Source organism: Peromyscus eremicus, chromosome 4, assembly GCF_949786415.1.
Source record: "Peromyscus eremicus chromosome 4, PerEre_H2_v1, whole genome shotgun sequence".
NCBI classification, from domain to species: domain Eukaryota; kingdom Metazoa; phylum Chordata; class Mammalia; order Rodentia; family Cricetidae; genus Peromyscus; species Peromyscus eremicus.
Genome location: NC_081419.1, coordinates 15,397,351 through 15,468,258, shown reverse-complemented (window position 1 = coordinate 15,468,258; position 70,908 = coordinate 15,397,351). Strand labels below are relative to the sequence as shown.

The window sequence follows — 70,908 nt, the reverse complement described above, 5'->3', positions numbered from 1 at the left end:
CTCTGTGCCTCAGTTTCCCCAGGTTGTGTGGGCAAGGTCACTTTCTCTGCCTGTGCTTGTTAATGTGTTGTTTTGGCTCTGTAGGTCTATGTGGGCCAGGTGGTGACTCAGCACTCAGGGGATGACCTAGAGACAGAAAAGTCTTGTTCAGGGCCATGCTGCATACCACATATTATTCTCCTGGCATAGAGAGAGTAGCCCCTGCTTTCTGGTGGATTTGGCTTTGTCCTGCATGTGGTGAGTAGGTGGGCTGAGGGTATAGATGATACCATGTATGGAGGCAGAACCCTGGGGTCATGGCCACTCTTACATCCGGCTTTGTGAATCCACACTGCCGTTCTTCATAATCCACCACTGTGTACCATCATGTGCTCACTGAACCCAGGAGTGGAGCAGAAGTGAACAAACAGCCCATGTCTGCCTTATCTCTTTCGCTGGACTCACAAGAGCCCTGGGAGGAAAGATCTCACTGTCCCTGGAGTCCTCTGTGGTCACCTGTTCTGTCCTCTCACCAGCACGAGGGGTTAGGGTCCTTCCACTTGATCTATATTGACAGGGAAAAGATCCGCAGCCACTGGCTCGGGAGATGGTTCAGCAGGTAAAGGCACTTTCCACTAAGGCTGACTGCCGACCTGAGTGGGATACTCCAGATTCACATAGTAGGAGAACTAACTCCCACAAGTTGTTCTCTGACTTCCACATGTGAGCACACACACACACACACACACACACACACACACACACACACACACCACACCAAATCGCATAGGTTCTACCTCAGCACTCTCCCCACCCCCACAAATCACTCTGATTTACATGTTTGTTTTTTTTTTTCTTTTTCTATAGTATTGGGGATGGGACCCAGGGCCTCATACATGCTGGACAAGGTCTCTATTAAGTTACACTTCTATCCCCTATTTGTTTTCTAAAAGCTCTCCATTTACTGGCCAACCGGCAGGTCCACAGGCTACTTAGCACTCTACATTTGTAAGCACCCTGGTTTTAACCTCTGGTTTCTAAACTGGGCATTCATCTCTGTCCTCACACACTCACAGAGTCCCTTGTTAATAGGGTGGGCCTGTCCCACAGGTCTCTGTGGTTTTGTGACTTTTTTTTTTAAAAGATTTATTTATTTATTTTGTATACAGTATTCTGCCTACATGCATCCTTGCAGGCCAGAAGAGGGCACCAGAAGAGGGATGGTTGTGAGCCATCATGTGGTTGCTGGGAATTGAACTCAGGACCTCTGGAAGAACAGCCAGTGCTCTTAACCGCTGAGCCATCTCTCCAGCCCGGTTTTGTGACTTTTGCTTTGCTGTAGGGTGGGCACTGGACAGTGTTGCCCTTTTCCATCTAGGGAACATGGGCTGCACTTTTCTCCAAGTTTCTGATGTGATCACACCTGGCCGGGATTGGGTCTGGAGGATATGCTGGGCCCTGGAGTCTCCCCTGACCAGTTCTGACCATAGAACAGTTTGCTCCTGAGTCTGAGAAGGATGCTGGAAGCATTACTGCTTTTCATGCTTTAGTTATGTGCCTTAAAAGCCACTTCTTTCTTTCTTTTATTAGAACCCACTACATAGACCAGGCTGGCTTCAAACTCACAGAGATCCGTCTGTGTCTGCCTCAGAAGTGCTGGAATTAAAGGTATGCACCACCATACTTGGCCTCCTGAAACAATTTCTAATAGACTCAGAGTGCCTGTGAGAAAGTAGGGGGAACAGGGAGACCAGCTTGTCCTGGGGGCTGTTCCAAACCTGTTTTAATGTCACAGCAGGTGAGTCCCCAGTATAGGAGGGTGAACCATCTGCTCTGAGGACAGGCTGGTTACAACCACAATGCCTCTAGCCTGGGTTTCTGGGATCAGGATCTTGAAGCTGTGACCACTGACAAGCCACAGCCAGGCTCAACAAGAATGGCCTGGGAGGACCTGGCTTCTGGCTGGGGTCTCATCTAACCTGTGAGCTGTAACCCCAAGATAGCCTGCCACCAGGTGCACTGATACATACAAGCAGCGGGCCCGGTGTCCTGGCCATTTTTATGTCAACTTCACACAAGCTAGCATCGTCTGAAAGGAGGGAACCTCAAATGAGATGATGCCTCCATAAAATCCAGCTGTAGGGTATTTTCTTAGTGATTGATGGGGGAGGGCCAGCCCACTGTGGGTGGTGCCATCCCCAAGCTGGTGGTCCTGAGTTCTATAAGAAAGCAGGCTGAGGAAGCCAGTAAAGCAGCACCCCACATGGCCTCTGCATCAGTTCCTGTCTCCAGGTTCCTGGCCCGTTTGAGCTTCTGTCCTGAATTCATTTGGTGATGAACAGCAATGTGGAAGTGTAAGCCAAACAAGCCCTTTCCTCCCCAAGTTTCTTTGGTCATGGTGTTTCATCACAGCAATGGTAACTGTAACTAGGCCTACACCCAGGCACAACATCTCTTCTTCGTCAGACCAGTGGCTGTTCTGCTCTGGTAAAGCCAGGATTCTGGAGCTAGAGAGAAGAAGGGCATGGGACCAGTGGCCTATGTGTGGCTGGTGGTGGGTCCAGAGGTCTTGGACAAGCCCTCATTTCCTCTGAGTGCCAGGCCCCATGCTCCCAGGGGAGCAGGGTAGGTGCCCCAGGCTGTGGGAGCTTTAAGGGTCAAATTTTATGAACCCTGAGACCTCCTGAAGGCTCAGGGAATAGAGGGCTGAAGTCCATCATTCGGCTTATAAGGGCAATTCCAAGAGAACCTGGGTAGTCCTAGGAGGTCACCCGAGTCACCTGGACCCAACCCCTTACAATGAGGTCTCTTCTGTTGCCACACCGGTGCCCCACCACATGGATGCTGCCACTGAAGCCCAGAAAGGGTGGCAGCTCTCACCCAGCTAAGAAGCAACAGGAGTAAGCAGGAGGCCCTTGCTCTGCTCCCAGCAAAGCCTGAGGAGCCCTGTGTGGTGTTGGCAGGTGTCCAGCCCCTTTGCCTATGAGTGTCACAGGACAGGAATCCAGGGCCAAGGGGTGCAAGGAGGGTTGGCAGGGTATCAGGGCCTAGGACTGGCTGTCCCTCTAATTTCTACCTAGAGCCATGAAATGTAGTGGACAGTGGCTCTGGTGGGCCTGGGGGCGAGGAACTGGGTGTAGGGCAGACAGAGAACACTACAGGAAAAACTTGGGGTACCTGAGAGACCTTGGGCTTGACCCTGACTAAAGAGGCCCCAGGTCCTGTGGAGGGGACCTGTGCCCTCCGTGCTCAGGCCTCAGGACTAGGAGGTCATTAGCCCTTGGGTCAGTTGGGTCAGAAGACAGGAAGAATCTGGGGCTAGGACAGCCTTGGGTTTGCCTAGGCTGGGATTCTAGGAGAGTCCCAGACCTAAAGACATACTCAGATCTGTGCTGGGCCACTGCAAAGGGAAGCTGGTACTGTGGGTGTGGAAGGCTCATCCTTGAGGCCTTTCAGGGTGGGGTGGGAAGAGGGATGCCTGGCAGCCAGGCTGGGAAGTAAGTGAGCTCCAGGGCCACCCTATAGATAATACAGAACGGTCTCTTCCCACGGCAGATAGGCTGGCAAGTGACCCTTCCCGAGTGGGAAACATAAATTATTAGGTCTGAAAGCTCAGGCCATTTAGGCTTCACTCGACTGGCAGAGGCCCATGATGCTCTCTGCTTCTTGCTGTTGGATTATACATCTGTACCGAGTGCCGATTGCTCAAAATACCATTCCTGGAACGGAGGCGGACAGCAGGACTCTCTGGAATGAAAATCAATTTGATTAGAGAGCAGTCAATTACCGTGGAGACCACGGCTGTGATCCGGGCAGAGAACCAGCTCTGAAAAAAAAAAAAATGTGTAAAACTTTCAAAGGAATGGCCTGCCTGGGGGAGGAGTGCCAGACCCAAGGATCCCAGGGAGCGTCCATAGCCTAGCCCAGGCTGAGAGGTGTGCAAGTATCCCGGCCACTCTTTTTCCACTTGGACTTGGCTCTGGTTCAGTTCTTGGTTCTGGCTTTTCCAGTTAGGTGAGGTAATACCCATGTCCACTGTGAGGGTGTTGGAGGCTTAAGTGGCAATTTTTGCAAAGTGCTCATCAGTGCCTGGTGAATAGTAAGTACTTGGTAAATGTGTTGGCAGGAAGACTGGGCCAAAGGTCAGCCACCCAACACCAGGGCTCCATAGGACCCCACCGCCCACCTGGCCCTAAAGAATTGGAGAGATGGCTTAGCAGTTAAGAGTCCTTGTTGATCTTGCAGAGGACCTGGGTTTGGTTCTCAGCACCCACATGGTGGCTCACAGCCATCTGTAACTCCAATTCCAGAGAGATGTGATGCCCTCTTCTGACCTCCATGGATATCAGGGATGCAGGTAGTGCATATATACACAAGCAGGGCCGTGGGGTGGTGGCGCACACCTTTAATCCCAGCACTCGGGAGGCAGAGCCAGGTGGATCTCTGTGAGATCGAGGCCAGCTTGGTCTACAAAGTGAGTTCCAGGACAGGCACCAAAACTACAATGAGAAACCCTGTCTCAAAAAAAAAAACAAAACAACAAACAAAAAGAGAGTATACACAAGCAGGCAAAGCTCTCATACATATAAAACAAACAAACAAATAAATAAATATTATAAAAAGAACTTTAGGATGATTCTGTACCAAGAATCGAGGGAAAGCTGGGTCCAGCCACAAATACCTGCCTGCAACAGAAAGAGAAGGGTCTTTGGCTTATGATTCTGGCCACCTTGACCCTCAATCTTTTCCGCTATAAACAACAATAACAGCTCCCGCGTGCGGTCAAGGAAGGAGCAATGCTGTTATAGGGTCCCCACGGCCTCCTTGTCTGTTTCCCTTCTGTGGAGAGCAAGAATGCACTGAGTCTGGACCCCTTGTCCACCAAGGGAGCTAACACCACTCTGTCTATGTGCCTTCTCTGTCCTAAACCTGGGTCAGGGCGTCAGGTCCCTCTCTGGCCTCCATTCTCCTTTGTTCTCTACCCTCACAGCTCTGAGGTTGACCTGGCACACTGTGGTGTCCCCAGCCCATTCCTCACTCTATAGGGACCACAAGCAGATGTCTCTGAGCCTAGCTAGCTCATATAATAACAGATATATAACATAATAGATAATATAATAATAGAGACCACAGACAACCCCTGTTGTTGCTTCAGCCAGGTGTCCTTGTGCCGTGAGCCACATGCACTCACATGCACTGCAGCCCTGCACTCAGAAGCCAGAGCTGCCAGCGGTGGAGCCCCAGCTCCATCATCTGGGTGGGGGACCTTTGGAGTTATAGGAACTCTCTGAGACTTTGTAGAAGAGTCACAGTGGCTACATGATGAGTGTGATGCACGCTGGAAGTCCCATGGCCCCTTCGGTAATTACTGAGTACTGCAATGCACAGCACACTGGTAATGGGTGGTGTCAAGTGTACCTATACAAAAGGCCAGGTTCTCAGTGGCCACCTCATGAACAAGCCCACTAGGAGCACCAATTCAAGCTAGCCAGGCAGGCATGAATGGGTTGAGGCCCAAGCTGAGACTCATATGGCACTCTGGGGTGGTGACCTCCTTCTCCACTGTACTTTAGAAGCTCAGGTGGCCCACTCCTTGGTGCTGTGGGCATGGCCTTATAGCTCCAGGGTCCCTGAGACACTCAGATATCATATCAGGCATTAGCTCCACCTACCAGCCTGGTGATTTCCACAGTCAAGCCCTTCAATGTCTCTCCACAGAACCAGCCATCCTGGAGCTGTACCAGATCCAAGTGCTGAGGTGACAGAGTCACTCTGAGTGACATGCCTACTGTATTTGTATTTAAGTAGAACCACTGAGCAGATAGCCATGCAGGGACACTTCCCCCTCCCCCCCGCCCAAGACAGGGTTTCTCTGTGTAGCCCTGGCTGCTCTGCAACTCCCTCCATAGACCAGGCTGGCCTTGAACTCATGAGATCCACCTGTCTCTGCCTCCTAAGTGCTGGGGTTAAAGGTGTGCATCACCACCACCCAGTTTGTTCAGGGACACTTTAAACTCAGGATTCCAGACAAACATTAAATTTAGATTTAATGTGATGGCCATTGTATGGAAATTAAAGACTCATCCATTATTTGTGAATATTGGTGTCGGACAGTTCCAAACTGATGCTTGCTGTATCAAGCACCCAACACCCACCCACCCGGAGGTGCTGCACATACCAAATGGGTAGAGAGCCTCCTCCCAGCCCCTGGGGCCAGCCTGCTCTGCCCTTCAGTCTTCCAAGCCTCCTCCTCCTCCTCCTTTCCCCTCCTCTCTCTTCTTCTCCCCTCCCTCCTGCACTCAGGGGCAGAGGCCAGTCACAGTAGCTCCATGCAGCTGGGTCCTGCTGGTCTGGCACACATCATGGCATCCTCCTGAAGCTGCTCTTTTCTACCTTGTCTACTTAGCAGGAAGGGAAACGGAGGCTGAGAGAAAAAGCATTTGGCCAGAGTGGTAGGACTCAGGGTGGGGCTTGTCTGAGTAGCTCACACCAAAGGAGGAAGACCTACTGACAGGGAGCATCTGGCATCGGATGAAGAGCTTGGGGTCTCCCTGGATACCGGGTCTTAAGGATGGTTAAAAATCTTCCCTGAGCAGGGTGCAGAAGTGCTTCTGGGTCTCCACCCCTCCTGTGTTCCTGTGTTGTCCTCCTGTGCTCTTCCTTCCCACAAGTGTCCACTCTGTGGGGGGAGGGATGATTCCTGGAGCTGCCCCCACTACCCCACTGGCCAGCCCACCTCAGCCTCTCCTCCACTTCCCCTCACATCAGGCCAAGAGGCCGCTAAGTGCTTGGGCGATCTTATGCCCGCAATAAATCTAATCATTCTGTCCCTCCAGGAAAAGGAGGAGCCTCAGTCATTAGATTGGACAAACATCAGCTCTCCCCACAGGGCAGTTGTGTTCCCACCACACTTCCTGTAACGGGCATTTGTGCTATTAATAATCAACCTGGCCGACATTTAACACCTCTTTCTGGGGAACTTAGTGGCCTCCACAGGGATTGGCAGGTGGCTGGGCCCTATAGGTCTGTGGTACTTGGTGGCCCCGAGAGTTAGTGGCCTCTCTGTGCATGGCCAGCAAAGCAGCCACATACATCCCTGGCCTGGATGGCATCCTCACAAGCTAAGGTGAGGCCTCTATTTGAATGCAGCATCCTGGGTTGCTGGGATCAGATGGGCATGATGTGATGGGATGGACGGCCTGACCCCAAGGCTGGGGACTGCCACTTGGAGAGGCTATGAAGGCCAAGGCTCATATGTGCAAGGTATGGTCCTTACATCCTTCACTGCACTTTTCCTGCATTTAGGTGGAGGGATATACTCAGCGGTAGAACAGTTAGTTCCCTGGCATATGTGAGGTCCTGGGTTTGATTCCCAACACCGCAGGAAAATCATAACTGCCATGATAATGACTTTATCATTTCAGGAACATACCCTGCTTCTGCTTGCACAACCTGAGGGGTTGGGCCAGGTCAGGGGACCCCAATCTTTGGAGCTGAGACCTTGCAGGCAGCCCCTATGGGAGTGTGGACTGCATCACAGGTAGGCTGCCGAGGAGGCCCCAAGGCTTGGACGAAGCCCAGGGCATCTCCATTCCTTCTTCTCCCTGCTGTCTGCATTAGGTTTTCCTTTTCTGCTTCCTCTGCTCTTCTCCTGACCTCCTCTCTTGCAGAGCTCCTAAAATGGGCTACCTGGGCCCTAGCGGGTGGAACATGGGATGTCAGAACCGCGACTGAATGTGCATGCCCCAGGAGAGTCCATACATATCAGTTCAAACACATGAGACCAAAGCACTCAGGTCCCTTCCTTGAGGGGGACAGGGTGATGGATTCCCACTGGCCAGTGTGATAAGGCCAGAGGCTCCTCCAAGAGACCCTAGACTTTTGTGTGATGGACAGGAGAGCAATTGCCCTAAAATACAGAGGAAAGGAAGGGTGATAGGCCACCTTAGCTCCAGCAGACTTCCTGGGCCCTCAGCTTTGAGATGGGAAGCTGGGTTTCTGGGTGTCAGTCTTAGACCCAGGACTCAGAGCCCAAACCAGGTCCAGGTAGGGCCAGCAGATGCTAAGGAGGCTCCAGAAGGCTCCAGCCACCCTAGAACAGCCCTCTTCATCTCCTGTTCCCTGCCCCCTAGTTTCTGTGGGCACGATCCACTCCTGTGTTTACTCAGGGCGATTTCAGCTGCAAAGCTGTCAGCGGCAGTCTGCAAACAGGCCCCGATGCTGCCTGCCAAGCGCCGCCAGCCGCCAGCTTGCTTCGCAGGCGGTTCACACAAGCTGCCCGGCCTGGCACCAGGCTGTTAGCCGGCCACCCCCAGGAGCTGGCAGCATCCCCAGGGTGTCATCCCTTAGTGTCCTCATCTGCCAAGAGCTGCTTGTCTCCAGCCACCTTTGCGGCTGCCTCTAGCACCCTTAGACCCAGGAGGAAATGGGGGATTCCAGGGTTCAGTGACACCTCAGGAGTGATTAAGGAACTCTGGGGAGATGGTAACCCTGGAATTCCTCAGGACCCTGTAAGGGAGATACAGTGCCACTGAGACTTGGGCGTGGGCCCACCTGTGCTGTGCCTTATGTCTAGGCAAGAGCTGGCATCTGAATCGGCTGTGGGTCACCTGGGGCTGGGGACCCGACTGCCTTTGAGTCTCCTTATTAGCTGATGGTGGTCAATCAGTTATAAGTACATTCAGCAGCCCTGAGATATCTCCTTCCTAACCCTGCAGACCCTGGACACCAACACTCAGTCCGGCTAGAAGAGTGGCCATAGACCTTAACTCTCCTCAGCCTGAACTTCCTGGTCCTAGGCATGAATGGGCTGGTGGACCATCATCATTGGGAGAAGTATTGGCAGTTGATGGGCTCCTATTAGCTTCAACCCTTGACCCAAGTTCAACCTTGTGGACATGAGGAGTTGCTAGGGTCACACCCCAGTCAACCCTGTTGCATGCTGCCTCTTGAGATCCCAGAACTCTGCCCCTACTGGCTTCCTGTCAGCCCAGACCTATATTGCCAGGCCTTCTGCTGAGGAATAAAGATGTTAGCGCCCCCAGCATCCTCCCAGGTCTGGCACTCTCAGAGCCCCCCAGTTGCAATGCATCACGCTCCCTATTTCACCTCTGAGCTCAGCCAGCTCTATTTTACCTGGCTCACTGAGGCCAATACCACCGGTCCAGGGTTCCCTGAGGCCAGGAAACACCAAGCCTGGCCTTAGGACTGGGCTGCATCGTTTAAGATTAATAATCGCGCTGTCTCGTGGCCTCATAATTAAGTGCTTGTTCATCCCCATTATCATCAGAATGATTTGTTGTTCTCTGGGCAATAAAAGTCCACCTGCTGAGGCAGGGGCCTGCAGGCGGCTCTGCTAGAATTACTGAGGGAGGCCGGCACCCCTGTCTGCAGGTGACTGCTAGAGACAAGGGATGGGGTGCCCACCTCTCGGACCATTGCTCCTTTGTCTTAGCTTTTCAAACATTCTGTGGCTTAAAGTTAACCCTGGGACTTCCTTACTGATCTCAGGAGCTGCCTGAAGCTAGGGCAGCAGATGGCCTGGCCCTGGGCTTATGGTCTAGCAGACCCCACTGGACAATGTCAGGGATCAGAGATGCTACAAAGCAATATGGATGACCCCAGAGGTGTTGTGTCACTTGTATAACACATTCACACACACCACACACACACACACACACACACCCCTCCCGCCTCTCTCCAGGACTGAGTCTTTGGATTCTTCTCTCAGCTCTTCTCTCTCCTTCTTCACTGACTCCATCATCAAAAAGCAGGACAGATCCATATCCTTCCCCACTTCTGAGAAGTGGGGCTGTAGTGAGAGGTGGTGGAATTACAATGCCCAGCCTGTCTCTGGTACCTCCCCATCCTCTGTCAAGTGAGCCCTGAGGCACATGGGCCAGCGAACCCTCCCCAGCTGTCTGGACCCTGTTCTGTCATGGCAAGAGGTATCATTGCCATCCTGGATGCTGGTTTGTGAGACACGTCACTGGCAGCAGCCCTAGTGGCTCAGACCCTGCAGGACCAGGAACCTCACCTGACTCATGACCCTGTGCTCCACCCGGATCTGGAAGGTGGGAAGAGACTAGCAGCTGCCTCTGATCCACAAGCTGAGATGAGGCTGCTGGCCACAGAGGTCACCTGGTGGTCACTCTTTCCCATCTCCACAGACTCTACTCTAGCTGACAGGTATCAACAGTGGAAAGAGGGGTTCACCTTCTGCACCCCATGCTCTCCCTGTGGTTAAGGACAATGCCTGTCCACCTGGAACTTATTGTTACCTATGCTTGTGGGGCCAGTGTCAGTATTTGGTTGGACACTAGAGACACCCACTTCTCAGGGTGATTCAGGCACGCTGTAACCATGCATGGCACCCATAGCTATAATTCACAATGAGTACACACAGACTGATTTGTTTTACTTGGGGCTTTTTTCAAGTTAGGGCTAAAACGTACAAAGTAAAGATTTTACCTCCACCCCCACCTTGAGGGAAGAGAAAATGTAAAATCATGAATTAACAAAGGATATTTGGTCAAACATAACCTCCCAATAAGAATCGATGTTAAAATTACGGTTATTAGCCATATTTCCTTTCAGGAGCAGTTAGAGTCACTTCAGAAGGTGAGGCAATTAATTTTTAAGTTTATGTTACACATTATAACACAGCAGGCCATTAACAAGATGGCAACATTAACCTTAATGTACTTGGCAAAGACAGCTGTGGACATTGGCTGGACAGGCTCCTGAGCTGCACAGACCCAGAACATCCAACAAGCCAGGGCTGAGGGACTTCACCCCCACTTCCCCAGCCAGTGGAAAGGCCGCTATCCAAGTCCACCAGACTGATGGTGGTGGATGCTGTCCACCCCAAGGGAAAAGGCAAAAGTGTCCTGGGCCAGGCCTCGGGAGAAAGCAGCTGCTTGGACTCTCCCACAAGGTAAATACCTTGATGGATGCTGGCGAGGGTCCAGGGAGACTCAAGACTCTGTGTGGGATGGGATCAGAGATCAGAGCTCAGTCCAGAGCTAGGGTCAAAGGGCAGAGACATGCCTCCTCATGGCTTGAGAATTTCCTCCCACAAGCCCCTCAGAGTGACCGACATGGTGCTCCCACCTTCCAGAAAAGGTTCCAGTTCAGGTAGGATCCGTTTTTTATCATCACCGTACCAGGTAGGGCTGGCATTCCTGCCTGCTGTGACTCCAGAGCCAGTGAGCCCACCCTTCCTCCAGGCCCTCCTCACACACCCCTGCTCTTGCCACTGGCCGCTCCTCACCTACAGTGTACCCTCTGCAGGCTCTTCACCAATAGAGACCCTCCTTGGGGATCTGGACAACTGGGAGAAGGGCTACAGGAAATCTGTTCTGCTCATCTTTAAAAGAAGCATCCCAGGCGGGACTGTGGCTCCAGGGTGGAGCACTTGCCTACTATTCGATTCGAGTGGGAGGTCCTGGGGTCATCTCCTCAACAAGGCGGGTGGTGAGAAGTGGGGAAGGTGGGTGGGGAGAATCTTCGGACAGGGCACGAGATGTACAAACATTAGCTCAGACTCTTGAACAGGGAATTGGCTTGAGTAGCCAAGACCACACAGGCCATTCAGGCTACTTGGAGGATCCACACCAGCCCAGGGAACACAACGGTGAGGCTAGCTGGGGACTTGGCCAGGGCAGGAGACAAACCTGCTTCTGCTCCATCTGGACTTCATAGGCTTTTAGCCAGTTCTCTTGACCAAGACTGCAGCTGGGAGTGGCTGGCAAGGAGGTGTGGACTGTGGTTGGGCCCTGGAGTAAGTGGCAGAGGCCGGGCAGGAGGGTGTCCAGGAGCAGGCCGGGGAAGGCTTGCCCTGGGAGCAACAAGCCAGGAAACCAGATCAGGACTGTCTCTTTTCCTTGGTATGAGGCTTTCTCCCTCAGGTCCCAGCTCAGACATCAGCCAGGCCTCAAGCAGAGGGAGGAACGTGGAGCATGGAGACGTGGAGACGGACCACGCCTGTGTCCCACAGCTGAGCAAAGGTGACACCTTTGGAAAAGGTAAGGATATGAGATCTGGGAGATGCAAAGAGGGGAGGGGCCGGGAGGCTGGCTCAGACTAGGGGCCAGTGGTGGGATCCTTTCTGCTGTCAGCGAGGGAATGGGTTGGCCGTCACCTCCAGGAAGCTTTTCTAGCCTGGCTACCCTAGCAAAGCATTCCCCCTCCAATTTGTGTGACTCTGGGGTGGCAGTGAAAACTGTGTGGCTGGACGTATGGGAGCAGAGCTCAGCAAAGGGGGGCTCACCCTAAGGTTTCCCTGGGCATGAAGGGGGTGCCCTACTTCTAAAGAAAGCAGCAGAGGCCACAGCAAGGGCACCTACCAGGTACTACCCAGCAGACCCCGAGTGTCAGAGCTGGCTTCAAGCTCAGCTAAGTCCTGTCCCTTGTCCCTGTCGCCTGACCCGGGCAGGCACCTGTATCTACATACCACACAGCTGGCCAGGAAGAGGTGGCTTCATGCAAGAGACGAGGGCAGAGGGCTAGCAAAAGAAGATTCACTCACTCATTCGCTCACACATCCATCACTCGCTTGTTCCCTCAGTGGTGGTGTTTCTCAAGGCCCGAGCCAGTCCTGGCTAACGGCATGAGATATCTAGTCTCCAGAGGCCTGTGCTCCCTGGATCAAACCCCAGTGTTGAGAGCTCCTCCCTTAAATCCAGGTGTCTCAAGTCCCTTTGGGAGCAGCCCTAGCTACAGAAGGCACTAGAGGAGACCATTCCTCCTCATCCAGCTCCCCGTGGTACTGGGGACCCCTGTGTTCTTGGCCTCTGTTGCTGAGAAGTGCTTCCCTGTGTGGCCGTGCCCTGAGATCATAGCAGAGTCAAGGTCCTCTATACTCAGTGAGGCTGGATTTCAACTAACTAATTATATTCCCAACAACCCAACCCAGATAAATCACTTTCTGGGTACTTGGGGGTCAGGACTTGGACCTGTCTTAGAGTCTGCTTCTTCTGGCTCTCACCCAGCACCATCAGTTGGAGAGAGGCAAGCCCAAGGTACAGGTTCAGCACATTTCCTCAGGCTTGACCCTTTTGTATTCATGCTAAAGCTAGTCCAACTATTCTCACTGGAAACTGAGGAAAGCAGGATGGGAACTACCCTGCCCACTGTGTGAGAGCCTGGAGGGGCCTGGCTCCCGAGGAGCCTGCTTAGGACCCCGAACTCTGGAGTGATGTGCCGCCTAGTCCCCACCAGGCACCAGGTAGACACTTGAGTCCCGAGACCCCTTTGCTACCCATGCCATTGGCCTGGCTCTTGCCCCAGGAGGTGAGCCTTCCTCCCACATTGTAGGGCCAGTTAGAACCTCAATTAGTACTAGCTGATAAAGGGGGAGGGACAGGGGTACCGGGACAGTAGCCTTCTTGCCGTCTTGCCCGGGACCTCTGCCAACAAGACTCAGATGGATCCCAAACGAGCCTGCCGGTCTCACACCTATAACTTTAAATTAAAAAAGCCATGTGCTGTTCTGGGCTCCAGCTGCAGCCTGGTGTGGCAGCCCCATAAAGATCATGTTATAGTACAAGCCATTACGCGCCAGTTTACTGTACACACATTTCTAAATGGTTCGGCAAACAGCAGCCTACTCACGGGCAGGGAAGGAGAACAGCTTCATTTGGGGTAACAAATGATCCTTGATTTGATTTTAAATGCAATGACAGCCAAATTTATTTCTTATTTAATCACTTCCCTGCGCCGCAGAGAGCGGGGCGATATTAACTCCACAGCGAGCAGGCTGCAGAATCCATGGGAAGAGACGACCCATACATTATGTTTACAGGGCAGAGCGAGGCTGCTGCGCAACACACGCCACTAGAATGGGTATTTTTGTCATTTACACAGTAGCTTATATCATTATTTCTTCCTGCTTCCAATTTTTCAGTAATAAAAATATAGGCAATGTGATTCTCTTTGCATTACAGATAAACCATCTTGATTCTTTATTAAATATTTTTATTAATCTGAAGTGCTGCAAAGTGTCGGGGCAAATAAATCAGGCTGGCAGCAGTCATTTCCCCCTGCCGGTAGGAGCTCCATAAAGTGGCTTCGGCAAAGCACAGTGCCCGGAAAGGCCCAGCTTCATCACTGGCCCCCGTCTGCCCTGCTTCGTAGATGTGTACCCTTGGCAGGAGTGACAGTAACGGGATGTTTGTTCTTCAAGATCCAACTGGTTTGGGAAATCACTCCACAGTCCCCTGGCTTGTTCTCTATTTAATTAGAAATTACTCTTGGTTCCACTCGGTGCCAGCTTGGGAAATGCCCCGCTCCAGCAAGGCTAGAGAAGAAGGGGTCCCCCAGGACCCCAGGGAGAAGCAGCCACCGGGCAGGGTCTAGGTGTACTGGGGGTCTGTGCCCAGGGTCATACTGTAGCAGTGGCTCTGGTCTTGTCAGGGGAGGGTCAGTGACAGCTGAGGATGGGCAGGGATATGGTGCAGTCCCAACTGACTGGCTCCTCACCCTGCCCATTTGTTTTCCTGTCCCATGGTGGGGACATGCAGTGAAGGAAACGGGCTAGGATCCTTAGAGGGCACAGTTTCTCTTTCCAGCCTCGGCCACAGACCCATTTCAGAGCTGGTCACAGCTCTAGGCCTGGGGGCTCATGGGGTCTCTTTCAGCAGCATCCCCCCTTCTTTTCCCTAGCTGCCTTGCTCCCCAGGGAAGCTGGTTGGTACCACTCTGAGGTGACTGCATGGAGAAGACCTCTCTGGGGTTACCTCCTCCTGGCTGTTGGGGTCATTGCTGCCTGGGGAGTCTGGATGTATCTGCTCTTGGGTGGGGTATCTGACTAATGGGAGGCAGGCTGTCCTCAGTACCCAGGCACATGGCTGGGCCTGGAGTTAAAAAAAGTTCCAAGGGTCTCCTGGCTTCATTGGGGCATGATATGGAGTTAATTCATCATCAAAGGCAAGAATGATGTGTGTGTGTGTGTGTGTGTGTGTGTGTGTGTGTGTGTGTGCTGGTGCCAAGGCTTTGTGACCTCTGGAATCCCATTAGTCGTGAGGTCCCATGGCCTTGACCTCTGTCCAGTCCTAGTCTGCCTCTCGAATGACAAAGTCTGGCCACTTTGGGGTGTGCTCTCTGTCCTCGAAGAGAAGGCAAGGCCGCTGACTCCACAGTGGACAGCTGTCAAGACTTGTGTCAGCTCTGACCCTGCCATGCTGAGCCTGGTGACCCAGACAAGCCCTGCCCCATAGCTAAAACATAGCTTCCACCTCAAGAGCGGAATGTCCACACACATCTTCTAGCCCCATTTCCTCAGTCTGTGGACCTGGACCTGAAGGACACTCTAGGCATGTTTCCCCCAGGAGATGGTAGAGGCTGGGTCTCTGTGGAAGGTCCCATTAAGTGGAGTGACCATTAAAGGGACCACAAGAGACGGACCAGGGGAGGATTGGCCAGGGCAGGGTAAGGTAGGAGAATGGGAGAGGATGGTGCAGTGGGAGAGGCAGATAGAAGAGACTGGAAGAGGACTGACTTGGCAGTACCTCCCAGGGTGACCCCTCAGAAGGAAGGTGGGGCTCAGCTCTGTGGGGCTCAGAACTTGAAGTAAAGGGCATCCAAGGGACACGTCCAGAGAACCCTTGGTTACAGTCTCACAGCTGTGCTCAGTGCCAAGAACTCAGGGCTGAGTGTCTCTATGACAACCCGTGGGGGTGGAGGGTGCTCATGTTCCTATTTTCCATTGCTTAGGCCAGGGGGCTAAGATTGGGGGCTCCCAATCTCCTCCTTCAAGCCTATAGGTGCCCTATTGGTGTCCAAACTGCCCCCTCCTGGGCTGAAACCCCTGCTGGAGATGAGGTGTCACCATCCTTACCATCCCCACAGTCTTCATGCTATGGTGAAGAGGACTAGATCACAGGAGGCACTGGGAAGGACAAGGTGCCCTACCTACATAACCTTCCAAGTCAAGGGTGTCCCTGGGGCTTGGGCTGTGAGCTGTGTGTTTCTGGGAGATGAGCAGCTCCCGAGACTCAACACCGGAGTTGGGAAGGGACAGGGATGCTGTCTGGCTGGGCACCAGGAGAACACTGAGTCCTTGCCACCTCCTCAGCAGGGAGCATGAATGCAGCTCATGTGTCCTGGCCTGCCCCAAGGAGCAGAGGCTGGTGATGCCAGCTTGGCCACTAGGCTTAGGCCATCCTATCTGAGGCCAGGAGTGCCAACTCGGCAGGGCCAGCTGACCAAAATTTCTGGTTTTGCTGGAAGGATAAGGTGGCTGGGTTGGTGGAGGAATGAATCCCTGGGACTACCCCTGCAAACAATCCTACCCTTTCTTTGCCTCGGTTTCTTATTTCACAGGTAAGACTGTGGTTCTACTGGACAGCCACACTTCTGCTGCCCAGGCTAGAGACTGTCTCACAGGGACCAGGCGGGTGCCTGCTGTGGCCACTGGGTGCTGGGCTGCACTGGCAGTGCCCACACACTTGCTTCAGTAGCCCCATGAGCTCTCTAAGGGCACTCAGGGTATAGGAGGCATATGTGGTCACTTAAGGATGGAAACTTGTCCCTCCCAGTGCCTCCTGTGATCTAGTCCTCTTCACCATAGCATGAAGACTGTGGGGATGGTAAGGATGGTGACACCTCATCTCCAGCAGGGGTTTCAGCCCAGGAGGGGGCAGTTTGGACACCAAGAAGGTGGTGGATCCCTGAGTGCTCCAGGGGGAGGACGCGACCTCTTGCCTAGCAGAGACATTTCTAGAAGCTAAGCCTCTGGGCGTCCCAGGGAAAGAGCAGGTGGGCTCATGTGGTCTCCGGGTTAGAATAGGTTACTGCCACCTGTAGTTGGGGGTAGATCCCTGCCATCCTCCATGGCTCAGGTCCCCCAAGACTCACTCCTAAGGAGCCCAAGGTTCTGTCTAGCCCTGAAGCTCAATTCAAACCTAGAGTCATGGACAGTGGCCATTTTGTGCTTTCATTCCAGTGACTGGGTGCTGTCTTGGTGCCACTTGTGATTTTGCAAGCCTTTTGGTGGAAGAAAGGAAGGGAACTTGTCCAGGGTCAAAGATGGGGCCTTTGGCAGACCCTCACCTAGGCAACAAGCCACCTCTGACCACCCCTGACTCATCCTATTCAGCTGTAAGTAGGGTCATGGAGAAGGGCCCTATCTATACTGTGCCCACACACCCTGTTTGCAGGGCTTTGTTCACAGGTGCCCTGACATGTATGTGTGGGTGCATTCATGCTGTGCCATGGTGCACATGTGGAGTTCAGTGGGCAATTTGTGGGAGCTGCTTATCTTCTTCCATCATACGGGTCCTGGGGATTGAACTCAAGAGGGTGGCAGAATCCGGTGCCTGTGGTGTGATGCCTTGCGCAGCCTTGGTGCAGTGGGAAGGGGCTTGGACCCGCCTAGGCTCAGTGTGCCAGCCTCTGCTGACTCCCCATGGGAGACCTTGATTTGGGGTATGTGGGGATGTGGGGTGGCTTGGGAGAGAGGGCTGGGAGGAGGGAGGAGGTGGGATTTGTGGGTGCTATGTAGAGTGAGTAGAAAATTTCTTAATAAAGAAAAATGAAAAAAAAAAGAGGGTGTCAGTATCCACTCTTCCTGGAACACTCACTCTGAAGGAGGGTCCACGAACCACAGGTCCCCCTTAAGCCTCCCAGCGTCATTCTTACTTCTGTGGCATTGCTCGTTTTTGAGGGACTTGTGTCTGGAACCAGGAAGAAATGACAAATACACGTATCTTACAGTTTTGGGGAAATTCCTGGGGATTGCCAGCCTTGTGAAGGAAGGAGTTCTGATGCCTAGTACATCAATGAACCCTGAGGATATTTTGCAGCCAGCCACAAGAACAAATACCTTGCCATTATGTGTGTGTGTGTGTGTGTGTGTGTGTGTGTGTGAGAGAGAGAGAGAGAGAGAGAGAGAGAGAGAGAGAGAGAGAGAGAGAGAGAGAGAGAGAGAGAGAGCAAGCATGTTCATACATGTAGCTGCAATTAAAACTAACAGAAGTATGTATTTAGGAAATCCTGGGGGGGGAACAGTTATGTCTGTGTCAAAGGGGCACAGGAGCCCACGGGAAAGGCCAAGTGGAAGCAGGTGGAGCCACAGTAACTGAAGACCTGGGTTGTAACTGGAGTGCATTAGCACCTTGGGTCTGTGCTACATGGAATGAGGCAGGAGATGAGCAGGGCATCAGAGACGGATCTCTCCCACAGAAGACAATTCCAGGCCATTTAGGCACGTGAATCCTCACTCCTCACATGATGAGGCACAGTGAGTTACTTTCCCAGGGCCAGGAACAGGGTGCTAGCTTACCACAGAGCAGCCTAGCGCAGGGTCTGCCGGGCGATCAAGGCTGACGACAGCGAAGACAGTGTGCGCTGTCAGGGTGGGATGAGGACGGCCTCTGTAGGACACCACCGTAGTCATGGAAGGTAGGACCCAGCCAAAGGGGGAGAAAACACCTGCCCAGATGGACTCTGAGCCAGCAAGGCCACCGAAGGAAAGAATGTTTGCGATGCTGTTATAGCCAAGTGGAACCTAGGGGGACACTGGATACAGTGTATAATGTTCTGGGACAGGATGGGACACCAAGTAAAAACAGCAAACCTGGATGAAGGCTCAGTTATTGAAAAAGACTAGAGTCCTGGGAGAGTGGTACCGGACAGTTCTGGAGTGTAATGTGACTTTGGATAAGCCACACACTTCATAGGCTGGGGCATGTGGACCAGATTCTGGCCAGGTCCCTCCAGCCCTAGACCCCAGACTGCTTTGTCAGCTGGCCTGAGTCATATCCCTGGCCCTGGCCATCTGTGGGGCACAGAGCGGTTACAGCTGTACTTATGTCCCAGCTGTGATATTCATGGCACCATTCCCCACTGGAGGGGAGTCTGGGGGACAGCCTGGCAGAGGGCTGAGGGACACTGTTGCTCACTCTGGGAGGGACGAGAGAGAGAGAGAGAGAGAGAGAGAGAGAGAGAGAGAGAGAGAGAGAGAGAGAGAGTGGCCGGAATAACCACATTTAACCCATCATAATGTGGAGAGTTTTGTTATGAAAAACACCAGAAAGCCATTAATGTAAATCATGAAATATTCATCAAGGAAGTCACTTAAATGTCTTGTGTTCCCAGAAGTGGCGCTGGGTTCTTCCTGCATCCGGGCGCCAAACACCAGCTACTGAACATCTTCCTATGCGTTAGTGCTGAACTGGAAGCCATAGCTCATACCACAGGCAGTGGCCTCTGTGCCCTCGCTCACCTAACAGGAGTGGGAAGGTGTTGTGGGGGCCGTGACCATTATTCTCCCTCATGTGTCAGTTGCCTCACCAGAAATCCCCGGGATCAGTGCATCAATACACATCCCTGCCTGAGAATGGCCAGAAAGGCAGCTGCCAGGCTGGAGAGATGAGTCAGCAGTTGAGAACACTTGCTGCTGGGTTCAGTTCCCAGCACCCACATGGCTGCTTATAAACACTTTTTTTTTTTTTTTTTTTGGACAGGGTTTCTCTGTGTAACAATCCTGGCTATCCTGGAACTCACTCTGTAGACCAGGCTGGCCTTGAACTCACAGAGATCCACCTGCCTCTGTCTCCCAGGTGCTAGGATTAAAGACGTGTGCTACCACCACCTGGCATTTATAAACATTCTTTTTGTTTGTTTGTTTTTGTTTTCTTTGAGACTGGGTTTCTCTGTGTAGCTTTGGAGCCTGTTCTGGATTTCACTTTGTAGACCAGGCTGGACTCGAACTCACAAAGATTTGTCTGGCTCTGCCTCCCAAGTGCTAGGATTAAAGGCGTGTGCCACCACGGTCTGGCAACATTCTTAACTACAGTTCCAGGATACCCTCATCTGGCTTCTTGGGCACCAGGCACATACATAGTGGACGGACACACACACACACACACACACACACACACACGCACACACACACACGCACATGCACAGGCAAAACACTCATAGATAAAAATTTTTAAAAAATGTCTAAACAAGAGGGCATGAAGATGTGAGGGGGTTGGGATGGATCTGGGAGGAGCTGGAGGGGATCTGCCTGCCTGGGAAATGGAGGTCTAGTTCTCTCTGGTCCCTGCCTGTTCTTGCCGGTGGCAGAAGCAGGGCAAATGTTTGGTGAAACTTGCCAGGATTCTTCAGGACTTCTTGATTTTCTCCATGTTCCCAGGGGTTTCCTGGGCCTTCAGAGTCTGGCCAGGGTAGGCAGGGCCGGATGAGGCTGGGGCAGGAAGTGGGGGAGCTCTGGCTCCTGTTCCTTTGCTTGTGTATACCTGACTTCCCACCTGGGGGGAGGCATGGAACCCCTAGGAGCAGAGTTTGTCACCCTTGTCAAAGGGAGGTCAAGGGTGTGCCACCCAAGGTCACTGTCACCTGCTGGTGTCCAGTTCAGGAGCCAGGATGCTAACGACCACTGTTTGTGCCATAGCCTCACCCCATAAAGTACCTTCTGCTCACAGTGCTGCTGTGACAAGCCACCACGAGTCCCACAAAGCCCATCTCAGTGAAAAGCATGTCGCCTTCCAGCAAACCAAGCCTCTGGAGGCCCCGGGCTCTCAGATTCCCAGTGACACGGTTCCAGGGACAGTTAAAGACACTGGTTACAGTAAAGCTTTGGTCCCAATTCAATCATTTCCAGGGGTACAGCTCACTTACGCACACAGCTGCCTGCTGTTTGGCATCTCTGAGGTTGCCCAGATGCTTGATTCTCAGGCCTGTTGGACCAAGCTCTGATTACCATCGGGGAAACCGTGGGCCCATAGGGTACACACAACCCTCCCCTCCCCTCTCCTCCCCCCCCCCCGCCCCACCCCCTCACTCCCGCTTCTTCTTTCCTTCTCCTCCACTTGTTTTTTCTTTTTGAGACAGGGTCTTGCTATGTATCCTCAGCTGGTCTGGAATTTACTATATGGACCAGGCTGGCCTGGAAATTGCAGTAATCCTCCTGTCTCCGACTCCCTGGAAATTGCAGTAATCTTCCTGTTTCTGACTCCCAAGAGTTGGGATTATAGGCCTGTCAGCATGCTCAGGTAAGAATCTTTTTTTGTTTTGTTTTGTTTTGTTTCGTTTCTTGAGTCAGGGTTTCTCTGTAGCTCTGGCTGTCCTGGAACTCATTCTGTAGATCAGGCTGGCCTCGAACTCAGGGTGATTAAAGGTATGCGCCACCGCCAGGCAAGAACCTTGTTCTTTATACAACCTCTGTGCTATTGCTCTGACACACTCTATAGGGAGCTGTTCTTTCAGGATAGGGGTGGGGGGCTCTCATGTGCAGAGGTGGTCTCTGTCATGGCCATCCCTAGGATTCCTATATTCTTTCTTTTTCCAGAGTTGAGAGGACCAAACTCAGGGTCTTGTGCTTGCTAGGAAAGCTTTTTCCCCTAAGCTAAATCCCTAGCTCTTCATCCACTCTTTCTGAACAGTCAAGAGCAAACGTGGCCACTCACTGGCTCACAGGCACACAGGGGTTGGGGAGGGCACAATAGGACCTGGAGGGGGCAGGCTACACAGGATCCCAGGGGACTGTAGAGGTGGAGTCTGGGGAGGTCGTGGGGCCTAATTCCGAGCCTGTGGGCTCTATTATAGGTATTGCCCTGGGTGAGCCACAGGGCAAGGTGAAGGAGAACAGTCTGGGTACAGAGGGTGAGGGATCCCCACACATCTGGCAGCAAATGGAACTTCTGAAGGTTGGGAAAAGAGGTTTTCTCCAGACAGGCTGGGCCGAAGCAGCAGTCATGAAGACAGTGCCCAGGGGGCGGGGTCTGGGCGGCGGCCCTCCTGTGTGCTGCTGTCACCCTCTTGGAAAGGAGGCATCTCGGAAAGCATTCCTTCCCACAAGGACAATCAGGGAAGGGCATCATGAAATCTGATTTTTCACTTACTGTGAATTTAGTGAATTGCTATGGTTTACCGGGCACTTGGGCCAGCCTATAATTGCCTTAAACAGTAGAAATAGCCCTGGGAAGCTGCTGCAGGGAGCAGGGGACTCCGCTATCCAGTTCTGGAGTACCACCACTTCTACCAGCGCCAACCAGAAGATTGACATCAGGCCAGGCCCTTGGTCTCTGTCTTTTCGTTTCGGAGACACAGAGGAGACGCAGAAAGTCCACTTCGGTGTTCAGTCCTGGTCCACACTTCCAGACAGAAAAGTCTGTGAAGGTTAAGGTTACACAGGACTAGCCTGTACCAGAATGAAGACTGGAATTCAGTGTCTGTGCTGGGCTGGGTCAAGCCTCCCTTCTCCTCACTCCCATCATAGAAGCAGGACATAGAGTGGCTGCCAAGGTCCAGGAACCAAAGAGTGGGCAGCATCCCCTGTGCCGAGGGGAGGGGTAGCCTGCCTTGGGCTCCATAATGATATTCCTTTAAGCTGACAGAGAAGCAAGATGACCTGGTGTCCCCTGGGTCCCTTGAGGAAGGGACAACGGCCCTGCTGCACAGTTGAGGGCCCAGCTCCCAGATGACCGGAATGGTGGCTCCTTCTCATTATTTGGGGAGCTGGGAAATTACTATTCATGACAGTAAACTTAAAAATGAAATAATAAGTCTGTCCTTTTAAGAAGCAAATTGCGATGTCGGAATATTCATGAGCTGTGACTTCACGGGAAAAGGCAGCCGCCGGGAGATTATCATTTGGTTAAGTCAGCAGCAACAGAACTTAGGGAAATGTGCCTGTCAGTCTGAGGAGATGGTGATTAATACTTCCTGTTTGCGGGCCCTTAACGGGTGCATTTTAATGTAATAATTAATTAACCTTGGGGATCACTCACATTTCACAGCTTCTGATGCTGTGGCTCCAGGGGCGCGGAGGCAGCCTCTTTCTGCCTGGTTCCTGTCCTCCCAGGGCACTGGATCCTTGGGACTGACCTCCTGAGGAGCTGAGAGGTCACGGTTGAGCCCAAATCTGAGTGAGAGAGGGCCTTGCGTATGCAGGATGGGGTGGCCATAGGCAGGACTGGGAACAGAAACACAACCCTGCGCTAGTAAATGCCCATGGCCTCTCCCTTAGTGATGCAAGTTGGGGCTCCCCGAACTCATGTCCACTTGGAACCCTAGGATGTGGCTTTTCAGGAGGGGGTCTTTGTATGACCTTTCTCTAGAGTTTGGGTGGTACTAAATCCAAGAATGGGTGTCCTTATAAGAGGAGAGAACAAAGAGAGTCAGAGGGAATGGGCCAGTGATTTGAGCCAAGCTTAAGGACGCCTAGGATTGAGGGAGTCACGGGAAGCTGGGAGGGGCCTGGGATGGCCAATCCTGCTGGGAACTTGATTTTGACTGCTGACCTCCAGCACAGGTGAGAAGGCATTTCTGTTGTTTTAAGCCACAGACTCCCTCATGGAACTGTAGCTACCCCGTGACACTCTAACAGTGGTTGATTATGGTGGCCATTTGTTGTTCAAATGCTAAATGGTCTTATTAACAAAAAACCCTGTACCAGATATTGGGGTAAAAGCTGAAAGATCAGAGAAGCAGAGCAAGCCACAGCCAACCTCATCTCACCAACTCCTCAGCCGATCCTGTTTCCATGAATTCTCAGACTGAAAGCCCCTGAGTCCTCACCTGAACAGCCTTAGCTAAAAAGAGCCTTTAGTTCCTGTCTCCTCACGCCTTATATACCTTTCTCCGCCCTGCCATATTACTTCCTGGGATTAAATAAAGGTGTGTGTGCCAAACGGACAGTAGTATCGGGATGTAATATCATGAATGTAATAAATCAATACAATTAATGTAATTAATAAATATCACAAATACAGTTATTGAATGAATACTGTGAATGTAATCAATGAATACTACAAATATATTTAATATCATGAGTATAATTAATGAGTATCATGAGTGTAATTAATATCTTGAATGTAATTCATGCCACTAAATTGTGAATTTAAAAATGGTTACAATTGCAAATATTATGTTCATTTAAAAAATAAGGTGGAATGTAATCACCATACATTATATGTGTATATGAAATTGAAGACAGCAATGTTCTAAAATAGAAAGTGGTGATGGTGTCATGGGCCTATGAGGATGCTGGACTAAAGTCTATCAAATTGTGCAAACAGGCAAATTGTATACTATGTGAATTATTTGTCAATAAAGATTTTATAAAAACTAAAAAAAAAAAAAGGTGTGTGTGCTTCCCAAGCAAGTGCTGGGAATAAAGGTGTGTGCCACCACTGCCTGGCTCTGTTTTCTCTCTTAGACTGAGTCAATCTCATGTAGTCCAGGGTGGTCTTGAACTCACAGAGATCCAGACGGATCTCTGCCTCTGAGTGCTAGGATTAATGGTGTGTGCCACCACTGCCTGGCCTCTATGTTTAATCTAGTGACTTGTTCTGTCCTCTGATCCTGAGGCAAGCTTTATTAGGGTACACAATGTATCACCACAGCCATTGTCGAGGCCAACTCATGGAGGCCTTGTGGGGAAGAATAGAAACTCTTTAGGAGTTGGATCAGAGGACCTGGTGCTGGCTTTTGTGGTGAACAGGACAAGTGACCAAAAGCCAGTTGTCTCCTCTCTCTAGGTATAAGAGTCTTCCATTGTAAAGTGTTGGACCAGAGATACACTTCTCAGACTGGATCCCCTCAGTGTACCCTAAGGGAGCATGGAAGCTGAAAAGTCTGTCCTTCTATTTCCTTCACTTGTTGCCTAGGAAACATAGTCATCCTTCATAGCCCAGTCCCAGCACCCTCCTCTGGTGGTGCTGCTCCTCAGTGCTCTGTACATCCTGCTCCTGCAATGTGGTGCTCTTTTCAGAAAGCTCCAGCTCTGGGCCCTGCAGAGTATCAGTAGATTAAAAGTGGCCATGCCAAGCATTAGGGTCCTGGGTCACACACACACCTGCACATTTATGTGCACCACATACACACCTATGATGACTGGTATGCCTACAGACACAAACATGCGCACAGGCATATTTCCAAGTAAATTCATTCATACACATATGTGAACAGATATATACACATGTATACATCCATATACATGTTTGCACAGTATACACACTCAGGCCACACATCCAGCCAACTCACAAATACCTGCTCTGAGCTGGACAGCAGCTTACTTGCGCCCTCTAATGGCCTGTTCCAGGTACTGCAGTATCCCCCTTTTGGCAAAATTTGCATCCTAAGGACTCTGTCCTATTTACGGCTGGCAGGATCAAAGACTTGATACCTTTTTGCAGGGAGACCCTTCCCAGATTGCCAGCATAGCTAATGCCAACATAATATGTAAACTGACACCAAACAGGGCTCAATGGGTTGGGGCAGGTCTCCCCAGGGTGCTTGCCATGGTAGGGGAGGACGAGGTCATGGGAAGGAGGGCCATGTTCCTGTCAGCCACCATTCAGGGATGCCACCTCCTCCAGTGAACTCTTGGTGCTTGAGCAGAAGCCAGTACCTGGTTGTGGTAGCTCTTTCCTAATCACAGCCCTCTTTGGTTCCCAGCTGGGCCCTGGGTCTTGCCACACTCAGACCAACTGAGGCGGGGAGCTGGCAGGCTCTGAGAGTACCCATCTGGCTTGTTCTCTCCTTGAAAACTATATGGGTAGAAGGGTGTCCCTAAGGGTGTAAGTAGTGTTGCAAGCTACAGGTTACTCGGATCCTACTCATCAAGTTTTGTGGGCTAGGGTCTGGGGTAAGGGGTCCAGTGTGAAGGTAGTGGTGGGTTTGCCTAGGGAGCCCTGTATAGTGTGACTTCGGGACTTTATCCTGGTCCTCTTGGCTAACGGAGGTTCTGAGAGAGCCCAGGGACCCCTCTGTAGATTCCTTTCCTCTCTGAAGTGGTTCAAGCCGATTTCAATAGCTTTGATTAAGTGACTTCAGGGTCTTGTCTGGCCCACCCTAGGAACACAGGATCTACCGACCAGGAGCTCCACTGCCTTCCCCTGGCACCACTGGCATAAATAGCAGGTACTCAATAAACACTTGCCTTTCTGTGGGCTGGCGGGGACGGGGGAGCATGTTCTCGGAAGCAGAGACTGAGACTGGGCAAGGTGCAGAAAGGCACCAGGTCAGGGAGAAGCTGAGTCTCCATGCAAGCCCATGCATGAGCCAGGCTGGTGAGCAGGGGGAGAACCAAGTGGGTGCTCCCTTGAATACTACATGAGCATCTACATAGCTTAGCCATACCAAGAGGGTTGTGACCTCCAAGCTTCTGTAACAAGGCTGACCTGGGAGGCTGGACAGCTCATCCTTCCTCAGACGGCTTTGAGTGAGTGGTATTTCTGTGTCTACATGGAAGCCTGGGTCTGTTGGAAGAGGGGACTTGTCGCCAACTGGGGAGGAACAACAAACATACATTGCAAAGACCACTATCTCCACAATTTCTCCTGCTTAGCACCCCCTCCTGGGGATCCTGGAGAGCCAGATCTAGCACATGGAAGGGACTCGTCCCATGTCCCTCTGGGCACTCCCTTCAGCATCTCCAGTGACAGGGTGCTCATACTGACTTTTGGCTCTGTGGAAATACTTTGCCAACACTCTCAGTATGCAAATAGGTAGCCCAGGGGATGCAGCCATGACAGGTGTCCAGGAGAAAAGTGCCTTAAGGCCTGAAGAATGGGCTGAGTTGCCTAGGCTTTGGGCAAAGAACAAGGGGTTGGTTGGAGAGAGGCCTGGGGTACTTGACCAGCTAGAGGGGCCTTAGATCCACTCCTCACAACTCCCATTGCTAAGTTCTGGGACCATCTGTGGCAAGAGCCTTTACCTGCATGGCCTTGTGGACAGGATACCCCAGGGTGATGCAACATACCATGTATTGTACTCAGCTAGAAATGGGTCCTATGAACCCTTCTGGGCCCGTCTAAGGTCAGCAGAAATATTGCTTATGACTGGATCTCATGTACCCAAAGATAACTATGAACTCCACCTTCTGATCCTTCTACCCCTACTTCTACATCACCATTCCTGGCTCAATGATAGCTGTTCATTGTTTGCTTGTTTCTTAATTGTAAAAGATTTATTTTGTGAGTGTTTTGCTTGCAAATATGTATTAACATTACAGACAAACCTTTGGAAATCAGAAGGGGGCATCCGATCTCCAGGATAGTTGTGAGCTACCCTGTGGGTTCTGAGAACCAAACCTGGCAACGAGTGAAGGGAGACTGGGAGAGAGAAAGCAAGTGCTCTTAACCACTGAGCCGTCTGTCCAGCTCGTGTGCGTGTGTGTGTGTGTGTGTGTGCGCGTGTGTGTGTGTGTGTGTGTGTGTGTGTGTGCGCCCGCGCGTGCATGCGTGTTTTTTTTTTGTGTATTTTTTATGCAGGCTTTCATATATTCCAGGGTGGCCCTGAACTCATTTTCCTTTCTGGTCCTTCTGGTTCTGCCTAAGTGCTAGGATTATAAACACTTGTCAGGGTTATACCCTGCTGGGGATCAAACCCAGGAGTTCCTGCATGCCAGACAAGTACTTACTGTGACACATTCCTAGTGCCCTGACCGAGACGTTTTATATTTTTTCCTGCCAACTCTGAAGTCGTGTGTGCTTGACTTTGTAGCTAAGGCTGTTGGTGCTGAAGGAAAGAGGCGGATGGGGACCTGACCCGCTTCACACATTCCTTGTAAGAGGCCGGGAGCCCCTGTGGGAACTACATCTCCCGGCATGCCTTGGTGCACTACGTATTTCCGGTGCGGCGGCTGCGGCTGCCGCGGAGCGCCTACCAAAAAAACCACAACTCCCGGCATACTCACGGGCGCACATTACGCACTTCCGGCGCGGCTGCGACAGCGCGCCCCCGGCGGCTACTGCGACGGCAGCAGCGGCAGCGAGGGGACAGCTCCGGCCCCTTCAGTGACGGGCAGCTAAGCCGACAGGAGCCGGGGCGGGGCGGCGGCGGCCAGCGAAGGAGCGCGCGGCGGCCCGGCCCCGCCCCTGGTCCTCCCGCCAGCCCCGGTGACCTTCACGGGTTCGGGCGGCGGGCGCAGGCTCGGGCGGCGGCGCGATGTTCGTGCAGGAGGAAAAGATCTTCGCGGGCAAGGTGCTTCGGCTGCACATCTGCTCAGCCGACGGCGCCGAGTGGCTGGAAGAGGCGACCGAGGACACGTCGGTGGAGAAGCTCAAGGAGAGTTGCCTCAAGCACGTAAGGCCGAGCCCCTTACGACCCAGTTCCACTTCTGCCTCCTACCTAGAAACCAGAAACCTGTCCCGGATTCCGCCCCAGAGTCGCATCTCCACATAGGCACCAGACTTTCACTTCCACCTGGGACCCGACCCTGGGGTCCGCCGTGCAGCCTGCAGCTCCCAGCCGTCGCTCCTCCGGGTCGGGGCAGCACCTCCCGCTCTCTTTCGGAGCGAGCTGCCTCTCTAGGAGAGAGAGTCTGGCCCGGCTGATGGGCGAGCTTTCTTTAATTTCTGCAACATGCTGAGGTAGTGAAGGCAACGAGTGAAGGGAGACTGGGAGAGAGAAAGCAAGGACTCATGGTTTTCTAGTATTAGGGCTTTTTTGATGTTGGGATGAGGTTTTTGTTTTACATCAGCTTTCCCCAGAAGCTGAGAAGTAACTAGATCTCTTTATTAAGAGGGCCCGCTCCTTGCCTGAGAGCCAGCTGCTAGGAACCCCTGGCCTGGGCTTGGCTCTTAGCTGTAGTCACTTAAAATAGTCCTACTCTGGGACAAGTCCCTGGGCTTCTGTTTTCTGCTGGGGCAACAGTTGATTGAGTGGGAAGATCCAGAACTAGGTCTCCTCACCAGCAACTGGCATTTGTAAAGTTTACTTACATGCAATGAGCTTTGTACTATAGTTAGCTTTTTAGTTTTAGGTAGTTAAGTCTTGGAACTAATTTTTGAAGACTTTCTGCCTCTAAACTGCTCTCAGTTAAAGGTGAGACAGGTGCCTGTTAAATCCTGGTGGCCTATGGAAGCACTGTACCAGACCCAATTAGTGCCAGAATTTATGCTAAAGGTGGCCCCAACTTTTTAGTGGGGATTCTGGAAAGTTAGGGATCTGCAGTGGTAGGTTTTATTAAAATGCAGCATTGAGTTGCCTCTAAAGGCAGTCTTCAAATTTTTTAGCAGCTCCTTGGAAAGGGTAGTTTAACATCTCCTTTGTGGAGTCAGTCTGTAATGTTAGACAGGCACCAGGAGATTTGGTTCAAGCCCCTTCTACATAGAGTAACCGTGGGTCTTAGCTTCTGTGGTTCACCTCAAGGAGGCTCACATGGCCAAGGGCAAAATGTATTTAGACTGCTTTCTTGTTTTTCTTCTGAACAAATCTCAGTGGTCTTGCCATCTAGAAAACTCACAGGCTTAGCACAAGCTAAAAGGTTGGGGACTCCTTGGGCATCTAGACTGTTACCTAGCATTTGTCCTTGTCTGGTACTGTGCTGTGTACTCTACCACCTGGTTGGGTTCCTCAGGCCTAAGCTTGGGGTCACTCCAAAGCCAGTATAAGGATTGACAGAGTCGGTGAAAATGTGTTGGCAACTCCAAACCACATCAACATGGGATGTCCCCTCCGTTGGTGTGGCATTTTGCTTAACCCACTAATGGTGTGAATTTACATAATCAGCATGGCAATATTTTATGAAGGGAATAGGAAATGATTGACAAATGCTTACTAATAAATTTCAGGAGCAGTGGGGTAAATTAGGCAACTGATTTTGATATGCTAATTATTAGTGATATTTAATATTCCAGTTGGTATTGCAAGTTGTATCATTTTGAATTTGTTTGTTTGTCATTATCCTTCTTGAAATTGAGATTTTATTCTGCTCTGCATTCTCCAGGTGTGAGGACTGAAGCAGCAGGGGACACAGCGTAATTAAATAACAGGACTAGAGAGCTGAGGCATCAGAACTGACCCACCTCCAGGTCCCATTGTCTGGGAGTCACAGAGCATTCATTAGAAGAGAGGGTTTTCTAGTTGTACCTGACTGTCCCCCTGGAAACCTGTTGGTGCACATCATATTGCTATCTTGACCTGATTTCCTTTCTCCTCATTCTTTTGTGCATACTTGTACTAGGGTTTTTTACTATTATTTATTCTTCTTTCCTCTCTACCTGAGGGGTATGATATAGTCTTTTAAAAATTTTCTCGTACAGAGCACCTGGGAGTCTACTGTTGTATCAAGGAGGGGCTTGTTATTATAATTCTTAAGGAAATGGATTTGTTTTTTGCCCTTTTTTGTTGTTGTTGTTCAAAGTGACTTCACCATGGAATTCCTCTGCTTCCATTGACCATGTCTGGGAATGGGACACAGTAAACCCTCTTTTCTAAAGGGGGTTAGTGGTGGTATGGTGTGATGGAGCTGAAGTATGGAGGGACCTTTGTGTGGTGCAAAGCACCTGGATGAAGCACAGAACTTCTCCCAAGGCTAAACTGTCCCAGGTCCCGTGAAGATTCAGGCCCGGTCATCTTTCTGTGATGTACAGTACCAGACATGAGCAGAAGCCAATGCCGGACACCTCTGGAATATGTGTATGTGATCGTTTGTGGTGGTGTGACGACCTGTGCTTATGTCTTGTTCCTGGTGTGCTGTTGACATGTTTCAGAATACAGTTATTTTATTTTTTAAATTGTATTTCAGACTGTATTCTGAACTTGAAAAATCCATTAGGATTAGCTACAGATTTTAGAATTTCAAAGCAGCCCCCTTAGTATTTCTGAAAGCAGAATGGGTGTTATACTCTTTTAGCTGCTGTGACCAGGTACCACATAAAAGCTCTTAGGGGATGAGTTTATTTGGGTTCATGGTCTGAGGGTTACAGTTGTTTATGGTGGGGATGATGGCTCTGTGGCGATGGGAGCTCGAGGCTGCTTGCTCTCATATCTTTGGATCAGGAAGCAGAGAGAGGGCAGTGCTGGCTCTCAGTTGGCTGTCTTCTTTTTATTCAGTCTGGGACTCCAGCCCACATGATGGTGCCATCACATTCAGGTTTGGTTTTCTTCCCCCTCACCTAATTCTCTGTGGAAAAGCCCTCAAAGTCACCCAGAAGTGTACCTTATGAATGCCTTAGGTGTTTTTTAGTTATCAAACAGCCCTTTCTGAGTTCAAGGGCAGTTGGTATTCTCTGCTTTATCACGGTGGTGAGTATGTAGGCTGCTGTAAGGTAGATTCCATCTTATATTATATGCCCTTTGGTCTTAACAGCTTTGTGTGTGATGGTTCCCTCTTCAAAACTGTTTTCAATCTGAGACTGATGGAAGATTCTAGTATTCTAAAATTCCAGGGTCTAGAGGGAAACACATGCTTCATTTTTTTCTTCTCTTCTGGTTAGCAGCCATATGTACTGGGGCCCTTTGTTGAGTGTGTGCATCATGGTATCAAAGATCCTTCCAGAACATCTAGGAAGGCCTGAAGAACCCTGTGTCCCAAATGTGCTAGGTGGCCCATTCTGGGATGGACCAAAGCTTCCTCCAAGCCTGTGTCTTAGTTCCTTCCAGGTTTTAGAAAGTGCTAGTGAGGGGCTGGAGAGATGGCTCAGAGGTTAAGAGCACTGGCTGTTCTTCCAGAGGTCCTGAGTTCAATTCCCAGCAACCACATGGTGGCTCACAACCATCTGTAATGAGATCTGATGCCTCTTCTGGCCTGCAGGTATACATGCAGCCAGAACACTGTATACATAATAAATATTTAAAAAACAAAACAAAACAACAACAACAACAAAAAAAAAAAAAAAAAAGAAAGTGCTAGTGAGCCATCTCATTGAGTTTCCTGGCTTCTTCCTTTCTTAATCTAACACCAAGGGACCCATGGCAGCAAGAAAGAGTTATAGCCCTTAGCCTTGTTCTGAGTTCGGGGAGGGCCAGCAGCTGACTTGGTATGATGTGTGGTACCTGGGCCTGAGAAAGCTATGTGATGATGGGCAGTGGTGAACTTGTGGAAACTTGTACAAACTCAGGTGAGTATACCTGGTGTTGAACACACAGGCACAGTCATGTGGCACCGGCAGTGTGTTCTTGGTCTTTGTCTGCTTGACAGGTAGAGGATGGTACGACCCAAAGGCAAGCAGGACTCTGTTGTTGGAAATGATGTGTTTGCATTCTGTTTGGGTGAATGCTGGAGCCTGACTGAGCTCGTGAGCTGTGTTTGCCAGGCCTCTGCCTACAGTCTGTGGTGAAAGATGGGAAGGGGTTGCACAAGCCTCCACTGAGTATGTGAAGTCACTTGTCATGAGGTAGCTTCTCTGGTCACCTGCTTGGTCCTTTTGGAGAGGCTGTCTTCCTCAGTACTTGGGATAGTTTGCTTTCCTAGTTCTGCCTGCCTCCTCTGCCCAGCACTCTTACTAGCTGTCTAGGGCCCTGGGGACACAGACACAGCTGTGAGCCCCTGACCTCCTGTAAGCTGCATCTGGAGTGTGGTTATTGCTTGGGCCCAAGGCAAAGCTGAGGCCAGTTGTGTACTGTGCTCTGCTGAGGACTTTGTGATATTCATTGGGCAGGTGTCACCTCCTTGCTGTCTTCTTTCTGTGCAGTTCCTCTGCCCTTCGTGGGTCTGCAGAAGAAGGAAAAGCGAATGAAGAAATCAAAGGGATCTTTAGCTACTCGGGACCACAGACGTTTTCATCTAAGTCATTTGCCAGATCTTCCCAAACTATAGTGATTTGGGTTGCAAGTGCTTATCAGTAGGCTCTTGTGCTCCCAAGCTCTTAGCCATCCCGAGAGTTTACTGTGGACTGGTGATCAGCTTGAAGGCCTAGAGGGGTCAATGCTTGCTGACCTTTCACTCAGCTTTTCATCATGTGTGCAGATTCTTTACTGTCGTTTATGCTTTAACATCTGGACTAGGAAAGAAACATGGGCTGGGGAGATGGCTCAGTAAACTGTCGGCCTTACAGACATGAGGACTTGGGCTTGGATCCCCAGCACCCATGTAAAGGCCAGTGCCAGCAGCACGTTGTAATCCGAGCATTGAGGTGGGGCAGGGGTGGGGCAAAGACTAGAGGATCTCTGGAACTCATTGGCCAGTCACCATAGATGAATTGATGAGCCAGGTTCAATGAGAGATGCTGTCTCAAAAAATAAAGTAGTTGAAGAAGACTCCCAACTTTAGCCTCTGGCTGTCATATGCTTATGGACACACATACAGACACCCACATGAAAAAATATATGTACACTACACATATATACTGTACACAGAGAGAGAGAAGGAGGGAGAGATACGGATAGACAGACAGGCAGACACAGACCGAAGCAGCATCAGTAATTCCAGGTGCGGCTTGAGGTGTTAGACTCTATGTTACTCCTATCACAATTCAATTCCTATTTATAGATCTATGCCTTGATTCTTCCTCCAGGGTGCTCATGGGAGCTTAGAAGACCCCAAGAATGTAACCCACCATAAGTTAATACATGCTGCTTCAGAGAGGGTGCTGAGTGACACCAAAACTATCTTGGAAGAAAACATCCAGGACCAAGGTAAGAAGGCCTTGAGAGGCAGTATCCACAGAGCATGGAGCCTCATCGCTGTGCCACCACATGGCGCTTTTCTGAATTTAGAAAGAGCAGGAGAGCCAGATTGACTCTGGTTTTGTTTGTTTATTTTTTTAAAACTTTTTTATTAAAAGAAGTGTGGGTTTTGGTGTACTTGTGAAAAATAGCAGAAACCTAAACTGAACAACTAGCAGACCTCCCAGAAGCCAAAAGAGTGTTACGTTTAATCCTGTTTTAAAGCAAAGCCAGGTTCTGGAGCGTCTGTGCCTTTCTTTTTGTGATGGGAGTGCTCGTCACAGTGGCCGTTTCAGGGTCCGAGTGAGAGAGAGACACCTCCGCTCTGCACATCCGCTTCTTCATTCCTACTTGGCTCTGGGAGGAAATTTGTCGTCTGTATGTCATGCAAATGAGGACTTCAGGCTGTCATCTTTTATCATGAGCTATGACCAAAGCTCAAAATGGAGTAGGAGGTGATCCCCGTCACCCCACCCCCACCCCCACAGTGAACTGTGGACTGGCTATGGTTCAGGTTGTTTGGGCTTTAGGTCAAGCTCTCTAGCCTCACAGATTTTTAGGACCAAGCCCTTGAAAATAAGGACCTCATGTGAGATGTCCACCAGTGCTCTGTATGGTTGTCACATGCTATGCCCACCTCTTAAGCCACAGGTCATCTATGGTGACCCAGTGGCCACTTCAAAGCTAAGGAGGAAGAGCTGGCTTGGCTTAGGAGGGACCCAGAGGAAACTCCTGCTTTCTGACATCAAGCATCTAGCATTCTTGTGTGTTATGTGTATACATGGATGAATATTCACGTGGAAGTCTGGGGTTGACATCATTTTATTTATTGAGGCGGGTTCTCTTGCTGAACCTAGAGCTTGTCTATATGGCTATTTTGGCTAGCCAGTTTGCTTTGGGGATTTTTCATCTCTGCCTTGCAAGTACTACAGTTATGGATAGGCTACCATGCCCACCTTTCATTCATGTGATTCTGGGGATCTGAACTCCAGTCCTCACTCTTGTATAGAAAGCCCTTAAACCACTGAGCCACCACCCCAATCCCCATCTGGTACCTTTTATGTCATCTATGGCTATGAAATGGTAACTGACTTCATATATGTAACTGTTCAATTTTTTTTCTAGATGTCTTGTTATTGATAAAAAAGCGTGCTCCTTCTCCACTTCCTAAGATGGCTGATGTCTCAGCAGAAGAAAAGGTAAGTTTCAGAGTTTGGAGCTAGGGCTCTTCACTGGTAGGTGTCTCTTGTGCCTCAGACTTCAAAGTGCTTAGTTTATTCCCTGGGCCCGCGTAGTCCCTCCACAACATGTGTGCTGTAAGGGGTCCTTTATCATGGCCGAGCCTGGTGTCTAGTGACGGGAGAGCTGCCACTGGTCTGGAAGCAGAGGCGAGTGAGGACACCATCCTCAGTGGGTGCTCCCTCCGGTGCTCCTTTGCAGTGTGACTCCTGTGTGTCTATCTTTCCCTTCTCCCAGAAGAGTGATGTAGAAGGCTGTAGCTAGGGATCTATCTGCACACAAAGAGCAGGCATGCAGAGAGGTGACAAGCAGCTGTGCACCGGGGTTGGCCTGGGTGTTCTTGCAGCTACGTTGAGGTCGTTGTCCTGGAGTCCCTGTTAGAGGGTGATCTGTGGCTGCACCTTCCCTTTACCTGGGGCCTGAGGAAAACCACACACTTTGTTGTTTGTGTGGTGGCTGCTCCAGAGCCCATCCTTCAGCAAGGTTCTCTTATGCAGTGCAGGATGCATCCTGGGGGTAGCCTGTCTCAACACCAGATTACACACTTGTGCCTGGTGGAGAGAAATGAGATTTTGAAGATTATTAAAACGTTTTTATTTGTGTATTTGTGTTAGTCTGTGTTTCTTTGCCTGCAGAGGCCAGAGAGGATGTCTGATCCCCTGGAGCTGGAGTTACAGATGGTTGTGAGCCTCCTGATGTGGGTGCTAGGAACTGAACTTAGGTCCTGTGGAGGAGCAGCAAGCACTCTTAACTGCTGAGCCATCTCTCCAGTCCCAGGATGAGCTCTTTTAAAGGACAGTCACCTTTGTTTAACACCTTTTCCTGTTTCAGGGGTCCGGACTTCCTTATATGTGCTCTGATGTGCCCGGGAGAGTGTTAATGTCAGGGAAGGATTAGGCTAACTCTTGGGCTGGATCCATGGCCTGATAGCAAATGAGTTATTTTGGAGCCTCTTCTGAGGTCAAGGATATAGAGAGTGCCTGGGCTTCACGCCCTCCTTATCTTTGGCCACCTGGCCGTGGTGGTGTGGGTGTGGGTACAGTCAGGCAGCAAGTGGGCAGGCTTCATCAGATAGTTCCTGGGCCACCTCCTGCTTTCCTGAGCTGATGGCAGAGCTCAGATTACAGTTCTGAGTGTGTAGACTTAAAGTCCCCGTAACTATTAAGAACATAGTTCGGACCATAAACTGTGTGGCCTGCTTGCTTCGGGTACTTGCTTAGGGTGAGTACCTAGCTAGTAGTTTGCTAGAGCTGTGTTGACATAGTACATAACTGCAAAGGGAAACATCATGGCATTATTTAAAATTCTAGCAGTGCAGTTATTAAGAGTCAAAGAGTGCTACAAATCTAATAAAAAATCATACTGGACTCATGTCTCCCAGAGGAAGTCACTCATAACTATAAGTGTTGGGGACAGATCCCGGCTGCCTTATGCTTGCCACTGAAACCCAGCGCAGCCTGCCTCTACTTCTTTCAGCCGTTATCCTTGGCCGTTCTCTTCCTGCTTTCTAGATACTCTGCGTTCATTGTTCCTTCTGCCATGACCAACATTAGATTGTGACTTCTAGTGATAAGGATACAGCTCCCCTCCTAGCCTCCTTCCCTCCAGTGATAGTAGGCTATCACAGGGTTGGCTGAAGACCGTTTCGTGTTTGCTTACTGTCCTAGTTAGGGTTTTTATTGCTGTAAAGAGACACCATGACCACAGCAACTCTTATAAAGAAAACATTTTACTGGGGCGGCTTGCTTACAGTTTCAGAGGTTCAGTCCATTATCATCATGACGGGGAGCATGGCAGCAGATGTGGTGCTGGAGCTGAGAGTGCTACATCTTGCAGGCAATAGGAAGTGGACCAACAGTCACACTGAAGGAAGCTTGAGCAAAAGAGACCTCAAAGCCCGCCCCCACAGTGACACACTTCCTCCAAAAGGCCACTCCTACTTTAACAAGCCACATTCTAGTAGTGCCACTCCCTTTGGTGGCCATTGTCTTTCAAACCACTCTACTTACTATTGTCATTGAAGTATTCTTTTCTGCCAGAGGCACCGGGTATTAAGATTTTTTGGCCTGGTACTGGTGCACACCTTTAATCCCAGCACTCAGGGAGGCAGAGGCAGGCTGATGTCTGAGTTCAAAGCCAGCCTGGTCTACAGAGCAAGTTCTAGGACAGCCACAGCTAGGGAGGAAAAAAAAGGTGTTTTTTTTTTTTTTTTTTTTTTGTAGGGTTAGGGAAGTGGCTTAGTGGTTGAGCACTTGTCTTGTGTGTCCAGGGCCTTGTGTGTAGTGTGAATTGCTGCCCACTGTGCAGCCAGATCTCTCCACTTTCTGTGCTGTATATTGAGTTCTGTTGCTTCCTCTTGTTACCACAGACTCCCCTCCTGAACTTAGTACTAAGGCTTGTGGGGACAGAAGGCTCAGCTGACTCCTGTGCGTTCCTTTCTGAGGTTGTGGAAAGGTATGCTTCCAGGTGCTTTCATGCAGTTGACAGGATTCTGTCACTGCTGTTAGCTGGGGGCTACTCTCAGTTCCTGGGGACAGTTTGCATGGCCTTCCATCTTCGCCAAAGAAGCAGAAATTTTTAGTGGTTGAACCCCCTTGCTGGAAAGAGTGGTATCCTTTGTAAGGGCTCTAGTAGCTAGGCCAGGAAAACCATGTGCTTTTTCTGCATTCACCTGTGCCGTGTGACGAAACCGAAGCCCAGGGCTGATACTCCTGCTTACATCTTCGTATCTTGCAGACTTGGGGACTGTTAGCAGGAAGCGTAGGGCTGTCTAGTTCTCTTCTGCAGAATTTTCTTCTTGTCCTCCTTTGGTGTGTCAGACTTGACCTCACTGTGACATAATACTAAGGAAACATGCTAGAGGAGGAAGAATTTATTTGGGTTTAACTTTTCAGGAGTTTCAGTCGGGGTCAACTGGCTTCATTGCTTTAGGCTATAACTGTTGCAGAGTCATGGAGGAAGAGCATGGCAGACAGAAGCTTTTCACTGCATGGCAGTCAGGAAGCAAAGAAGGATGACAGGACGGGGTCAGGACATGATAATACTCTTTAAAAGACACATCTTCAGCTGGGCAATGGTGGCGCACACCTTTAATCCTAGCACTCAGGAGGTAGAGGCAGGCAGATTTCTGAGTTTGAGGCCAGCCTGGTCTACAGAGCAAGTTTCAGGACATCCAGGGCTACACAGAGAAACCTGTCTCGAAAAACAGAACAAAAGGATACACCTTTCAGTACCCACTTCCTCTAAGCAGGCCTTGCCTTGCCTTCCACAGTTCTGCCATCTCCCTACTTATACTTTGAAGCCATCAATGGATGAAATCATTGATTAGGTCACAGCCCTGAAGAGCTAATTCTCTTTGAAAACATCCTCTCAGGCATGCCACAGGTGTGCTTTACTAACTTCTGTGTGTCTCTCAATCCACAGTTGACAGTGAAGATTAACTGTTTCACAGGGCTAGGTGGAACGTGACTGCATCTTGGTTTCCAGGCTTGGTGTTCCACATCTGACCTGAACTGACAGTTTTACTCTTGTCCTTCTGTGATCACCTCTTTTCCCTGTTCTGTCTGTCTGTCTGAAACCTGGCATCTGTGCCCTGAGGAATTGTAGAATTTGATTATGTACTCTGAAGCAGACTTTTCCCAGATTCTGGAGAGTCAGGTGTTTGAATTCTAGAAATTTGCTTCTGGATCTTTTTTATATTTTGAGACAGGGCCTTGCTAGCTTGTCCTTCTTATTTTTTTCATAGACAGAGTTTCTCTGTGTAACAACAGTCCTGGCTGTCCTGGAACTCACTCTATAGACCAGGCTGAACTCACTGAGATCTGTCTGCCTGTGCCTCCCAAGTACCGTTATTAAAGGCATGCTCCAGGCTGGAGAGATGGCTCAGTGGTTAAGAGCACTGACTGCTCTTCCAGAGGTCCTGATGTCCTCTTTTGGCCTGCAAGGACACATATAGGCAGTACACTCTATACATAATAAATAAATAAATTAAAAAAAAAAAAAAAAGAATTAAATGTAAAAAAAGGCATGCTCCTCCACCACCTGGCTCTAGCTTGTACTTCTATGTAGACTAGGCTGGCTTTGAACTATTGGAGATGTTCCTACTCCAGCCTCCCAAGTGGTATTACCAATGTGTGCCACCACACCTGTTTTTTTCTGATTGTTCTTGATAATTTCTTTCTCTGTAGCTATTGTTGGCTGGCTTGGTGGGCTTGCATCCTGTGCATTTCTTTGACCATATCTTCTAACCATTCTGTAGCCCCTTTACCTGGCTGTTTTGATTCTTGCTGGTGGTACCCTGGTGTGCACATGCTGGATTAGTGTGGCTTTGGGTTGCTGGTAGCAAGACGCCCTCTTCTCTTACCTGCTCCTCCTCCTCCTCACTACTTCTTATTCCCCTAACCTTGAGAGCCCTGGAAGCTTGCGGTGCTTTGTGCCTAGATGGTCTGTGCCAGGTGCTGAATTCCCTGGGGCAGAGGCCTTCTTGCACCCTTCCTGCTCCAGTCTATGAGGGTCGCTGGGGTGAACAGGAAGCAAAGCAGAAGCAGGGTGCAGGAAGGCCCCCCTTCCCCTTTCCTCCCTCTCTGCAGTGCAGCCTCTCACTCTCGGCTCTCAGGTCTCACCAGACTGTTGTTGGCCAAGGCCAGTGAGGTAGAGTAGTGGTTCTTGGATCCCAAACCTCCCTTTTCTGGCACCCGTATCCCGATGCCCTTCAGTAGGTTGGTACGGCCTTGATCTCAGTAGGTTGTGTTCTGTGGGCTCTTGGCATTAACTCTGGCCCCAGTCCGCCCTCTGTGTGCCTTCCCATACCTTCTGAACTGCCTCTGCTGGCTTGGTTTACTCTCTGTCCTCCTTACCTGTGAGCCTCTGCCACCTTCGTCCTTTACTTTCATTCATGGAGGATTGGGAGGCCTCCGGGCTTCACTGCAGCCATTGCTTCCTCTAGAGGACTCTGCCCTAGCCCCACCAAAGTACCACAGGACTGCCACTCTGCAGCACCAGCCTCTTCGTCTTCACCTGCATATGCTTTATAGCAGGTGTAACCATGCCCTAAGCATCTTGTTAGGCTACTGCTTCCTATGCTGTGCCTAGAACTTTCCAGAATCTTCTAGCCTAAGGGGATCACAGCTAACACTTAGGTTACTGTTCTCCTCCCTGTGGGCTGTTGGTCCACATTCACTGTTATACTCCTCATGTTCCTGGGTTCTTCTTTTCTGACTTGAATCATTTTCTCTGCAGAAGAAGCAAGAGCAAAAGGCTCCAGACAAAGATGCTATCCTCCGGGCAACAGCCAACCTGCCTGCCTGTAGCACAGACCGGACTGCAGTCCAGACCACCATGAGAGATGTGAGTACCTGCCTAGTGTGGGGCTGGGGGCATGTCCTCTGGGCCAGCAAGAAGTTTAGGGTTGGTGTCATGACTGGCATATGCTTCTGGTCCTGGCATTTAGGAGACTGAGGCAGAAGGATGGCCTGAGCTCAGGTTTGAGGCTAGCTTAGATGTTATAGTTATCCCACCCCCCACCCCCCACCCCCAAAAAAAGAGAAGACTCTGAAATAGAGTATTCAGGAACTCTTTACTACTTTTGAACGGTTCCATAAATTACACTTTTTTTTTCAACTACAAAGTTGACAAGGTAACTGTAGCACTGGACAGACAGACAGCTATGGAGAAATGCAATGGCTTTGCTCTAAGTACAACAAAGCCTTCAGGGAGGAGTGTGAGCTCCCCAATTACTGTGAACAAGAAAACTAAGTTAAAGTCAGAAGCCTGCAGCATGCTTACGTGGGCTAGTCGATGTAAAATATGCTGTGTATGCAGGAGTTGGGCAAAGTGGCCAGCGTTTAACTTATCAGTTCTGGATCCATATTGGCACTGTTGGGAGCTAAGCCTCTCTGGGGTCTTTTTTTGAAGTGTTCCATTTGATAAGAGCTTTGCAATTCTTCTGCACTGACTGCTACATGTGTCGGTCCCTTCCTGGTTTCTGTGGGTCCAACCCTGGACAGGGTCTCAAGAGGCTTTAAGCTTGTGATATCCCATCTCCAGGCCCAGTATCAGGCAGGAGGCAGGGCTGGGGGAAGAGGGGGAGGATGTCTCTGATCTCACCAGTCTAGGGTTTTTGTTTGTTATTGAGACAGAGTCTCCCTGTGTAGATCAGGCTGACCTTGAATTCACATGTGTCTGTCTGCCTCTGTCTTCCCAGTGCTGGGATTAAAAGTGAGGGCCAAAGTGCCCTCATAGATTGGAGGGCCGTGTCCAGGGCAGGGTTGCAGATTTAATCAGGTTTGTTGGACCTTCACAGAAATGATCTTCTTTTCTTTCCTTTTTGAGACAGGGTTTCACTGTATAACTTAGGTTGGCCTCAAACTCCTAGCAATCTTCCTGCCTCAGCCTTGCCAGAGCAGGGATTCCAGGTGTGTGTCACTTGCCAGGCATGATCTCTTTCTTCATTCTACCGCAGTTCCAGACCGAACTCCGCAAGATCCTGGTGTCTCTCATTGAGGTTGCACAGAAGCTGTTAGCACTGAATCCCGATGCCGTTGAATTGTTTAAGAAGGCAAATGGTATGAGTGGGTCCTAGCCTGTGCCCGCCAACTGTCTGCCCAAGCCTCAGAATGTGTCCCAGCCCCCACACTCAAAACAGGTTCTACTTTCGGGTGATGGGAGCTAGGCGGGAGAAGAGGGCTCTGACCTGTTGTGTGGCCATTCCCTGTGTGTGTAAGAGCTGATGTTAGGGCTCGAGTTTTCTGTGGCATTAGTAATCACCAGGAGCCTTTGCAGATGAGGCTGTGGGGCTTCAAAGGGCCTAGGAACCCCCTCATGGCAGGTCTTCTCTCTTTTTCTCAGCTATGCTGGATGAAGATGAGGATGAGCGAGTGGATGAGACTGCCTTGCGGCAGCTCACAGAGATGGGCTTTCCTGAGAGCAGAGCGTCGAAGGCTCTCCGGCTGAACCAGTATGCTTTCTTTCTTCCCTTGTTGGAGCTGGGCCTGGGCTTCCCTGTGATCTCCCCCCCAAACTCTGGTGGAGGCATACTTCTTTTTTTTAAAGATTTATTTTAAATTTTTTATTTATCTGTGTATATGTGTGTGTATGTGTGTGCGCGCATACACCCTACACATGCACGCCCGTAGAAGCCAGAAGAGGGAGTTGCATCTCCTGGAGCTGGAGTTACAGACTGTTGTGAGCTGCCTGACATGGGTGCCGGGAACCAAACCCAGGTCCTCTGGAAGAGCAGTATGTGCTCTTCTTCTTAAACTCTGAGCCGTCTCTCCAACCTAAGTCATTTCTAATGTGTGTGTTTTAAAAGACACACCTTATTGTCGTGCCTCAGAAGTAGTTTCATTTATGATCTTTTTGGGGTGTGTGTGTGTGTGTGTGTGTGTGTGTGTGTGTGTGTGTGTGTGTGTATGTGTATGTGTATGTGTTTTGAGGGTCTCTTGTTACCTATACTGGTCTTGAACTCCTGGACTCATGCAGTCTTCCTGCCTCAGACTCCTGAGTAGCTGGCACTGAAGGTGTGAGGCACCGTACCTGGCTGTTGGGAGAGTTAAACATTGTCTGTAGATGTGCCCTGCATCCTCAAATTAGGAGAGCCCGAAGCCAGACCTGCCCTGGTGGGCCAGGAGCCCTTTGATAGTCTTCTTGCACTTCTGGTTTCAGTTACTTACTCAGATCCCATATGAAAACTGTAGACCAGAGCTGGTCAGCGGCTGTTCTCTGTGCTGTGGACCTGGGGCCTAGACTCCTTTGTCCCTTTGTTTTGGGCACATGTCTGTGCGTGCCTTGTTGGGTCTTGGGAGTTTGAGGCAAGGGCTCTGTGGAGGTTTCCATACAAGAGATCATCTGCCGCTGTTGCTGCTGCTGTTCTTGCTGTCTCTGTTGAAGCATGTTGGAGCGCATGGGCCAGGAAAGTCTCCTGTCCGTTCCCCCAGAAGTGACCGTTCTGGGGGAGCTGAGGAGAATCTCTTGTCCCCTCTCAGCATGTCAGTGCCTCAGGCCATGGAATGGTTAATTGAACACTCGGAAGATCCAGCGATTGACACACCTCTTCCAGGCCATGCCTCCCAAACAGGGGCAGGTGCAGCAGCTCCCACCTCCACCTCCCCTGAAGCCACTGCGGGAACTAGTGCTGGAGATGAGGAGGCCCGAGATGAGCTCACAGAAATCTTCAAGAAGATCCGCAGGAAAAGGGAATTCCGAGCCGATGCTCGGGTATGTGATGGGGGCCTCAGCATGTGGTTGGCTTTGTGGTTGTGTTGTGCAAGGAAGCTGGGCCACCTGGAGTCTGGGTGGGAGTTCCCATTTAGGCCTGGCAGATCCTCAAATATATATATATATATATCTCACACATACACATTCTGTGCTTGGGTCCAGTTGGCTTTTTTCTGCTCAGTGACATCTCCTGAAAAGCTGAGTATGCAAGCTTCCATCTGCTACATTGTATGCTGCTGCACCTGTTGCTGTGGCCTTTGGGCTGGGTGGGCAGTGTCCAGAGAGCTGGAGGAGCATCTTGTGGGCTGGCAGGGGGTGGGAGTGCGTGATGCTGGTTGGCTACTGGATCAGGACCCAGGATCTAGGATACCTGTCTGCCTTCCATCAACTGCCACAAGTGCACACTTCTGGCCCCACCTCGTCATCACCACAGGTTGATCTTTCTGGCCTCTGTGTTCTTTATTCCCTCTCCTGTTCTTTGCAGCAGTTTAATCCCTCCTTGGCCTTCACTTTCTTCAGGTTACAGATCTGCCCACTCGGCACAAGATACTTGCTCTCCAGATTTTGGTGTCATCTGTGGCTCATATTTTCCTTAGCAATCCTATTGGCCAGGTTGAGAGATTTCTAAAGATAAACGGGGCTTTACTTCTGCAGGGATGAGGAAAACTGCCAGCTAGGGCCTGTGTTTAGTCAGTTGTCCTGGTGCAGTCCTGGGCAGCACCAACTGCACTGCCAAGGCCCTGACTTCTCTCCTTGGCTGTAAAGACGAAACGTTTCCTGCCCTGGCTTGAAGCAAGGGTCCCAGTGCCCTTTCCTACCTCACGTGTGCCAAGTGCTATCCACTGCCTGTGACTGACAGAAACCTGCACTGTACCGTGGTATGCTCCTTGGTGGGCAGTGTCCCCTGGTGAGGTGCTGACCAGCTTGTTCTTCCTTCTTAGGCGGTCATTTCGCTGATGGAGATGGGCTTTGATGAGAAGGAAGTGATTGATGCACTCCGGGTGAACAACAACCAGCAGAATGCTGCTGTGAGTGCCAGCGATGGGCTCTGAGCATCTCATGTCACCTTTACCTCGTGTGCATGCGTTGGGAAGGTTCCTTGTCGGGATTTCCACACAGAGTTGGTGATGGCACTTTTTATGTGAAATACTAGGGAAGATATTTCAAACAGAAACTCAGAAAGTCCTGGACCCACAATGCTTTTTGTGTACATATTCTGTGGGTTATTAACTCTTAAGATTGAAGTCCATAGGATGGGTGTGGTGGCTCATACCTTCAATCTCAGTACTTGGGTAGCAGAGGCAGGCGGATCTCTGAGTTTGAGGCCAGCCAGGGCTACACAGAGAAACCTTGTCTTCAAGAAACAAAACAAACAGAAAAGATAGAATACCATGCCATGAACACATAGTAGCTACTGACAGGCTCTCTGTCCAGGGAGGACTGTGTCATGGGCCTATGACCCCCCCACTTGTGTGTGGAGTCGAGCCTCAGACAACTGAGCCACACACAGTTCTGGATCCAGACTTCCGAGGCTCATTGGCTGTGGTGAGATACTGTCATACTGGGGTTCCCTCAGGTAAAGTAAAGTGTTGTGACCAGGTCTGCTAAGACAGCCGGATTGATCCTTCCTTCTGTCTCTTTGCTGGCTGAATGTAGACCAGGTCTGTTCACGTTAGGGCCCCTTCCTGGCATTGCAGCATGGGAGCTTGTGGAGAACCATACAAAAGGGACAGGTACTTTGAGAAGGGACTAACAGCCGCTCTGATATTCTTGGGTTTTTAGTGTGAATGGCTGCTAGGGGACCGGAAGCCATCCCCTGAGGAGTTGGACCAGGGCATCGATCCCAATAGCCCTCTCTTTCAGGCCATCCTGGACAACCCAGTGGTGCAGCTGGGTTTGACAAACCCTAAGACATTGCTAGGTATGTGTGTCTACTTAGGCCAGCTTGGGGAGGGGACACATGGCGGGTGGGTTCCCTGCACAAGACACAGGTACTGGAGAGATGGTTTGGGCACTAGTGTGCTCTGCAGGTTGGCTTCTACAAGACATTTTAGGCATTTTAGCTATGCTTCTGGAAGCCTGGTCCCTTAAGTCAGGCTCTGTCTTGGTGGGATGGGCCTCTGCAGAGGGGGACTTGAGGAGAGCAGAGCAGTGGCCTGCATGGGGAGAGGAGATGAGGAGATGGTGTGTTTCGGCTTTTGCTTATTATAAGGCACTTCTTTGATCATTCTTTTTATTTGTGATATATATTTATATATTAAAAATCCACCTGTCTCAAAAAACTAAAAAAAAAAAAAAAAAAGAGAGAGAAAGAAAAAATCCACATAATGGGGCTAGTAAGATGGCTTAGTGGGTAAGAGTATTTGCTGCCAAGCCTGAGTTTGAGGCTGGAAATCACATAGTGAAAGGTGAGAACTGACTTCTGCTTGCACACTGTGGCATGTGCATGCCCCCCTAAATAAATAAATAAATGCCCAAAATAGAAGTAAGATCTAAGTTTGTACCTTTAAAAAGTATAGAGCTAGCCAGGCTGTGGTGGCGCACGCCTTTAATCCCAGCACTTGGGAGGCAGAGGCAGGCAGATCTCTGTGAGTTTGAGGCCAACGTGGTCTACAGAGCAAGATCCAGGAAAGGCGCAAAGCTACACAGAGAAACCCTGTCTCGAAAAACCAAAAAAAAAAAAGTATAGATCTAAATAGCTATGCATATGCCCTTCATTTGTAGATAGTACAGTTAGCCAGTTGTAGTGGCCATGCCTGTAGTCTTAGCACTTGGAAGGCAGAGGCAGGAGAATTAAGAGGCTAAGGCCAGCCTGGATGTGTTGCAAGACGCTGTTGCAACCTCTCCGCACTCAGCAGTCACAGTGTCCACAGTACTGGTTCCAGGAAGTGTGTGCAGACACTCCGGTCTCATAATGGAGCATAGAAACTGATGTGGCTTACACCTGCAATCCCAGAGAAGGACAGAGTTCCAGGCCAGCCTGAGCTAAGAGTGAGACTTTGTCTCAAAGAAACAACAGAAAAAGGCACAGTATTGCTTCTACTCTCTAGATTCCTTTTGACTTCTAATGTAACATGAATGCCAGGAGAGTGGCTGTGATTCTGAATTGTTCGGGGATGATGACAAGATGAAAAGTCCATATGTGTTTGCATACATGCACATTTTTTTCTTGAAGTTTTGTGTTTGTTTGCTTGTTTTTGTTTTTGTTTTTTTTTTTGTTTTTTGTTGTTGTTTTTAATTGGAGACAGGGTCTGGCTATGTAGCCTCCTGAATCAAGGTGGGCCTTTCCTCAGAGTTTTAGTCCTGTGAGTGCAGAGAGTTGACCCATCCAGCCCCTGCTTCTTCTGAGCCTTCATGTGCCATTCCCTTGATGCAAGAGTGGCCGTGACCCTGGGGACCTGTCTTTCCTTGGCTTTCCTCTAGGATTCAGCCATTCCTCTGCACATTGTCAATCTCTCACTTGTCCCTGCCTTAAAATGGGGCGTCACTTTTCGGCCACGTCTGTGCTTACTGCCGTATCTCCTGTGAGGTACACTATTCCATGGGCCAGAGGTGACTGTACCCTGCTGTTCAGTGGTGCATGGGTCATTCCCTTACATGCAGAAGCTTGGGGCTGTCTCTCAGTGCACATGGGCTCCTATGGGCGGGGCTTCCAGTGCTAGGGGCGAGCTCAGAGAAGGCATTGCTGCCGCCTGGGCCCTAAGTATCCCTGTGCTCTTTGGTCTCAGGTGGAATTCAGCAGCAGTGTGTGACGTCACAGGGGCCTCTGTATGTCTCTCTCCCTTGGAGGTTCTTCTTTTCCTCTTGTTGAGGAAGTCCTTCACATTCTGAACACAGGCCCTTCCCAGCTTATTGTGTGTGTTGTCCCATTTCTGGTTTCCTATCAAGAGCTTTTGGGAACAGAAGTCCTCTGATCCTTGAACTTGAAAGGTGCCTGTTATCTGTTATGTTCAGAAAGACATTTCTCTAGGGTTGTTGGAGAGTTTTGAATTTTCTTTAAGTCCATCATTTAGCTCTGTGTGTGTGTGTGTGTGTGTGTGTGTGTGTGTGTGTGTGTGTATGTGTGTGTGTATGTGTGTGTGTATGTGTGTGTGTATGGTTGTAGCCTGCATGGTGTAAGGTACAGAGTTTTCTCTTGTGTATTGAGACTGTGTGTGTGTGTGTGTGTGTGTGTGTGTGTGTGTGTGTGTGTGTTTGTAGCCTGCATGGTGTAAGGTACAGAGTTTTCTCTTGTGTATTGAGACTGTGTGTGTGTGTGTTTGTAGCCTGCATGGTGTAAGGTACAGAGTTTTCTCTTGTGTGTGGTTGTAGCCTGCATGGTGTAAGGTACAGAGTTTTCTCTTGTGTATTGAGACTGTGTGTGTGTGTGTGTGTTTGTAGCCTGCATGGTGTAAGGTACAGAGTTTTCTCTTGTGTATGGTTGTAGCCTGCATGGTGTAAGGTACAGAGTTTTCTCTTGTGTATTGAGACTGTGTCTTTGGTGTTTTCACTGTCACTGGTTCTTTCACACTGAGAACATCACTCTCCCAGCCCTTGCCGGGCTGTTTGTAGATCTTAAGAAATTAATAGGTGCTGTCTTGGGATCTGACCAGAGGACTTCTGAGTGTGTGTGGTGTGTGTGTGTGTGTGTGTGTGTGTGTGTGTGTGTGTGTGTGTGTGTGCGCGCGCGCTGGGGTCCAGGGCCTGGCATGCTGAGTACACTATGACCGAGCTTTCTTTTCATATATCAGTGTCTCTCTTACTGCATGGAGATTAGTGTGTTTTAAGATACATTTGGTCAGATAAAAGAAGCTGTCCCAGCTGGTAGTGGCGCACACCTTTAATCCCAGCACTTGGGAGGCAGAGGTAGGCAGATCTGTGAGTTTGAGGCCAGCCTGGTTTACAGAGCGAGTTTCAGGACAGACTCCAAAGCTGCACAGAGAAACCCTGTCTCGAAAAAGAAGGAGCTCTCCCTCATTTTAGGTACTAGGTGTTTAGTCTTGTCTTTTTAGATAATCACATATATTTAGCGGGTGTCACTCCTTTCTTCCTTTTCTGAAATAAACCACCCAGAGTAAGCACCCTTCATCTGCACCTGGTGGGGTCTCCAGTAGGGCAGGACCCAGCTGCGTAGACTGCTGCTCACAGCAGCAGCCTGTTCACAGGGCAGAGCATCAGCACCCTGCATAACAGGACTGAGTTGACTGCAGAGGTGACACATGGCTCTCAGCCACGTCTGCACTGCACACTGGTGCCATCCATGAGGTACTCCTGTGAAGGTCCACAGCAGCCAGGGTGGCCTGCTTCAGCCATCCTCTGCAGGGATCGCACACCTCTGTCAAACTCTAATTAGATATTTTTGATAATGTTTAATAGTAAAATGAAAACTACCTTGGGCTGGCAAGATGGCTCAGTGACTAAAGATACTTGCCACTAAATCTGACAACTTGAGGTCAATCCCTGGAACTCAGCGTAGGAGAAAACCAGCTTCTTCAAATTGTCATCAACTGCGTGCCCTCCCAGTAGATAAAGAAATTAATTTTATAAATTAAGGAATCCCCAAACCTCTGACCTTTATGTTTTAGCAGAAATATGGTAGTTTTAGAAACTTTGTAAGTAGAAGTCACCTTGACCCCTGTGGTGGGTGTCATTCTGGCTTCTGTTTTCCGGTCTTGCCGCCCTGCTTGCTGTGCAGCTTAGGCTTGCCCCAAACCTGTGCTCCTCCCACCTCAGCCTTCCGTGTGCTAGGCGTGTGCCACTGGGCCTGGTTTCTGAGCATTGGTGTCTGTGCTGGTGGGCCAGTGGTGCTGCGGTACTGCTGTGTGACTCTTGCTAACATGCCACACTGGGTTCTTTGTTCTCCTTAACACTTGAGACAGTGTTGGTGAATGCATAGCAGTTGGTTCTCTGGATGCACTGTGTTATTTTGGTTCTGGTCACTTAAATTGCTTTCTGTCTGACTACAGTAGGGCCTGCCTTTCTCGTGCAGCAAGCCTTGCTTGTGCCCTATACTCTGGGTGCAGCTCATATTTCCCGAGTGAGCAGCGTCAGATGACTAAGTCAGAGGCGGGGCATCTGGGCTCTTGTTTGTCTTGTCTGCCCGTTTTCCCTTCTACCATTGCCACCAACCGTGAAAACACCTACATCCTCCGTTGCCGAAGGCCTGATTGCTTAACCACCTGAGAACTGTCTTAGCGTGGTGGAATATCTTGTGTTGGCGGTCTGCATCCCTACTTTTATGTATTGCCCTTGAATATCGAGCATCCATTTTCTCAATTGTGACACTCATTTTAGACCAGCATGTGCGTGCAAAGAACACCTGCCCGTTGCTACCCGGTGCAGACCTTTCAGATGCCCCTTAATCCTGTAGGGTCACTTTGTGTCTACATGTGTATGTATTCGTGTGTGTGCAGATGAACATGTGTCTGTGCCTGTGATGCTGGAGGTCAACCTTACGTGTCATTCCTCAGCTGCCCACCAGATGTGTTATGTTATTTATGTGTGTGCGCAGGCATGTATGGGCATGTGGAGGTCAGAGGGCAGTTTTCAGAGTTAGTTTTTCCCCTTCCACCTGTGCGTCCTTGGGATTGAACTCAGGTCATCAGACTTAGTGGCAAACTCCTTACCTGCTAAGCCATTTTGCCAGCTCCCATTTTGTTTTTTGAGACAAGGTCCTTCATTGATGTGGAAATTGCTGAATAGGTTAGGCTGGCTAGCTAGTAAGCCCCAGGCTCCCCTGTCTCCACCTCCCCAGTACTGGGATTACAAGTGTGCGCTGTCATAGCCTGTTTTTTATATGGGTGCTGGCGATTAATCAGGTTCTCAATTGTACGTGACAAATGCTTTTATCCACTGAGCCATCTCCCCAGTCATAATTTTGTGAAACTGTAGAAAATCAAAGTTTGTCAGGCAGTGGTGGCACACACTTTTTTTTTTTTTTTTTTGGTTTTTTCGAGACAGGGTTTCTCTGTGTAGCTTTGCGCCTTTCCTGGAACTCGCTTTGGAGACCAGGCTGGCCTCGAACTCACAAAGATCCGCCTGCCTCTGCCTCCTGAGTGCTGGGATTAAAGGCATGTGCCACCACTGCCCGGCGGTGGCACACACTTTTAATCCTAGCACTCCAGGCCTAAACTGGAGGCTGGCCTGGTCTACAGAGTGAGTTCCAGGACAGCTAGGACTACACAGAAAACCCTGTCTCAAAAAACCAGGAAAAAAAAACAAAAAAGAAAATCAAAGTTTTCATTTCAAAGAAATGCCTTGTTACATTTTTACTTTTATGGTTTAGTAATGGACCTGGGGCCTGTGTGTGCTGAGCAAATGATGACTGTTGAGCTGTTCTCCAGCCTTCCATGACATGTTCACTGTGCTTGAACATGTAGGTTTTCCAAGCCAATGGTGTTAAATCTGCTGGAGCATATTAGTACAAAGGGTTATGCACATGGCCATTTCCTGTGGTGTCTGACTTTTGAGTCTTACTGGTGGCTTTCCAGAGTTGAGGTGCTGTGAGCTCAGGCTGTTGACTCCCCACTGGTGGCCGATGAGCTGGGGCACTTAAGCACACACACAGTTCGTGGCTTTGTCAGAGGTGGAAGAAAGGGCAGCCACCACCCTGCTGATGGGCCGTGGTCGGGAGTGCTGTGATCACATAGACAGTCTACCTCCCAGCCGATGGCTCCTGAGGTCTGTCTTCTATTCTCAGATCTGTTTGGTCAACAGCTCAGGCACTGTGGTTGGCTCTTAAGGGTGAGTGCCAGGGTCAGCGGTAAGCTCTTTGTGTCCCTGCCCCCTTTCTCTACAGGGCCACTGAGAAAGGCTCAGTGTGCTCATTGGTGTCTGGGTGCTGCCACTCAGCTCTGTTGTCTTCCCACAGCATTTGAAGACATGCTGGAGAACCCACTTAACAGCACACAGTGGATGAACGACCCGGAGACGGGCCCTGTAATGCTGCAGATCTCTAGAATCTTCCAGACACTGAATCGCACGTAGGTGGTGCCTACTGTGCTCCGTGGTGTGCAGCCTCAGCAGCCTCCGAGGCAGTGGGCACAGGGCCCAGCTGGAATCTTGCCTGGATCACAGCTGCGGTGACTCTCCTTCCCTGACCTTACTGCTTCTCAGCGTCTGCCACGTGTTTGAAAGCTGCGGTCCCAGCTTCTGACAGGTGTTTACAGGAAGTGGCTGTCCACTGGGAAGAGGACCGACTGCTGCCCTACCCTCCAGATGCTCTGCTGGGCTCCTGAAGTGCTACTTGAATTGACCCTTAGCTGTCTGCTTGTGGAGCCCACTGTATTTTAAAGAAGGCATGTTCTGATCCAAAGTGTTATGTCAAGTGTGCTAATTTAACCAGAGTGACTCACAGATGACTTTAATAAATAAACCCTTTTCCTATTTCCAGTTGTGTTACTCCACGGCAGCAAGGACATCACACATGTCCCCTAGGCCTGTGCGTCTGCCTCTGCCCAGAGCGGGTGTCGGTGCCGTCCTAGAACTCACTCCGTAGACCAGGCTGGCCTCAAACTCAGATCCATCTGCCTCTGCCTCCTGAGTGCTGGGATTAAAGGTGTGCGCCACCGCCGCCTGGCAGCATTTTTTTTTAATGTCTCTGACTCATCTTGCTGGCCCATGAAGGAGTCCCTTCCTGTGACCCCTGCTCAGTGTTACTGTGTAAAACATTTAGTTCTCAAGTGTGTTTAAGTGTCTTTATGAAGCAGTCACACCTGCCTGACCTCAGCCTCCAAGGTGAGCTGTACACACAGCCACAGCCTTGGCACTCAGCCTGTTGCAGAAACATCTAAGCACGTGTTTCTAGGTGCTGGGGAAGTGACTCGGTGGGTGAAGTGCTTGCTGTAGAAGTGTGAGGACCCGGGTTTGAATTCCCAGCACCCATGTAAAAAGCTGGGCATGGTGGCGCACGCCTGTAACCCCAGTGTTTGGTAAGTGGAGTTTTGATCCTGGGGGCTAACAATGAGCAGGAAGTGACAGAGGAGGATACACACAACACACACTGCACTGCTGCAGTCCCACGCCAGGGCTCTGCCTGTCTGCCTCGTGAGTCAAAGAGTCAGGCATCAGAAGCTCCCAGGGCGGGTGGAGAGATGATGGCTCAGTGCCTAAGAGCACTCACTCTTCTGGCAGAGGACTCAAGGTTAATTCCCAGCATCCACATTGGGTGGCTCACAACCACCTGCCTGACTCCAAACCCAGCTCCAGGTCTGGTTCCCTCTTGTAGCCTCCGCATACACATCCAAATAAAACTAAAGGGGTTCTGCAGGCCATGGGAGTGTCCTATACTTGGGGTTAGGTCCTGATGCTCTGGGCCTTTGTCCAGGATCAATCGATCTCTCTCTCTCTCTCTCTCTCTCTCTCTCTCTCTCTCTCTCTCTCTCTCTCTCTCTCTCTCTCTCTTTCTCTCTGTGTGTGTGTTTTCTACAACATAAATGATCGATCTCTCTCTCTCTCTCTCTCTGTCTCTCTGTCTCTCTGTGTGTGTGTGTGTTTTCTACAACACAAATGTCCTTGGAATGACAAAGTAAACAAACAGCTGTGCCCATGTGACAGCTTGAGAAGCTAACACAAACTGGCTCTGGAAAGGGGTCTTCATTTGGAGAGAAAGGATTTCCTGTTCTGTTTTTTTTTTTTGTTTTTTTTTTTCTTGAGACAGGGTTTCTCTGTGTAGCCCTGGATGTCCTGGATCTCACTCTGTAGCCCAGGCTGGACTCAAACTCACAGAGATCCATCTGCTTCTGCCTCCCGAGTGCTGGGGTTAAAGGCGTGCGCCACCTCCAACTCATGTGGACTTCCCCTTGGCTATCCTTACCACTGTTTACCTGCTAGTGTGTGCCTTCCATGGCCCACTTTTAGCCTGAGGCCTGAGGTTGCAAATGCAGTTTCTTTAATCCCAGCCTCTGCTATGCATGGAACAGTGTGTCTATTGGGTTGTAGTTTTTAGACATTAAAAAGAATCCTGAGTTGTTAATGGTGTGTGGGAGAGTGTTTGTGAGCCACCGTGCATGCAGGAAGAAGGTCAGAGGAACCTTTGTGGAGTCCATTTTCTCCTTCACCTTTATGTGGGTTCCAGCTCTCTAACTCAGGTCATCAAGCTCACCTGCAAGCATTTTACTTGCTGAACCAAACCCCCAGCTCTGGGTCCCAGTTTTAATACACTGTGGAGTCCTGGAAAGAACCACAGTGGTGGTAACCAGTGGCCTCAGAGAGTAACTACCCTAGTGCCAAATTTCCACTCCCGCTTTGGCCACTGGGGAGTGCCCAAGGCATCGTGCTGCCTGCTACTTGATACCCAGCCTCTTGCGGAGCCTTTTGAGTGAACACTTCCTGGCAGTCATTGTTTAGGGCTGGTGTTGCAGGGCTGGCAAAGCATGGACTTCGTCATTCTCTATGTAGACTTGACTTGAAAGCTGGGACCCAGAGAGAAGAAAAACATCTGTGCCTTGAGCTGGCTTCAAGCTCAGCTTATGTCCCAGCTGTTGATGGCTAAGTGACTTCGGCCAGTTGGGGTGGGTTTTGTGGCTCCGAGTTGTAGCTGCTGCTGCTGAGGTGTGGACATAGGTCTAGTGACACCGAGGCCCAACACTTGCACAGTTGGTCTAAGTAGGGCAATCTTCCTATTGAAGACAGGGCAATTGTGTCATTTCCGCTTCTGCACAGCCATGTCCCTTAGGGAACTTGTAGAATGGGTCTCTGTGCAGATCAATGGGGGACACTTCTTAAGGGGGCCACAAGGGAACTCTGGTGGGGGAACTGGATATAGGGAAGGAAGGCCTTGTGGTTCAGGGCTTATAACCTTCTTGAGGGCAGGACCTGTGCTGAGATCCCAGGTTCAGACCTGGCAGGCCATGGAGGTGGTAAAAAAAAAAAAAGAAAGAAACTTAATGGGATGGGTGGGAGGTCACTTCAAGCACGTGGCCTCTCAGCTAGCTATAGATCCTGTTCCCAGAATTTACTTGCCAAATTTCCACACTGGACTTGAAGCACTGCTGTGTTCAGATGGCTTAGGATAGGAAACCAGTGTTTTATTGTAAAATACTTGTATTTAATGGCATGTTTCTCCTCCTCCTCCGTCCCCTCCCCATACACAGGGTTTCTCTGTGTATAGCTCTGGCTGTCCTGGAACTCACTCTGTAGACCAGTCTGGCCTTGAACTCAGAGATCTGCCTGAATGGCATGTTTCTAACTATGGCCTTTAAGACTCCCAGGTAGAGCTGGGCGATAGTGGTGCACACCTTTAATCCCCTGCTCCAGAGGCAGAGGTAGGTGGATCTCTGGGAGTTCTGGGTCAGCCGGGTCTACAGAGCGAGATCCAGGACAGCCAGGGCTATACAAAGAAACCCTGTCTCAGGAAAAGAAAGACTACCAGGTATATTTGGGTTTGGACTCTGTACATTTAGACTAGAAACTATAGTCTGAGATGCTTCTTGTGGGGCAGAATGAGGAGTGGACATACTCGAGAGCTGGCCAGACATAGAGGTTTCTCTAGGTAGCCGTGTGGATTGTGGACCAGTAATAATTGGTGGGTGGGAAGGTGTCCATGTTGTGCTGAGGCAAGAGCATGACCATTTCTTTGTCATCTGTTGGCTTTCCTTCCTTGCTAGACCCTTGCCACCTTTCCGTGGGATGCCGTGTCCTCCATACATACCCTCGGATCCCAAACATGGTGATGTTGAGACTGGTCCTTTGGGGTCTTGTCCCCGCTTTGTTGTATAAAGCCTGCAGTACCTGTATGTTCCTGTCAGCAGGGTGCCATGGGAGCCCAGCTGGGAGGTGCCCACCAGCTGCAGAGCTGTGCAGGGAGATGGTGGCAGGGAGTGGGAGGTGGAGAACCATTGCAGGTTGTATAAGGTGAAGATCTTGAGTGGAGGATTGGATGGGGTGGGGGGTTGCAGAAGAAGGGAATAGGGAGGGAGATGGACAGGAAGGTCATGGGGATAGAGTTCTTTGCCAAAGAAAGGGGCCTGAAGGACAATAGCACATGTAGGTCATAGACAGGGAAGGGACCTTGAAGGTAGGTGAGGTTACTCTCTTCACTACCAGAAGGCTTGAGCTGCCAAGCATAGGATTACCCTAGAGAGTGGTGCACCTCCACCCCTGGCTGCTGCGTGTTCTCCAAGCATAGCCCCACCAGCAGCTGTCTATCAAAATACCAAATATAGACTGGTGCATGATCCAGCCATCCCAAGATGTCAGTAAGAAGTGAGAGCAGCTTGCCAGCAGGTCCTGCACCTGTGTGCACAGCAGAAGCCGCCACATAGACCAGAGGTGGGACGACCCAGTGTCTGTGGTCAGCAGCACGTGGGTCCATCCATCACGTGGGGCACTGCTCAGCTATAACAGGAGAGAAAACCCCTCCTACAATGGGGATTGATCTGGAGGAATCACGCTGAGTGACAGGAGCCAGGTACAGGTTTCCAGAGCTCACAAAGTCAGGACAGGAAGTGGAGTAGTGTGTTTCCTAGGAACAGTTTTAGTTTAGGACACGGAAGTTATAGAGAAGCATGATGGTGATGGCTGCAGTGTGGATGTGTTTAATGCACTGAACTGCACAGTTATAGTGAAGTCAGCTTCCAACCCCAAACCTCCTGGGCCCGAGGGATGGAAGAATGTAAGGATACATACATGTCTTTTAGTGATGATGCTTGGCAAGGAGAAGCAGAGGCCTAGCTTAGGGTTCTTCAGGAGACAACCTTCCTTGCACAGGTGAGTGCCCTGGAAGAAACCCCTAATTGCCTGTCCCTCTTTCTAGCTTCTTTCTGGCCAAGCTGGGTGACCCAGCACTCTGCAGTCTGGTGGTGCTCTCTGGGGACAAGGATGGTGTCAGTTCAGATCAGCCTGTCAGGTTCCAAGCCCAGGATAGTTAGCAGAGAGACCAAGATGGGTGATGCTGTGCTGTCCATTGGGAGATACCTGGATAGAACACCTACCCTCTAGAGAGGTGCCCACAGGAGGCTGTGTGACTGGCAGCCATGCTGAGGACTGAGGAAGAGGACCTCAGAAGAGTTGTGACTCAGGCTCAGAAGCCTAGGAGGAGCAGGCACAGAACTATCCCCTCAGACATCCTTTCTGCTTCATAGGAACCGTTAAGAGTCTCACAGATCCCTGGGGAAAGGAAGAAGCTCCCATACACCCTGTGGGTGTCAGGCTTCAGACTGGCTCCACTTGCTTCTAGCCTTCTGGTCCTATCCTAAAGGAGGGGTCGTTTGGATTCCCAAGGTCCCTACCAGCTGAGAGGCCCTGAATCCTGGAGTTGACTGTCATACTGACTTGCTAGGGCCCTTCACATCTCTGCCCCTAGTGGCTGGTCTCTGGTTAGATTATAAGGCACAGGCCAGGGAGGCCATGGTGGTGGTGATGGTGGTGGTGATGGTGGTGGTGATGGTGGTGGTGATGGTGGTGGTGGTGGTGGTGGTGGTGGTGGTGGTGGTGGTGGTGATGGTGGTGGTGATGGTGGTGGTGATGGTGGTGATGATGGTGGTGGTGATGGTGGTGGTGATGGTGGTGGTGATGGTGGTGGTGATGGTGGTGGTGATGGTGGTGGTGTGATGGTGGTGGTGATGGTGTATGGCTCGTGCAGGCCATTCAGCTCCTTGCATTCAGTTCTTTTTGTTACATTTTTTCTTCTGGCCAGCCAGCTCCTAGAGGACAGCAGCCAGCTCTTCCAGGTGTCCTAATCCACCCAGGGCTGTGGCTTGCCCTGTTCTGTCCTGGCTTTGGGGGCACAACTTTGTTCTTGTATGTCCTGGTGCCCTGGCCCTGCACGCTGAAACTGTTTGCTACTGTGTCCCTTGAGGGTAGGTTTTCCAGTTAAGAAGTGTGATGCCATGTATAAGGTCTCCCCACCCCCACCATTGGTCACACAGAGACAGATATCACCTAGTTTTTTTCCCTAGGGAGCAGCTCTACCCCCATGGACTTTACTGTTCCCAGACAAGGTGAGACCACCTGGTCACAGAAGCTGTCTCCCTGGATGCTTAGAACCTCTTTCCAGGCATGGTCTTTTTGTTTGTTTGTTTTTGTTTTTTTGAGACAGGGTTTCTCTGTGTATCTCTGGCTGTCCTGGAACTCACTCTGTAGACCAGGCTGGCCTCGAACTCAGAGATCTGCCTCCGTCTGCCTCCTGAGTGCTCGGATTAAAGGCGTGTACCACCACTGCCAGGCTGCAGGCATGGCCTTGACTTGGTTCTGTTCAGCTTGTGGAAGTCTTTCGGAACTAAGGGGCTGTGTGTGAAGACTTTGTCCTCCCTACCTTGAGGCTATGCGTCAGTTTCTTCCTTTACCTGGATAGGAGTTTGGAAACTGCTGGCGGGTACCTGCTCAGACCTGGGTCTCTGCTGGACTGAGTTCCATCTTCCTTCACACCTATTTTATTTTGTTGTATTTTTTTTTTTTTTGAGACAAGAGTTTCTCTGTGTAGCCTGAACTGACCTGGAACTAGCTTTGTAGACTAGGCTGGCCTCAAACTCACAGAGATCCACCTGCCTCTGCCCCCAGAGTGCTGGTATTAAAGTCATGTGCCACCATCGCCCTGCCTCTTCACACCCATTTTAATTTGGGTCCCAAAGAAATGTGGACACATCTCCAGTGTGCAGAGACACAACTGCTGGAGGGCTACACCAAGTCAAGCCTCGAGCACGTTCTTCAGCATTTACCGTGTCTTCAGAATTCAGAAGGTCCAAAGGTGACAACAGGTAAGCTGTACTTTTGTCCCAGAAGCAGCTGGGCTTGAGATGTATGGAGTGATGTGGCCAGAGGCACTTGACTGTGGGCTTGGGAGACCCTAGGCTTGGACTTGAGGAAACAAGGCGTCTTTCTACTTGCCACTGTCTAGACCAGTGTTCTCATTCACCACATAGCTGGAATCCTGGGCCGGCATGGATGTGTGAAAACACAGCTACATCCTTGGTTTGGGCTGTGTGGTCCACAGATACCTGACTAATAAGAGACAACATCCACACCACTCAGTCCATTGTACAGTTGCTGGTAGCACAGCACCTGCTGGGTGGGGGTGGTGTGGGGGACAGATATATGTTCCAGGAGGGCAGGCACACCAGGGGTATTGTTGGCTCTTTGGGGGCCTGCCATCCAGCTTCCAAATAAATCACACACCAAGGCTTATTACTTTTTATAAATGTCTGGCCTTAGCATGGCTTGTTTCTAGCCAACTTTTCTTTTCTTTTTTTCTTCGATTTTTTTCAAGACAAGGTTTCTCTATGTAACAGTCCTAGTTGTCCTAGAACTTGATTTGTAAGATCAGGATGGCCTTGAACTCACAGAGATCTGCCTGTCTCTGCCTCCCAAGTTCTGGGATTAAAGGCATGCACCACTACTGCCCAGCACCTAGCCAACTTTTCTTTTTTTCTTTTTTTGGTTTTTTTTTTTTTTTTTTGGTTTTTTGAGACAGGGTTTCTCTGTGTAGCTTTGTGCCTCTCCTGGAACTCACTTGGTAGCCCAGGCTGGCCTCGAACTCACGGAGATCTGCCTGGCTCTGCCTCCCGAGTGCTGGGATTAAAGGCGTGTGCCACCACCGCCTGGCTTAGCCAACTTTTCTTAATTTCAATTATCCCATCTCCCTTTTGCCTCTGGGCTTTTCCCGTTCTCTTACTTCTGTAATCTTACTTTCACTCTTACTCCATGGCTGGCTGTGTGGCTGGGTGGCTGGCCCTTGGAGTCCTACTCCTTCCCTGGCTACTTTTTCCTTTCCCTAGATTTCTCCTTCTATTTATCCTCTCTGCCTGCCACCCCCACCGATCCTTTCTCCTACCTTGCTATTGGCCATTCAGCTCTTTATTAGATCATCAGGTGTTTTAGACAGGCACAGTAACACCGCTTCACAGAGTTAAACAAATGCAACATAAACAAAAGTAACATACCTTAAAATAATATTCTACAACATTTCCTTTTGTCTAAAGAAAGGTTTTAACTTTAACATAGTAAGACTGTATATAATAAGAACAATTATCAAGTAAAGATTACATTCACAATGCACTGAATTCCAATTCATTTGTGTCTGGTACATTTAAAGAAGGTACTCCATAATCTATACTATCTTAGTAAATCCAAAATTTTATACCTAATTTACTTTCTATCATATCTAAGGAAAACTGCAACTATAACTATCTAGTCTTCAACTCCATCAAAGACCCCAGAAGGATGTAATATTATTTAAGTAAACAAAAGGTGCATTACAAACAATGTCCAAAACCTCTAGAATGTCAGAGACATCTGACTGCCTGGACAGTCACCCGAAGTTTTTCTGCAATGTTGGGGCATCCATCTTCAGCCTACAGGCCCATAGTAATTGGCACACTTTTCGATAAAGCAGGAAATTTGAACTGTCCCACCTATAATGGCAAAGTTTGTCAGTCACTTTCCTCTGTGGCCTGCAGAATGTCTGGCAGTTTCTTCCATGAAGTGGGAACCCCGAAGGCCCATCCTGCCTTGTTTTGGCAAAGTTCAGTGGTCACTTTCCTGTGGGTCCTGCATGTCCAGTTTATACAACATACTGTCAAGCAGTCCAGGCAAGAGCAGCTTCTTGCCCAAATTGCTAGCCTTGCCACATTGAAAGAAAACTCCATAAGGAGTTTCTTCAATGCCTATCATCTCTGAAGTAAATTGGTGCTGCCAGGAGCAGATGTGTCTCATTGTCATGAAAAATGCTAAGTTAACAAAACATTTTAAATGCCATATTCTGTAGGTCTTTGAAAGGTTTGAAGACCATCTATCTATCTAAAATATATCTCTGTGGGCTGGAGAGATGGCTCAGAGCACTGGCTGCTCTTCCAGAGGTCCTGAGTCCAATTCCCAGCAACCATAAGATGGCTCACAACCATCTGTAATGGGATCAGATTACTTCTGGTGTGCATGAAGAAAGAGCTCTCATATACATAAAATACATAATAAATAAATCTTTAAAAATATACAATTTTGATTGTTATAAATGACCAACCACTAATCTATATTTCCTGATTATCCTATATAGTTTATAATAATAGCTTTCAAAAACTAGAACTTCACCCTACATTTCCAAATGAACTGCATAGGCACAATACCTCAATCAAAAATAGAAACATACATACAATATGTTGTAACAAAAATAACCTTAAATTTTATCAGTATACAAAAATCCTTTACACGAAAGTAGAAACATATATACAGTGTAACAAAAATTGTAGATGAACGGTCTTGTTAAATAAGAAACACAGAGCCAGTGCAGAGATGAAAGCCCAAGAGGTCAGAGCTGAGAGCCTTACCCTTCACTGCTGTTGTTGTCCTCTTCAGCAAGAGAGCTACTTTCTGTCTGTCTGTCTTTTTTTATAGACTTTCTATTCTGCCTTCATTGGTTGTAAACCCAACCACATGACCTCCTCATCACTGCCTATCTGTACAGACCTCCAGGTCTTCTATGGTTGGTATTGAGATTAAAGGTGTGTGTTTCCATGCTGGCTGTATCCTTGAACACACGGAGATCTGCCTAGCTCTGCCTCCCAAGAGCTGAGATTAAAGGTGTGCGCCACCACCGCCCAGTTTCTGCTATGGCTTGCTATTAGCTCTGACCCCCAGGCAACTTTATTTATTAACATACAAATAAAATCACATTTCAGTACAATTAAAATATCACCATACAAAATAACTTTAAATTTGTACCAATATACCAAAATCCATGCCAATGCAAAATATCTGAGATTAATAGTTGTTTTTTTTTCTCCTATATTCCTATATTCCCCTAAATGATAACAAATGTCCTATATTCCTATATTCCCCTAAATGATAACAAATGTCCATAATGTACCAAATAACTAAAGACCACCCACTCTTATCCTGTGGCTGGCTGTGTGGCTGGGTGGCTGGTCCCTAACATCCTCCTCACCTTGTTCTCTTGCTCCTTGCTCCTCCTTTTTCTCCTATTTATTCTCTCTGCCTGCCGGCCCTGCCTATCCCTTCTCCTGTCTTGCTGTTGGCCGTTCAGCTCTTTATTAGACCAATCAGGTGTTTTAGACAGGCAAAGTAACACAGCTTCACAGAGTGAAACAAATGCAACATAAAAGAATACAACACCTCTTTGCATCATTAAAACAAATGTTCCACAGCATAAACAAATGTAACACATCTTAAAATAATATTCCACAACACAGGGGCTTCACAGTGGGTGCAGAGCTGGGATAGGGCTGTGCTATCGCAGGAGCTCAGGAACTATAACCCCAACTGCACAAAAGCCTGGGCAGGCTTGCTTGTCTCCAGAGGTCTAATGGCCATACCAGGAGCTTTAGTCAGTAAGTGTATAGCAGACATCTAAACAGAGGACAAGTGGGCATCCCCTGGAGCTTGTGGAATGCATCCTGCAGCATTTAGGAACATATGGTTATCCTAAGGAAGGTTAGGCTGGGCACAAGCTGGGACTCAAGTTTGGGACTCCTGGGTGGCTCAGAAATTTTAGCTGCTACTGTGGTTTATGACTATTCAGTGCTTAGCCCTACCCAACTAACAGGCAATCCAACTGTTGAGTCTCTGAGAAGGATAGCGAATTTAATCAGTTCACTGAGTTTAAATAGCATTTTCTCTTTGGGGGAGCAGAGAGGCAGCCCTGTGCCTGTGCTCAATGGGTTTTGCTGGTGCTCTGTGCTGAGAGGCCAGGGTAGAGCTGCTCTGGCCCCTTCCATACACCTTCCACTGTAGAGTCCCGTTAGCGCCTCAATAAAGCATTCCCTAATCACCCCAACGAGACTCCACACATCAAGTGAAGCTCTGGGGGATGGTGCTGATTTTTAGGGTTTTGTTTTTATTCGTAGCTCTTCTTTTATTTGGATAGCAGTTTCATCATATATGGTCAAGAACATTCAAATATGAACCCCAATAAATCCAGATGTTAAATATTGGTCTTCAGACGTTATAGCCAATGATGCCATGTTTGCCTATCATCTCTCCGACATAACCACAGCCACACTTCAGTGACCACCAAACTATTCGGCATATCTCCCTTAACTGTTAACTGTTGAAGCTACCAGTTTTAGCACTTGGGATTTTTTTTCAAGCTCTGTATAGCTATAGGAAACTCAGCAGGAGTTGGGGAATCAGGGCAACCTTGGTGTACTACCAAAATGTGGCCAATCATAGCTCTGAGTTTACCAGTGCAGGGGCCTTCTCTGAGAGGTGATGAACTGAGCCGTGGTCTGAGGTGGAAGGTCCATCACCTTGAACCACCAGCTGAATGTCGCCTCTGGAAGCTTGTTTGCTGTTTTGTGTTTATGTCTGTCATCTTGGCACTGCGGCTTACAGGAGGTCAAAGCTAATATGGGATACATGGTGAGGCCCAGTCTCAAAGAGCAAAAAAACAAAAACAAAAACAAGCTGGGCGACGGTGGCGCACGCCTTTAATCCTGGCACTTGGGAGGCAGAGCCAGGTGGATCTCTGTGAGTTCGAGGCCAGCCTGGTCTACAGAGCGAGATCCAGGACAGGCACCAAAACAACACAGAGAAACCCTGTCTTGAAAAACCAAAACCAAAACTTTGAATTTTTAAAATGTTTGTGTTGAGAATTTTATTCCCTTAACTTCTAAGGATATTTAAGATCCAGTTTCTCTTTTTCTTTTTTTGGAAGTACATACAAAAGTGGCCTGTGTTGAGTAAACAGTTGATGGGTTTTGTGTGTGTGTGCACTGGGTCCTTTCCTGCTGAGAAATGACATTCTGGGGTTCACCTTAGTTGTCCCCTCATGCTGGGTCAAGGATACCATGGCTATAAGCAAGACCAACTCCATCTCTTCCCTGACAGTGAATAAACAAACACAAAGGAATCGGCTTAGTGAAAATCACTGAACTCCCATAGGGAGTGAAGCACTGGCCTGTGCGGATGAAGCTCCCCAGTCTGGTGCTAAGTGAAGGAGCCAGAGCGGAAAGTGTACTTTGAGTCAGCAGATCCAGAGCAGCCGAAGTGCTGCAGCCTGGTGCGATGGAGCTGGAATGCGGTGAGTTAGACAGATGTGCAAAACGTGCTAAAAAACCACATCACACACTTCAAAAGAGTGAGGTGTGTGACACAATATTAATCTCAAGCATGTTTTTTGATTTTGTGTATGAAGATGAACATGCACCACAGTGCTCTTAACCACTGAGCCATCTCTCCAGCCCATGTATGTTTTCTAAAAAGAACTTTGAAATAGGGCCAGCAAGATGGCTCAGTGGGTACAGGTGCTTGCACTCAGCCTGATGACCTGAGTTCAACCCCCAGAACTCACAGGGTGGAAGGAGGAAATGACTCCTGCAATTAGTTGTCTTCTAACCTCCACATGTACACGGTGGTATGTGTACATCCTCATTCACAAAATCACCGCGTTCCAGCCCCATCACACCAGGCTGCAGCACTTCGGCTGCTCTGGATCTGCTGACTCAAAGTACACTTTCCGCTCTGGCTTCTTTCACTTAGCACCAGACTGGGGAGCTTCATCCATACAGGCCAGTGCTTCACTCCCTATGGGAGTTCAGTGATTTTCACTAAGCAGATCCCTTTGTGTTTATCCTTCATCCACTGATGGACACCTGACTGTACTGTCGCTTGGCTGCAGCGAATAATGCTGCTGGTGTGTGGGTGTCCATGTTTGATGTCCCTTCCACATTTCTACTGGACACAGGTGACCACACCTAGTCCTTTCTGTGCTATGTACCCTTTAGGTAATCTGGTAAAACCCAGACCTCTTCTGAGAGAATGCCCCTCCCCTGTTTTGAGACAGGATCATGCTATATGGCACAGGCTGGCCTTAAACTCTCAATCCTCCAGCCTCAGTCTGTCCAGTAGTCCTGGGATTACAGGAGTGTGTCACCACACTTAGCAAATTAAAAGTCAGTTCACTGTTTTAAATTTCTTTTTTTCTTCCTTTGCCATGATAGAGATGGAATTCAGGGCCTTACACATGCTAGGCAAGGGTGCTACACTGAGTCATATCCCTAGCCCTGCTTTTCTTTTTCTTATTTATTTTTTTAAATTTTAAAAGAAGATTTATTATGTATACAGTGTTCTGCCTGCATGTGTCCCTGCAGGCCAGAAGAGGGCACCAGAACTCACTACAGGTGGTTGTGAGCCACGATGTGGGTGCTAGGAATTGAATCCAGGTCACTTAAGCCATTGCTCTTGTCTTAGTTAGGGTTACTGTTGCTGTGACTTGACCAAAAGCAACTTGGGGAAGAAAGGGTTTATTTGGCTTACATTTCCACATCACTGTTCATCACTGAAGGAAGTCAAGACAGGAACTCAAGCAGGGCAAGAACCTGGAGGCAGGAGCTGATGCAGAGGCCGTGGAGGGGTGCTGCTTATTGGCTTGCCTCCCCTGGCTTGCTCAGCCTGCTTTCTTACAGAACCCAGGACCACCAGCCCAGGGATGGCACCACCCACATGGGCTGGGCCCTCCCCCACTGATCACTAATTGAGAAAATGTCTTACAGGAGAAAATGGAGGTATTTTCTCAATTGAGGCTCCCTTCTCTCAGATAACTCTAGCTTGGGTCAAGTTGACCTAAAACTAAGCCAGTGTAGCTCTTAACCACTGAGTCATCTCTCTAGCCCTTCCACCTTAGTTTTTGAGACAAGGTCTCTCATTGAACCCAGCTTGCCAGTTTAACCCAGGAAATAAATGGCCATATAAATTCAGTGATGTTCAAAATCCAGTAAGTACTTGTGAACAGTAAATAGTCCTCAGAACGGGTGACAGGGTGCATTTCTGAGTTCTGTGTCCAAGCTGGTGTCTGCCCGATCTTTTTTTTTCTTCCTGTGTAGCAGAAGCTAGCCTTGAACTCGCCATCCTCCTGCCTCGGTCTAAGTGCTGAGATCTTAGTGTGAGATCACAGGTTTGCACCACCACATCCAGCTTCTATCTAGTTTTGCACAGAGAAGTGTCATGAAGGAATGTTTTGGTTGAAGACCTGAGGGGTCTGTACTGGGGTCTGGAGCAGCCTCCCTCCCAATTCACCTCTCAGCTCTACCCAGATTTATCAGGAATGAGCCCAGGAAGGGGAGGGGAGCCTACTCTTAATGGGCCACACAGCCTCTTACTAGCAGGAGCTCCTACTGTGCTTCCAACTGGTGCTGCTAGAGTTGTAAGTTTCTGGGGAGGACTCCTGAGAACACCCTAGACTCCTAGCTCCTGGGACGGGGACGGACAGCTGTCCTAGGTCACAGGTAAACTGTTACAAAGGTCTCCCTGCTCAGTGCCCTCAGGTGGAAGACCCTCCAGATGGCCTCTTCCCAGCTTCCTGTAGTGCTGTCTTAACACTCTTTCAGAGCTTCCTGTTGACCAGGGTGGTATGGTCAGGGGTCTTCCCATTATACATGCTGGGGGCCAGGATGCTTCAGATTTCTCTGCTGTCTGCACACAAAGAGTATGAATTCCAATGCAAGGGCCAGGAAGAGAGGAGTAAATACCATGTTTGAGCAGGTAATGCACATCAAGCCTTCTGTGGCTATATTCCCTTTAGGGACATGGGCCATCCTCACCATTGCCACAGGCAGGAAGTGGGCCTCAGAGCCACGCTGCACCACTTTCTCCTGGGCATCTGTGATGAGCCTGTGTCCAGCAGTGGTGACTTATGGCATACTAGTTCATACCTGTTGTGTGTCTGGGTGGGGGTGGAGGACCAGCTTGAACCAGAATTTGTGAGAAGACAGGTCAGGGAAGTGGGGCCCTGGCTGGCCAGGCAGACTGTTGTGTAGCAGGAATCTTAAATAGCCTTATTAATAAAAAACAAACCCAGGGCCAGGTATTGGGTTAAATGCTGGAAGATCAGAGAAGCAGAACAAGCCACAGCCACCTCACCTTGCCAATTCCTCAGCTGATCCTGTTTCCTCAGACTGGAAGCCTCTGAGTCCTCATCCAGAATGAATCTCAGCTGAACTGCTGCTCAAAAGCCTAAAAACTTAACCAGCTAAAAGCTTCTAGTTTCTGGTCTTCACGCCTTATATACCTTTCTGCTTTCTGTCATCACTCCCTGGGATTAAAGGCTGGCTTTCTGGGATTAAAGGCGTGAGTCACCATGCTTGGCTGTATCCTTGAACACACAGAGATCCAGGTAGATCTCTGCCTCTGGAATGCTAGGATTAAAGGCGTGTGCTACCACTGCCTATCCTCTATGATTAATATTGTGGCTGTTCTGTTCTCTGACCCCAGATAAATTTATTAGCGTGCACAGTATTTCGGAGAACACAATACCACCTCACTGTTGCCCTCCTCTAGGAGACACTGGAGGATGCAGGACAAGGTTGTTTTCTCTTGCTCTGGTTGCAAGCTGGTGTGTGTGTTGGGGGGAAGGGAGGCGAGCTACTGCCAACTGTTTGACAGGCACGTTCATTGTATCCTGACTGAGGATTCAAGGGTGGCCAGAAAGAGAAGCTATTCCTCCTGCCTCCTCAGAGCCTGCTAGCTTCTCTGATAAGCTACCCCTCTTATCTCCTAGGGTGACTTGTTCAAGGTGCTGGGACAGACCTGCCTTCAGGTGGGGCCAAAGCCTCTCCTTCCCATGTTGGACATGAGCACTGTGCAGAAGCCTGGGCAAATGGCTTTGAAATGAAAACAAGCCCAACGCCTAGACAAGGGCTAATCTCGCCAGCTAATCTCTCAGAAGTCAGCTTAAATACACAGCTCTAAGCAGGCCAGCGTGGCTACTGTTCTTCTAGGCTCAAGTCCATTCTTCCTTTGTACAGTCTGCTGCTGGAGCTCAAGGGACCTCAGGCTGTCCCTTAAGCCTAGGGCACTTTGTGTTGCTGGATCCTCCATCTGCTTGTCAGCCATATGACCTAGTGTCACCAATGACTCCAGCACATACTTTGATGGTTCTATCCTGGTCAAACTCAGTGGCTCTGCCTAAGCCTTCACCCACGTTCTAGCCTCCTGTCCACTTGCAGGATGTCTCCCAAGGGAGCAGGGAATGCAGCAGGCATCATGTTCTGTCTGCAGCCCAGGCAACTGTCCCAGGCCTTTTCTTGTCTAACCCATAATACTTCTGCTCTGCCACCAGTACAGAACTAGCTGGTGCCCACTCCAGTCAGCCTTCTGCCCCCACACCTCCTGCTTCCTCTCCTGCTGCTAAAGGAGGAAGAAGGAAGGCCCTTCCTGCTAGGCTTGGCCCAAATGTATGATGCCAGCACTCTGCCGACCTACCCAGCACTAGACCTTCCTACTACTGCAGTGTGCCAGTGGGCATCCCAATGATGTGATCTTGTCAATCTTAAAACAGACTTGGTCTACCGTACCTTCTGCAGCCCCTCAGTCCTAGCTCCCCTCCTGAAACTGTAGCTATTGTGAGAATTCTTTCCCTGGGGAGACAAAAAAAAAACCCAACCCTTTCCTCATAAAGATAAGGCCTCAAAGACAAACCAAGGTTCACTGTGAGGAACCACTGAATTTATTGGGCTTACCTACAGAACATGGGTGAAGTGCTACTCATAAAAGTGTGGGACCCAGGGGGCTGGAGAGATGGCTCAGAGGTTAAAAGTACTGACTGGTCTTCCAGAGGTCCTGAGTTCAATTCCCAGCAACCACATGGTGGCTCACAACCATCTATGATATCTGGTGCCCTCTTCTGGCCTGCAGGCATATATGCAGACAGAACACTGTATACATAATAAATAAATAAATAAATCTTTAAAAAAAAAAAGTGTGGGACCCAGCCAGGTGGTGGTGGCACACATCTTTAATCCCAACACTGGGAGGCAGAGGCAGGCAGATCTCTGTGAGTTCAAGGCCAGCCTGGTTTGCAGAGCCAGTTCCAGGACAGCCAGGGCTACACAGTAAAATCCTGTCTCAACCCCTAACCCCCCCAAAAAAGTGTGGGACCCCAAAGCAGCTGCAGCAGAAAATATTTTTTCTTTTTTCTTTTTGTAGTCCTGGATGTCCTGGAATCTGCTATGTAGATCAGGCTTGCCCCTAACTCACAGAGTTCTGGGATTAAAAGCATGAGACACCACACCTGACTTTGCACCAGAAAGTCTTTACGCTCCACAGATGGCTTCCTATTAGCTGCAGAGATGGAGGTCTCCACCTTCAGTTAACCTTCTCCAGTCTATCTACTTTAGGCCACAAGCAATTAGGGTGCTGTGGAATAATCCTTTTGTATACTGTAAAGATTTGTCACTCGAATTGGTTTAATAAAACACTGATTGGCCAGTAGCCAAACAGGAAGTATAGGTGGGGTGACCAAACTAAGAATTCTGGGAAGAGGAAGGGCAGAGAGGGCAGTTGCCAGCCAGACGCAGAGGAAGCAAGATGAGAATGTCATACTGAGAAAAGGTACCAAGCCATGTGGCTAAACATAGATAAGAATTATGGGTTAATTTAAGTGTAAGAGCTAGTTAGTAATAAGCCTGAGCTATCAGCCAAGCATTTATAAGCAATATTAAGCCTCTGAGTCAATTATTTGGGAAGCAGCTGCTGGGTATTTGGGAGTTGCTGGCAGGACAGAAATGTCCACTACAACCCGGCAGCTGTTCTGCTCAGAGGACAGCATTGTATGACAGCAACCCATGCCCGCTTTCCCTCATGGCACTGTACGGTATGACTCTGTTATAGCAACTGCATCCTGTGCTTCCTGGGGCCTCTGTTCTCCTTTATAGTAACAGCAACCTGTCTTCCCTACTCTTCTGTTCACCTTTACCTCAACATTCTTAACAAGGGTTGATTTGGGTTGTCAACTTGAGGGGATTTAGAATCTAGGAAACAAACTCAACACACCAAGGAGGGCATTTCCAGAGAGGTTTAACTGAGGTGACATGCCCCGCCCTGAATGTGTGTGGCACCATCCTATGGGGTGGTGATCCAGACTGAATAAAAATGAGGACACAGCTGAGCCCCAGCATTCATTTCAGCCATCTCCCACCCCTCCTGCCATGTCTTCCTTGCCATGTTGGATTCCACCTTCAAACTGTGAGCCCCTAAGTTGCTACTTGTTAGTATTTGGTCATAGCATTAAAAAAAAAAAAAGTAATTAACACAGGATGTGAATACTCATTGTGAGGATGTCTGTCCCCTTCAGTCTTTTGTTTCACAAAAGTGACTGCCAGGGATAGTAAGACACCACCAAAACCGAAAGTCACTCTCCAGATTCCTGAATGAACTTCCCTCTCCTCCCCTGCCTCTCCCATCTTGGTTGAACACAATGCTTAGGCCCAAATGGACTTAGATAAAATGGACAAATTCCTAGAAAGACACAAAGCATGGAACCTGACTGAAGAAACAGGTAATGTGAGTAGACCTATAGCAAGGAAGAAAGTTTGTCATGAAAAGCCATCTATTGGCCGGCAGGCTTGCTGCACCTGCTAACCTGAGTTTGGTCCCTGGAATCCACTGTGGAAGAAGAGAGCCAATTCTGAAAGCCATCCTTTGACCGCCACAAGTGCGCTGTGGTACATGCACTAGCATGACCCTCCTCACCACAAGCCACCCATTAAGACAAGACCAAGGTAGGTCTATGAGATACTGAGAGAGTTCGTACCAACTCTTCCCAAAACTATAAGAGGGGCGAGGTGTAGTGGCTCACATCCACAATCTTAACACTTTGGGAGGCTGAGCAAGATTACCATGAGTAGGAGAATGAGTTTCAGACCAGCATGGCCAGTAAGGTCTTGCCTCAAATAATTAAACCAAAGTGAAACAAGAACATAAAAGGAACACTTCCAACTTACTTTATTTGGCCCCCAGCAATCTCCTACTAAAACTGCCACAGACATCACAAGCGAACTGAAGACTAGACTCTGCCATGAACACTCAAGAGATATCAGTAAACAAAGGTAGGTACATATAAAAAGGATTATGCTCCACGCCAAGTGGAATCTCTTCCAGAATACAGAGGTGGATCAGTATCTGAAAACCAGTCAACATTATACACCACGGACAGAACAAAAACCTTTATGTGACCAGCAGGTGCAAAACAAAGCCCTAGACAGAAACCCCAGTTTCTGAACTGAACACCTTTAATCCCAGCACTCAGGAGGCAGAGGCAGGCGGATATCTGTGAGTTCGAGGCCAGCCTGGTCTACAGAGTGAGAGCGAGATCCAGGACAGGCACCAACACAACACAGAGAAACCCTGTCTCGAAAAACCAACCAACCAACCAAACCAAACCAACCAAACAAACAAAACAAACCCCAGTTTCGTAAGGAAAAACACTGCGATGACTTGGAATAGATGGATTTCCTGAGCTTGATAAGGAACACCTACCAAAACCCCACACTCATAGTGCAAACTGCTTCTTCCAGATCAGAATAAGACAAAGAACCTGCTTTTCTCTGCTACGCCACAGAGCGCTGAAGGCTCTAGACCAGACAGAAAGGCAAGAATGAAAAGGCACCCAGGTGGCTCTCGATCCAGAGGACATGTCTGTATTTCGGACATCTAGAGAACCCACCAAGGGACCATCTAAACTAGCAATGGGCTCCTCAGAGCTGCAGAATACAGGGCCAGCACACCAGATCACTATCCCTGACCCCTTTCCACTTCTCTCCCATTTATCAGCTTTGCCCTGCTACCTGCCTGGCATGACCCCACATCCCAGCCAGGCCAAGTTCTGCTGTTCCAACCCCTTTGGTCCTACACTCTTTTGCACCTGGGGCTCTGGGTTCTGTGACTTTGCTGTTTCTTACACACTGGGGTTTACATCAGCCTACTATAGCAATCCAGTCTGCTGCTTCCTGGGCAGACCCACACCAAGCTTACTTCTTGCCCCTTTCTGCCCAATTGTCCCCCCCCCCTTGTTTCTCCCTGGCTACCCAGTCCTAACAATTATTTTATTTATTTATTTTTTTTTGGTTTTCGAGACAGGGTTTCTCTGTGTAGCTTTGTGCCTTTCCTAGATCTTGCTCTGTAGACCAGGCTGGCCTCGAACTCACGGAGATCCGCCTGGCTCTGCCTCCCGAGTCCTGGGATTAAAGGCGTGCGCCACCACCGCCCGGCCAATTATTTTATTTTTGAGACAGGGTCCTACTATGTAGTTTAGGCTGACTTGGAACTCGATTAGAAACGGATGGCCCTGAAGTCACAGAGATCCACTTGCCTCGGCCTCCCGAGTGCTGGGATTCAAGGTGTTTGCCACACCGGGCCTCTATCCATTTTTTATTTTGTTTTTTGAGACAAGGTCTCTTCTCCAGTATGAAGCCGGCCTTGAATTTC

The 70,908-nt window shown here is 49.6% G+C and overlaps 1 protein-coding gene across 1 annotated transcript; it reads left to right on the top strand.

Annotated features, from left to right (window-relative positions):
• Nucleotides 1-27,765: 27,765 nt before the first annotated feature.
• Ubac1 (UBA domain containing 1) lies at nt 27,766-51,144 on the top strand. Its single transcript, XM_059260325.1, has 10 exons — nt 27,766-28,020; nt 33,177-33,297; nt 34,453-34,526; nt 39,805-39,912; nt 41,027-41,129; nt 41,413-41,521; nt 42,549-42,780; nt 43,722-43,808; nt 44,563-44,701; nt 50,630-51,144. The coding sequence occupies exons 1-10, from the start codon at nt 27,883-27,885 to the stop codon at nt 50,743-50,745; spliced, it is 1,227 nt and encodes a 408-aa protein (XP_059116308.1). The 5' UTR covers nt 27,766-27,882; the 3' UTR covers nt 50,746-51,144.
• The last annotated feature ends 19,764 nt before the right edge of the window (nt 51,145-70,908 follow it).

Excerpts from the sequence above, each read along its gene's own strand:
- Ubac1 (XM_059260325.1), top strand. The coding sequence starts at position 27,883 with ATGTTCGTGCAGGAGGAAAAGATCTTCGCGGGCAAGGTGCTTCGGCTG. Across the intron at positions 41,130-41,412 it reads ATTGTTTAAGAAGGCAAATG|CTATGCTGGATGAAGATGAG; the intron begins GTATGAGTGGGT and ends TCTTTTTCTCAG. Across the intron at positions 44,702-50,629 it reads AAACCCTAAGACATTGCTAG|CATTTGAAGACATGCTGGAG; the intron begins GTATGTGTGTCT and ends GTCTTCCCACAG.